The sequence below is a fragment of the Parasteatoda tepidariorum genome, chromosome 4 (assembly GCF_982258835.1).
Source record: "Parasteatoda tepidariorum strain Cologne lab strain chromosome 4, Ptep-v5.0, whole genome shotgun sequence".
NCBI lineage: Eukaryota > Metazoa > Arthropoda > Arachnida > Araneae > Theridiidae > Parasteatoda > Parasteatoda tepidariorum.
Genome location: NC_141758.1, coordinates 31499078 through 31571166, shown reverse-complemented (window position 1 = coordinate 31571166; position 72089 = coordinate 31499078). Strand labels below are relative to the sequence as shown.

Below are 72089 nucleotides of genomic sequence, written 5' to 3'. Positions count from 1 at the left end.
GAACTTTTTAAGAAAAAGATTAAATTCATAATTATTTTTTTCTGTTTTTAAAAATAATATTTATTGTAACAACTAAGTATTTATTTTTTATTAACCTGAAAATATTAATTTCTTTCAGTTTCTGCAGTAGTAACATTCTAAGAATTTTTATTATTTTATGCTTTATAGAATTTTTATTAATTACTTTCGACTGAAGTTTTCCTGTCAAGCTTATAGTCAATATTACAATATTTTTTCGGTTAATTTTTTTTGGCAAATTTAAATTTTTTTTTTTTGTTGGAATGTAACAACTTTCACCCCCTCAATTCTTTTTCTCGTAGTCTTAAATATCATACTTTTCAACATAATTTTTCTTTCTTAAAAATCAAGAGAATGATTTTTTTTCCTTTAAAAAAATAAGAAGAGGTTTTTTAGCCAAATTAATTCAAGATTTATTTCTTCAGCACAAAAAAAGGTTTTTTAACTTCAATTTTTTTTGTCTCGCATTGTTAAAAGTCATATTTTTGAATATAAAAATATCAAGAGTTTTTTTTTATGCCTTTGTCTAATAGCAAATATATAAAAAGTGATTTATACACAAAATTCAAGATTTTTTTTACCCCAAAAATACAATTTCTAGACTTTTTTTCTCGTAATATAATAAGTGCTATATATTTTTCATTGTAAGAAATCAAGAAGGAATTTTTTTTATCTTGATTTAAATCGGGTAATTATGCTATTTCACCTAATAAAAAAATTTCAATATTTTGGCTAAAAACCACTTTCTATTTTTTTCCACAACTCAAAAAAATAAATAAATAAGTAAATTCTTTTGAATTTTTTTCTAATAAATTCTATTTTCCTACAAAAAATTTTCCTAAAAAACTGTGACAACGAGGTTTTTTTTTTATTCAGGTCTATTTCACTTGAAATCAGCCAATAAGACTGAGAAACTTAAATTTATCTAAGATGCGTACAGGAGATTATGATGGAATAAAAAAAATTAGCATTTGATATTGAGTTCGAGAATTATAAGCAGTTCTAACTAGGAAAAAATAGCATACGCATAAGCACGAAGCATACTATGGAGCATACATTTCGAATGCAACTAAAGAGTTAAAATTTGACATGCTGAAAGGTACATATTTGTTTATGAACAAAACTTCCACTTTTCACTTCTTTCAAAATTCCAATTTGTCCGTAAATTAGGGCAATTTTAAATGCTTTCTTGCGAATATTTTCTGTTTTTATTTTGCTTTACGTTACATTTTGCTTTGCTGCTCAAAATCTATAGCACTTAGAAATTTGAAATTACAAAGGTGTGTAGAAAAATGAACAAAATTTTCGATAAAATAATAATAAGAAGAAAACTGAAATTTAATTATTAGTTTGAAAATTATTATTTGTTACATTTGTAACAATGAAAAAAACGGTAATAATTATGCAGCAACCAAATTAGAACGTGACATGCTGATAAGGCCATTTTAAAATTATAAAACTTAACGAGAGTTTTTTTTTTAAAATTTATATTTCTTCAAAATTAATTTAAAGTGGGTTTTTTGCAATTTTTTTTCTCTAAATAATAAATATTCATCCATTTCTGCAGAAAAGTTTATCCCGCTCGAGATTTACATCTTATAAGCTCGCGCTTGACTCGATGTCGAAAGAAACAAAAATAAATTAATTAATAAATAAAAAGTAAGAGAAAGATTAGTTGTTGCCATTCATGTCGAAATTTTTGAAAATTTAAGACTGACTTTTTAAAAATATAGAGACCGTTTCCAATGCTGTCATATGATATAACGGTTGTCGTAACTTATTGTTAATAAGCAAAATTACCTCTCTTTTCAACTTCTTGCACATTCTGTATTCCTAAGCTTAAACTAAAATTATAATAATTACTTATTTTATAAACAAAATTATCTTTTTTATTGACTTTTAAGAAGATAAAGGGGAAAGAACGGTTAGTGTCCATAAAAGCTGATTTTTAGAAAAAAAAAAAAAACTCATGCCCAAGAACCGTTTTTTCACAACACTACTCATCTTCACTGCGTAATAACTCTCGGGGGAACCAGTTCAGTTTGCTATATTTTTGAATTGCTTAAACTTGGTAATCCTCAAAACGCATAGATGACAATCAATTCGTAATTCAGGAAAAAAATTGACACAAACCATTTTTCCCCATTGATCTTCAAAGGTGAATGAGAAGCGAGCAGAGGATGAAACCTTCAAGCTTCTTAAAAAAATACTATTTGCTAGTCTGTTAATTCATAATAAATTTTTCTAAATAAAGGGTATTTGGTGCTCTTATAAGTTTATTTCATTCTATTTTTAAGCTCCCACAATATTGAAACAAATTCAAATGTTGGCAAGGAAAATGACAAATTAGCATCACGAAACGAAGTGAGTAAAATGTTTTTCATGACCTTGTCTTTTGTGGTTGTTTGCATCTATATACTGCATGTGTGCAGCACAAAATAAGTAATTCAGTATTTAAATAAATATTAAAAAAATAATTAGTTTGTAATTCTAAGTATAAAAGAGACTTTTCATGATTAAATGGCATCACCCCAACTGAGGTAGAAATAGTTGATCGCGCCGAAAAAGAAACAACACTCTTTTTTTTATTATTATTATTGCTACAAATCACACACTTGGCGTGTTGCCAGGTGCAGAATGAAAAGCGAAGACGAGGAGGGGGGAGAGGAAGAAACAGGGAGGGTGGGTCGCGGAAAAGAAGCTTTCTATGTTTCTCTTTGAAGTGGCCGACACACGGCACGCAAGCTGCAAACAGATGAGGCCGCCAGTAACACAGAAAATCTTTTTCAGCGAGTTTCAGTTCAGGGGCACGATATTTGGCACTTTATCTCCATTTAATGTAATTTCCTTTCTGCCTTTTTTTTATTTTTTATCCAGCATAGCTTGAAATGGATTTTATGGAAAAAACATTTAAGGGTGTGAAATCTGAGTCCATAATATTTTAATCTCGCCGGTGGTAGAGCACGAATTTTGGATGAATTACTTTTGATTTTAATTGATGATGTCCCTTATAATGGTATAAATCAATTTGATAGTCGTAACAAATTTATTATTTTAAAGCTAGTTTATTTTAACTCTTTAATTTTTCTGAAATAGTGTTCTCTAATTCAGCTACTTAACGATGGAGGTTCAATTTTTCTTGATAATTTAGAGAGTTCGACGTAAAACTTTTTTCTCACATTGATATTCCAACAATCCTATAATATATTTATATTCCTCTCAATTGTTTTTCACAATTTTAAATACAAAAATAATTAATTTGGAGCATTATTTATTCATTTATTTTTTATCTATATAGACTTAAGCAAACACAATTATAATTGATAAATTTTTTTGAAATAACGAGTAACCCTTTAAAAAATTGTTAACCTTGTAAAAAAAATTTCAACGTTTAATTAAATGAAAAATTAAATGACAAAAACTATTCTCCGTCAATATTTTTGTTTAATTTGATTTTTTTTCCCTTCTAAAACATGAAAAAAGGCTTCTTTTTTATTAATTTATTGTATTTGATGGGAAGTAGGCATTCTATAGAATGTTGACGTTTCATACCTTGGCGGTAACATATGTATCAATATGAGAGACGTTTTGCCGTTGGAATGGTACATAGTGCTAAAAAAACTGGAAAACATAGTGTCATACATAGTGGAAAACACAGTATCATAAATAGTGGAAAACATAGTGTCATACATAGTGGAAAATATAGTGTCATACATAGTGGAAAACATAGTGTCATACATACTGGAAAACATGGTGTCTGACATTTGCGAGATGAGCCCTTGACCTTAAAAAACCTCGGAACCTCGAAATTACAAGCCGTTAGTGATAGGCAGAAAAAGAACAACGGAAGAAAAATCTCAGAAAAAAAAGCGCAATAAAAGCATTAGTAATATGAATATATGAATTTGATATGAATATGACTCATATGAATTTAGCATCTGATTCATTTCGGGCAGTTGAGCCAAAATTTAGTGTAAATAAGTATTTAATCGAATGGAAACAGATATTCTTAAGACAATTATTATTAATTCAGCCTTGATTTACCAAATTATTAAAAAATTATCAAAAAAATTTGCGATTTTTTTTTCTCGCCGTTATTAAATAATATCTATTTTACTCTTTGACAATTATCTTTTTTTTAATATTCAATATTATTTTCATAAAATTTTTAATTAGGCACTTACATCACATTATAAAATTTTAAATAAAGTTAAACCTTCAATACTTTGTTTTATAACTAGTTGAAAATGTTAATGGAGTAATAAAAATGTGTGTATATATATATATATATATATCGAGATAGAATGCTAAGAATGAGGAAAGAAATTGAGGAATCATAAAATCATGTCCTCGAACGTAATATCAACAACTAAATAGCTACTTAGGAAATGTTCAACTTCAAGTAATCGTGTGTTGTGTCATAACCTCTAATAATAACCTCGTTCATTACCTCGGTCCACATGTATGAACCTTCGCTTTTTAATTTCTGAAAACACGCTATGAGAAAATTTATTCACTGAAACATTAGTGTACGTTTAAGTTTCCTTTTTGATTCCAATAGATGCAAAACATGTATTTTATTTGTGTAGAATTCCACTTGAACAGTTGTGATTTTTGAAAAATGGCGCTAAATCTACGTAACGTAAGTAAGAGTAACGAGAGGTAAGTTATTCTAAATATTATATAACTTAGTTATTCAGAAAATATCATTTTCTTCTTCTGACTTAATAGTTTTGTAACCTATATGAATCTTTTAAATTTATATTTATTTAATATTTAAAAGTAATACAGTCAAGAACATGCACGTTCACGTGTGCATAACTTGGTACGTAGAGCGAAAATTATGACAGCGTAATAGTCGAGTGAAATCACATAGTATTAATTCTTATGTGTATTTTAATTGCATAAGAAATTTAATTAATTAATTGCTTTATATTAAGCTACATGTTAAAAACTTTAACTTTTTGTGTTTTTTTTTTCTCCATAATATTAAAATTTTACTGTAAGTGTTAAATATTTTTTTATAATTATTTTATAATAATATTTATAAAATAATTTTAATATTTCTATATTCTAATTTTCTAATATTTATTTTATAATAAATGTTAGATTTCTTTTATAATAATTTATTTTGCATGGTTTGCATAATTAAAATAGTTTCAAAACTAAAACTTAATGCAGCATTGAACTGTTCTTAAATACAACTTCATAGTTTTTAATTTTTTTTCTTTCTAAATAATTATTAAATCTATTCATCGCTGTATTTAAATGGATCTTAATATAACAATATACATGTTTGTTTCTACTTTAGGTGCAATTTAACATTTAAAATATTCATATTCTTTTACTTAGTTAGGACCCGAGTTCCACTACCTGAAATTATCAGCCCCCTAGCAGTTTATTACATATTTTGGTTATCTTATTATGACTAGGACGCCCGGTGGCTGAGCGGTAGCGCTTCGCGCTGTCGTGCCACAGGTCCTTGGTTCGATCCTTGGGCCGGGCAAGGCCGACTCAGCCTTTCATCCCTTCAGTGGGTCGATAAAATGAGTACCAAGCATGCTTGGGAACTAACACTGGGGGTTCCGCGTTCGGCTGACCACCTGACCGGAACATATGCTCCTGCACCCCAGAGCCCAAGGTCAAGAAAACTGAGATGGGCACAGTCGGCCTTGGCCCTCTTAATGGGCTGTCGCGCCACTGAGTTAGTTAGAGTTTAGTTATTATGACTAGGATTAACTTGAAGTTGATGGAAAGGACTTTTTCCGATTTCTTGCTATTTAATAAAACGATCAGGACTGAAAATAAAGTTCTAAAATTGTTCTAAGTTCAAATAGTTACACTTATTTTAAAGGGATAAAGTAATAGTATATAAGTAATAGTATACAAATAATGCTTTTTCAACAAGTTATTTTTTAAAAATTGCAACAAATTTAAATACTTCAATATTATTGTCAATATTTTCAAATTATCAAAAGATTATGACCCTGAGAGATTATTGTTAATTAAGTTAATTGATAAATTATTTATAATAATATTATTACATGTTATAAAATTGCATAAAAATATATGAAGTATAAAAGTTCATTCAACTTCAAATTAAACTTCGTAGACTAATTAATTTTTTAAAAATAAAATTGTTTTAAATACGCTCGAATAATTATTAAATAACATTAAATTCGGGTTCAACGACCCGAATGAAATCGGATATTAAATTCAAATAATAGTTAATGAGGTGCTTTTTTCCTGTACTCTTTTTTCTGGTGCTTTTTCGTGCTTCTCAGAGAATACACCTTCCGTACTAGATAAGTAATTAAGTGAATTTAGAGCGTCTTAACTAAAAATTTTGTCCTACAAAACGATCCTTAATTCATAAAATAACACGGATATATTTTTTCTCGTCACTGTGTCATCCTTTCTACCTTTCTGAACTCTGAAAACGTTAAATTATGCAGTAAAATATAAAAATTTTTTTAAAATATATGCAGTAACACTATATAGCTGGTCTTAGAATGCAACCATTTTTTTGTTTTATTTTATTTATTCATTCATTGTTTTGATTTTGCAATTGTTTATTTAACTTATTTCCCTTTTTGTCTTTGCTTTCAGCAATTTAGAAACCATGCCTTAAAAAACTGATAAAAAAAAAGTTGATGTTGTTGAGTAATTTGTTTCAGTAACAAGTATAATCCTTATTGTTCCACTTGTTTTTAGTTGATGGCGTTGGATGCGGTATACTCAAGAGGAGGCAGCTGATAAAAAAAATGAAGCGGAACAAAAAAGTTGTTGCAATATATAACTTTTTCCTCCTCAAAAAGTCGTTATCCTTTGTTTTGGATCACGGGGAGGAAGACATAAAGCTCTGGAGTGAAAACAGACAGGTGCTGTTTTCAACATCAACAAAAATAAACAGAAAAACAGTAGTGAAATCCAATGAAGCAAAGTGAACTACGTATCTGTAACAAGGTGGCCAAATATAGTTTGTTCCGAAGAAATTGGAGAAGTTGACTTCGAAGTTATTGTAATGTCCGGAAAGTCCAAGCCAATTTGGAAGGCATGCTTAAATATTCGTATACAGTTACTAAATTGTGGTCGTTAAAACTAAATTAGTGTTACCTTGCGATTCCTTGAGTTCTGGTTCTGCAGGAAGGATCCGAACGAAACTTCGGATATATGCTGTTTAAATCATGGGATCGAGGTTTACCTTTTAAAAAAAATTAGTTTGAAATTATACCAATAGATGGCGTTGCGCAACTAAAACCATATGCAAATAATTAATATCATCCAGCATTTGACCGCCAGTGTATGCACACAGGACAAGCTGATTGTAAATAAAAAGAAATACTGTGTTATTCTTTAAATTTTTGAGCTATTTATCTTTTTTTACGTTGCAGTAGCGCCACCTGATGGCAAAATTTTAAACGATTTGTTTAGACTGAAACCTCCGTTCTCTGGCCCAAGTAACAAATATTTGAAATTTTTTTTTCTTTCTTTTTCTTGGTTCCGTTTAATCGAACCGAATATACGAGCTTGGTTAATTACCGTTAGTTAACCTTTAACCACCTAGTGCCATTCTGTTCAACAACCTTTCTTCATCTTGAAGTCAACTTGGAATTCTGCCCATACAGAAAATCCCTAATGTTTTCACAAAAATTCATTAATGCGAAATTTTATTTTAATCAAAGATTTGAAGGTTTTTTTTAAAAATTTTATTCCTATTATTAAACTTTTCCGACGCAATGTGCCGTGTCTGGAAGCACTCATTCCAAATATATTACAATCCACTAGAAACATACAACTTTTTGCTTTTTACTGTACACTTTTTTTTTCACTCTTGGATTTTTTTCTTTTTTAGCAAGCATCAGTTCTTATCTACAACTTAGAGTTCGAGTATATCTGTTTTAGTAAATATGTTCGATGTATGGCAGCAGTTGCTAATGAGCTGTGCTGTTGGAATAAAAAGTTTCGATCGAAATTTCTTGTGTTTTGGTGTTGTGATAGTTAAGAAAATATTTCAATGACTGGGACAATTAGAAATATGAGGGCACAGGGTTCTGTGAATATGGTGAATGTGGGTAACACATCCCAACTGAGTTCTCACAATATACGCAGAATTACGAAGGATAAAAGATGCATAAGTTTTTAAAGATTCTTCTGAATATTTCTGTACGTTTTGTAGTTGCTATGCATAGCTTTAATTCGTCTAACTCGATTAGACATTTATAATTTTTGTCGTTTAGAATATGTACCTTTTTCATTTACTTACATTCTGTTCTGATGCATTCAGACCTGTGCCCATTTCACCCATTTTCACCAATAAGTGAAAAATCGAATAGAAATTGTTGTCTACTTAACACTTTTATGTAGGAGAAAATGCAGAAAATATCAATGAATTTTAAAGCTTTAGTTTTATTACCTTTACATTATAATGACGTTCCATTAATAAATATCTTTCTAAGCAATCAATATTTTTTAAAATTATAAATATTAAAGAGGGCGCCACAAAGCGTTAAAACATGCTTTCTACCTTCTTTTCTTTCGCATCTAATTTTCGTTACGTTATTCTATGTAACAAAAACAACTTTAACACATCCTTTCTATTTATTTGTTTTAAACTCTCGATTGCTAAAATGTTCCATATTGGCCATCTTTTCTATACGCAATCAAATCAGAGAAATAAAGAAGAGTAAGAGGGGAAAAAAGAAGATTATGACAGTCAACGTTTGTTTAATGACTGGCGGTGCCTTGCTAAAACGATTTCAGGTGCACAGCTATTTAATGAATGAATTACCAAAGAGCGCGAGTCAGAAATTTTACGCTACAGTGCGTTTTTGGCGGCAGCTTAAAAGAGTAGGCGATAACAATTTTTTTTTTAACCCTTTGCGTCATAAGCGGTTCTGTATGACTATCAACATCTTTATTTGACTTCCATTTACTTGTTCGCAATGCAAAAAAAAAAAATATATATATATATATATTATCGAATTTTATCACAGCTTGAAATATTTTCTGAATTTATTTATAATTTAAATATTATAAAATATAACTCATTATGGGTCAGTTCCTAAGTAGGTGAATTATTAGAGGAAATAATTGGAGAATACCAATTTTGTTTTTCTTTCAAAGTTATTGTTCGGGCCCAATATGAATTTCTTGAGCCGCGATGGCTCAGGGGATAGAGCTTTCGCCTGCCAATGAGGTGAACCTCGTTCGAATCCCCAGCGATGGCCTGTCGAAACGAATCCACATCCGGCTTGTACTGACCACAGTGTTGACGTGTAATATATAATCAGTGGTAGACGGATCCTGGGTAAGAGTCCCCTTGCCGTCAGGCTAACCGTGGGAGGTTCTCGTGGTCTTTCTTTCCATGTAACGCAAATGCGGGTTAGTTCCATCTAAAAGTCCTCCACGAAGGCAAATTTCTCCCAATACTTAATCCAGGAGTTCCCTTGTCTTTTGGATTGGGTTCAAAATTGCAAGGTTACGGTGATGAACATTAGCAGTCGTAAACCCAAAAAATTGGGTCGGCTGTTCAACGACGGTTATGAAATGAAATAAAATATGAATTCCTGAAATTGGCCTCCTAACCAAAGGTGAGTTCATTTTGAATTCCCTGAAGGGGAGATTGGTTTGAAAAAGGAGAAAGCAGAAACTTTACTTACGTAGACAAGAGAGGCATTGTTTTCTATGTATATTTTTGTGCTGAATCGAGCGACTTTAAAATCAAGTCGAAGGAACTAGTTATGAGAGACTGAACTGTAAAAAATCACGATTTCCTTTATTGTATCTATTTTTAAGCCTGAAATATTGATCTAGATAAGCGTGATGTTATTTAACATGCTCTTTATAACGCTTTATCGAATGAGACCAAAAAAATGTATAGGGCTAATAGTTCAATAGTTAGTAAATTTTAATGCAATTAAGTGCAGTTTTGTTCTTATACGCTTCTGAGATTGTTACTTCGACAAGCGAAACATTAGATTGTATTCATTTTTTGTACGCAAAATTGAATGAAACCAAAAAATCTTGTCGATAGGAGTTATATAGGTTATATAGGTTTATATATAAGAGTTATATAGGTTTCAGGTACAAAAAGTACAATTTTTGTAATCTTATGCCTACTTTTGAGCCTGAAATTGCCATCTGGATCAAGATCAGCGGTTCAAAATTGCGGAGCCGAAGGTTGCGGGTTCGAATCCCGCTCAGGGCATAGATGTTTCTTTCTCTCTCTGTGTTCTATGTCCTTTCTTCTGTGTGATTGTGTGAACGTGAAATGCCTTATAAACTGGTTTATGGTTGTGTGACGTGGGCGACGCTGCTCCACCGCCATGGCTTGGCCATAGGTGCTCACTGGGTAACGATAAAAGAGTAGCAGTTCTGGCATTTCTGAGGCTAATGGGAAATAGACCCAAGTGCCCGAAATTAACCAAAGAATTTTTTTTTTAAAAGAGAGCTGTTATAAATTGTGAGAAAGTATATCAGAAAGAAAAAAAATTGTTATTCCTGAATTTGGCTAATTTATTTTGGAATTTTAAACTTCGATTAGAAATGCTGATGCAATAATTAGTAAATGCATATCGTTTAGCAATTTGTTCAATGTTATTGAGAAAAAATATATATTTAAAACTTCCTATTTCAATTTCATTGCAATTTTATATAAATAATTTCATAAAAGTAACCTTCATATTAAATAAATAATGAATTACTGGTTGGAGACAAACCTATTACAAATTTCAAAAAATCTTCACTGATTAAAAAAAATTCTGATTTAGACAAATGATAATTGTTTCCTTTGTATTTCTTAACTATAAATTCAATAAAATCAAAAGTAAGTCGATGGAACTAATAGTTTCGAAGTAACAAGGTTTTTTTTGCGTGAAAAAGCGTAAATACAAGATTATATAGTAATAGCTCCTAACAAGGGACATCCTTCGGAACGGACACTTCGTCCCTTAAATAAAGTTGTCTCTTATTCAGAGAGTACATAATCTTAAAAAAGCAATATTCGTAATTGCAAATTTAGATTCACAGGTTTCATTCAATTTTTTTAAAGCAGTCTGCTACACACTACGTACTGATTTTTATCACCACAAATAGACATATAAGTAATGTTATGTTTTTTTTTTTGCAAATTTGTCGAACTAATTATTTGGTGCTTTCGAATTGTAGCCTCTGTCTCTGGTTACAAGTCAAAAGTTATTAAAATTCTCGCATAAACATTGAAAAGATGCCCATTAATAATAATTTTAATCCATATTATAAATTTGTTTCCTAAGAGGACGCTATATCATGGGAGGAACTTTTCATCGCCGATTATCTTTGACCTCCATAAATAATATATATATTAGCAAAAGTGAGTTCAGACAAACTTAGAGTAAGCCATGAAGAAATATTGAACACAAATTTCCAAGCTATCATAATGAAAATAAAATATGAAAAGATAACTTAGAATAACTACAATTGGGAAGTTGTTTTCCTAGAACTTATTTGCATTTTAATATTTTTTTTCCAGCAATTAAGACTTCCTGGCTTACTCTAGGTTTGCCTAAACTCACTTTTTCTATACTTTAAATTTTAAATTAGTTATGAAGGTAAAATAGAATTTGGAATGAAAAGTTTCTCTCATGGTATGGGAGAAACTTCTCTTCTCTTCTCTTAAGTAAATATTCACGAAAAGCGTTCTGTATTAAAAAATTAATGATACAGAAAAAGGGCATTTAAATTTTAAAGGTAATTTTTGTCTTCAGAATTATAGTGACTCAAAAATTAAATTTAAACGAAAATCATATATTATTCTTTATAAAATATTTTTTTCTATGAGCTGCACAATCAGTCTTCCCGATGAGCAGACCTAGTGCGTTCTCCAGAAGTGGCGTCCACTCTTTCAGGAGCACCACAATGGGTGAGATACCGTTGGCCATGTTAATTTGGACGTCTAGTTTTTGCCACCCTAGATGGCAGCACCGAGACTCTATTTGGATGCTATAAAATATTAATCAGTTAAAAATTTTAATTTAATAATAAAAAATAAATGATATTAATAGCTTAAAACATAGCAAAAATATAATAACTGTTTAACAGTTCAAATGTTCGCTTGCGGGAAAGTTTTAGAAATCTATCTGATAGCTTCTATAACTACTTTAAAGTTTGATAGATTTATAAGAAAATAAAACTCAATGTAATTCAGTTTATTTATTTAAATGTAGAAGTGAAAAATCTCAAACGGATTGACTGTGTAGAAAGAGATTTTGCCAACCTGAGAAGGAATAAATTGGAAGACCATGACCAACAAAAGAGCGGTCTGGAAAAAATTTCATGGGAAGGGTAGGACTCGAGCTCGGCTGTCTTGCCATTAAAAAAGAAGAAGAGTAAGTGATAAATGCCATAAATATTTGTTATAGATAAAAAACACGATTTAGTATTTAATTTTGCGTCCTTAACACTTTAAAGGGATGCCCGTTCGAGATGGAATTCTCGCCACGCGTTTAAATTTATTTGCTGTATATCATAAGATATTAATGATATTAAATAATTCTGATGAGTTCGAATTGAAAATTTGTTTTCGTTATTTACAGAAGTTTTGGTGAAAAAGGCGACGTGGTTGGTAGATTTAGAAAGAATCTCGCTTTCTTGGCAGTCCCGATTTGGGCCTCTTTTTATTTGTTTATCACTTCTTCTTTTTGTTGCAAGTCGTGCACCATTATTCGCTAGTGTTAGCATATTGTTCGATCAGCGAGATTAAGTTCATTTTACAAATTATCATTTAAGTTTAAATTTCGAAATTGTTCTATTGGTGGTTGGACAAAGTAAGAAGTGTTTTATAACATTCGCTTTTCAAATTATTATTCCTACGTCTTCAAATGACAGGTCTTCAGATGACGATTCTTAGAACGATTCTTTTTTTTAAACACAACTAATAAATCAGGTAACAAGTATACAAGAAATACTACTCCAGAGAGTCTCAAAACACAATGTTCCAAACCAAACCAAAATAAACCAAATGGTTTCAAAATATATCGGAGACAGTAAACCAGATGTATAGGCAGTGAAAAGCTTACAGTGCACCCTAGTGTAGAAAAACGCCATCCATAAGAAAAAGGATATATTGAATGCATCACGCATCATAGTACGAAATTTATATTAAGTATTTACTGCCTTAATGGGGAAAATCATTAATTTTATACTGAAGGAAGGTGACTTTGCTCCTTTATGACCTTTATTATACGATTACTACGATTAAAATTATTAATACGATTTTAATATTTTGAAAGAAAAAGCTGTAGATAGCAAGAATATCAAATCAGAATCTCCTTTGAAATAGATGTTCTATTTGTAATCCGTTTTGGAGCTATAATATTTTTAATGTCCATGCATTTCAAATTTCGAATACTCAATATAGAAAATCTTGTAAGAATTTCATATTAAATATTGTAAGAAGACTTCGTTCACGGTGGTAATCTAAACGCGGCCTTTTTTTCGAACCTTTCTTTCGATTGCTAGAAAAATATTAACGACATATAATGTAGAAAAAACAACGACCTTTTGTATTTTTTTAATATCCCAAAAGTTGTGCAAGATAATGTCTGATTTATTGATTATTTTATTACTTGTCCTCTGATGCTGTCTAATATTAGGTGCTACTTGGGTATGTTTGGTTCTCATTGGTTTTCTTATCTTCCAGTTAGGGCAAAAAAAATCAAGGTGACTTTATTTTGTTGGCACACACTGTATAACAATTATTCAATTTGATTTTCCTCTTACTTGTTACCTCTTGTTTCTTTGCTATTATTATTATAATAATAATAATAGCAAAGAAACAATAAAGGGTTCTAATATTTCATTAGTGGATCTAGCAAATCAATATTTGGTCGGAAAAAAAAATATGCTGGAAAAATATTTTATTTGTGTGTATAATTTCGTGACGTAAAATCACGTGCGTTATAATATTGATTAGCATATCTTAAATTGACTCCATGAAGTAAGCATTTTAGTGAATAAAATTACAGTTAAGTAAATTTACGATGCTACGCTAATTCAATCAAATATTTAAGTTCTGATTTTAAATTTAGTTAAAATTATTAAATTAGAGAGTCAAGTTTTCAAAATGGATCATGTATCAAGCGGATCATTGAGCACAAATAAAGCATTATTAAAATACTTCATTATCATTCATTTAATTTCCTTTTATATCCAGCGTTGAAAAGTTGAACCAGTATTATCATGCATTTTATTTTTATATTTTATATCCGTTGTTGGACCAGCCGACCCAATTTCGGGTTAACGACTATTAATTTTCAATTAGGTAGCCTTGTAATTTTGAACCAATCCAGAAGACAAGGAAACTCCCGAATCAGTACGCCCAGAGGTATTAATTTATTATGGGAACATGGAGGACTTTGCGACTCGACAGATTTATCGTGAACCAGTCCCCATTTACTACACGAGGAGTCCATGGCCGGCCTGGGATCGAACTCACGAATTCTTGGACATGCGCCCAGCGCCTTACCAACCAGGCTAACCTGGCTTGTATTATCATGCATTGGAGGAACCTGCTAATGCATAATTTAATTTGTTTTGCAATCTATATTGGATTTTCGATAACTACTCAGAGAGTTTCTAAAATGCGACTTGCTTTATTTTTGCTAAAAATCATATTATGATTTTAATCATAGCTTTTTATAAGCATCTATTTTTAATTACTAAATATTATTTGCTCAATGTTGATGAATTAATGTTTTTTATGCACATATTTATTAAAATAGTAGTAGCAGTAATTTATTTACGCCACACTAGAGCTGCGTAATGGATTATTGTTGATGATCTGCGAAACATCCCTGAGGATAATTCGAAGACACGCCATCACATTTTTGATTCTCAGTAGAGAGGATGGTTCCCCTGCTTTCATAAATTCCTACGACTTGCACGCGAAATCGAGCACTTTAAGGGTAGAGTAGTTTAAAGAGGACGGATACCGTATATCCTCGTTCCCTTCGCAGGCTGATCAAAGTTGTCACCCCCCGCTCACTGATAGCTGCAGTGATGCTTGACTTCAGTTCAGGGCCCGATTAACCTCTGAAAATAGGGGAAGCATAATAGGATTTTGGGGCCCCCCTAACTTGAGCAAAAGAAACTTTTGATATTTTTCGCCCATAAACAATACATTTTAAAGAGGGAAGAACCATGTGAAAACTATTAGAACCTTAGAAAGGAATACAGAGATCCTATGCAATCATGTTGGACCCTTCTTTACGTGCTTTATAAAGCACGTAAAGAAGGGTCCAACATGTATAGTAGCCAACTATATATCGTAACAAAAACATGAGGGAGTAGCTAGCACATATGTTGACAAAATTTAAAATATTTCACTAAATTAAATTATAAAATTACTTGTTGTTATACGAAAGGTTCTTTGCAAGATGAGTCTCTTTTTTTATGCCAATTTTTTTACTAGCGGCAAAACAACACAAAGCATCCCATTTATTAAGCATCCCATTTTTTTTCTTTTCGAGAGTTTTTGTTGGAGTCATTTTTTTTCTTCTTATTTCTTTTATTATTAATATTTTTTTGGCTACAAAAAATAAGAAATTGGGCCCTTAATTTCAGTCATTTGGGGGCCCCCCTAGAATTTAAAAGGGGAAGCACTTGCTTCCTGTGCCTTTTCGGTAATCAGGCCCTGCTTCAGTTATCTACAGGGAACCGTGTTTTACAGATCAGTTAACTTCGGGGCATATATTTATTAAATAAACTATTCGATGTTAAGTTAATTTTTTTGAATAGGAATGTTAAATATGCTTTTCCTTACAATTCCTAAGCATCCCGTAAATAAAAAAGAACATAGCTTTTTGATTCCTTCAGACTTCATAGTGCGTTTTAACATTGAATTGATTGAAAAATCATTGAATTGATTTATTTTTCAGATGGCGCTAGAGTATTCGATTCTTCCAATCACAAAAGAATGCAGCGGGAATAACACTTACAATATATGTTTAGAAGAAAGTTGGGATAAAGCGCAAAAAACTTTCCATACATATCTCGGTGGGACAAAAAAAGCGGGAAAAGCAACCATGATATGGGGTTTCAGTTTTGCAACCAGACATTTGCAACTTCTATTTAGGAAATAATATCTATATATAGGATTTAAAAAATATTGTTGATTTTAATGATGGATGATGAAGCAAATGATTTAGATGGTCTGTTTGAAGAGTATGAAAATGGAAATGAAGAAAATGAGGATAACAATAATGGTGTTACTAATCAATCTAAACCAACAGAAAATGCTGAAAAAGTTGCTGCTCCTAGACGGGCAGTTAAAAACCCAAGATTGAAATTCAATGCAGATAGGTAATTTTCAGTTTTTCTTATTGTAACTGATTGTTCTATATGAACATTTATGTGGTGATTCCTGATAGCTATTTGGAACTTTTTCATTGTAGACTTTATTTTTTAGGCTTTGTGGTGAAAGAGGTATACCAGTTGTCGTGAAACATTTTGAAGGTGTAAAGTTTAAAGGTAAAGGACACGAGGTAAGAATCCTTTTAGGATAATGATATGTTTTGTTATTATACATTTGTTTCATCTCTGCTGCATTTTAAGAATTATAGTAATATCACTGGAGTTAAATATTTTGCCTAAAAAGTTCAAATTATCCTCTGCTTACTTAATTTTTTTGTGTGTATTATATAGATATATTTTATCATATTAAACAATTTTTAGTTTGTTAAAGATCATTCAATCAATAAGAAAACATTGCACGAAATTGATGTTATTTTATTAAATAAGACATGTTTTGATGTTTGTGTACATCAGAGGTTGCCAAACTTTTTTGATCATCGACCCCTACATAATTTTTCGAAATCTCCATCGACCCCGATAAAAGTAATTTTCTGTTAATTAAAATAAAACTCTATTAGATACTGTGTTTATACATTTATTTTATGATTTTGAACATTTATTGAAGTAATAGTACATAGTGTAACAATAGTTTTATGAAAAATATATTAATGTTGAAATATAAATACCTTAATATTTATGAAATATTAAGTAATTATAAGTAAGTAGAAATAGTAAGTAAAGTATCTACGGATTTATTGCTTCTTAATCAATGACATGGGTGTGCCTGGTGTTTTTTTTCTGCAAGGTTCGTTATATTGTTTTTAAAATTGGTCAATTTTAATCTTAAATCCCCTCGAAACTCCACATTTAATTTATTTCTGTTCTTAGTTAAGATTGAATTTACGTGACTGAAACCGGATTCAACCATATAGGAACTTGGAAATGCTATCATAAATGGCTGAGCTATTTCGTAAAGTCTTACATATTTTTGCATTATATTTATATTTGTCCAAAATTTGCTTATTGTTAAATTTTTAAAAAGCGTCTTTGCTTCAAATCCCCATAATAATTCAGCAAGCTCATCTTGCAGGTTGATGTTCACATTTTCAAATTGAGCAGAAAATGGCACAATAATCCAATCAGGGATGTCAAATGTTTTCCAAATCAACAAAACGCAGTTTAAAATCGTCGCTCAATTTTTGAAGATTACCTGTATATATTTCCAAGTCTTCTATTATTTCTAATTGTCACATATCTGAAAAATACTGATAATCCTTCGACCAATCGACCCTTCCGGTTCGGATCGACCCCCTGGCTCAGATCGACCCCCGCTTATGTTAAATAGACCCCTGGGGGTCTATATAGACCACTTTGGCGACCTCTGGTGTACATTAAAGACCTATTATCAGGAGAAATCTATTTTCTGGACTAGTTGATGTCCCAACCAACGGTTCAGGATATTAGACTTTCTATTGTTGTATATGGATAATATATAATTGTATATCAAAAATTATTGAAATGAAGTCTATACATCCATTAAAAATGAATTCGTGTCCTTAACACAGAGTTTTATGGAATTAGATTCATAATTATGATTCCTGATTCACATTATTGTTTACATCATTTACATAGTTAATTTTAATGTTTCATATTTCAATAATATAAATTGCCTCACAAATTATTAATATCTATAATTTATTTAAATTTTTAAGGTATCGTGTTACAATTTACATTAAGTTAATTGGTTTTAAACTTAGTGCTAATTTATCGTAAGATCTCAGAGGCTTACCTTTTTGGGAACCCACTAAATGTTACAAATATTTTTTTATTTTGTATTTTTCTTTACAATTTGTTTATTATAAGTTAACAAAAATCAAAATGAATATATATCATAATTTGCTTCAATATAAATAATTTAAGAACATTTTCTAAATAAACAACAAGTAAATTTGTTTTAAAGTTACAAAAAAAAAGTTTAAAGTTACTCCTGAATTTAGCTAGATTTTACTAGTAAAAAATTACACTTTTTCAGTTGACCTAGTATCAATACTGGAGGCTTTTGTTTAACATTTTTTAAATATATTAAAATATATGAATCCAAAACAAGAGTTTATTAATTGATTATTTTTTCATGAATCTAAATTAGTATTATTTTTTTCATAAATGTAAATAATTGTGTATTATTTAACTATTGTAACTAAATTTTTTTTTCTAAGGTTGAAGATTTAAATAAACTTCTATCCACTTTGGAACATTGGTGTCACCGTTTGTATCCTAGTATGAAGTTTGACGATTGTCTTCGACAAATCGAGAAACTGGGGAAAAAAAGACCGGTTCAGGTATTTAGTTTTATCCTTTGCTTCAATTTTGTTTTTTATTATAAACTAAACATTTGTAGTTAAAGCAACTGACTCTGATTATATTAGTTATTGTGATGCATCATTTGCAACTTCTTAGCGTGAAACAGCTGGGCGTTGATTACAGCAAATTATTATAATTTAATTGATTACAGACAAGAGTTGGGCAAAAATGTAATTGATTACATTAATCAACTATGTACTTGTAATCAGGGTTACAACATTCAAAATTTTAATTACAACTGTAACCTTGATTACATGTAAACATAACTATTAAATTGGAAAAATAGCTAAATACTTAAGAGAATTTTCAATGTAGATTTTAGACAAAATTTAGTTGATAAGTTTAAGAGAGAAAAAAAAAGAGGTTTAGAAATATAGTATTATTCATTTAGAAGCAGATATTTTTTTTTTCATAGTTTATTCTAATAATGTTAAACTTTTTTTGTTTAACTTAGAATTATTTGTTTAAGCTTTAATTAAAGATGTTAATTGTTTTCTTTTAAGACATGCCTAAGGAAGATAAGATTCGACATGCCTATACTCAATGACGACTTTGTTCATGAGGAACCTGAAGAAAATGAAGTTGAAGTACCACCTCAAGATGCATTTGATAGACTTATTAATGAAATTCAGGGCAGTTCAGATGCTCAACTTGCTTCAACTCCCTTGCCAGTAAAAGCAGCTGCACCAGAACATAGACTAGGATCTTTTGGCTCTGTGAGTTTTCTGTCTCAGTTTTTCATCCTTATCAATAATGAAATTTAATTGTAATATCCTTTTGTAGAGCTGCTGATTTTAAGGCACATCAAACAGTTATTTTAATTCTGCAGCTTTGTTTTTATTTCAGACGTTAGCCATGACCATAACACGAACACTCTCTTCATAGTATTTTTATTTTGAATCTATCGACACTACTATAAGAATATGTAATAAATTTTCTTGCGGTAGTGCTAAGAAAAAAGTGCGTTATTTCCTTGCTCTATTTTCACACCTTCTGTTTTAGATATTTCAAATTTAAGTAATAACAGAGCAGAATTGCTCAGTTTATTAATGTTAAGAAATCACTATAAAGATTTTATAGCTCTATCTCCTCTAAGCAATTTTTCAGTATACTAATGTATTTATATTTTTTCCCTGGTTTAATTTAGAATTTTCCTAGTTTTTTGTGTCGGAAAATTGAAAAGTTTCTTAAACAACCTCATTTTTTTACTTATTATGTTCTTGAGAATTTAAAAAATATATATTAAGTAGAAATGTTACAGTTAATGGTCTAAACCAGGGGTTTCGAACTCACATGAGGCAGGGAGTCACAATTAATAATACCAGCCAAATGGTGGGCGGTAACTTTATCAAAATTTTATATAGGAGTCTTTTATGTTTGAAGGAACATTAAATAATACTGTCAGATTTTTATCAAGTTGTACAAAACAAAAGTATTGAATTGCAAATTAAAATAAGATGTAGATTTTTATAAATATTTTATTGCATATTAAAAAATTCTGGCCACAAAATTTTCAAATGTAAATAATTTCATCCAAAACGAATGATTTTAAAAAGTATAAGTTGGTAACCTGTGGTTTAAACAGTTTTTACAGGGATGTGATTGACAAAAACACAAAAAAGAGGAAGTTTATAACTGTAGCATTAAATGTGCAAAAGAAAAAATTATATGAATTCAATAGCCAATCTGATAATGATTACATTATTATCTATTCAAATAAATATAAATAAATGGTAATTATGTTCTTAAATAAAATCTTGATTAAAATAATTTTTTTTAAATAATTTAGATAACTTTGAGTAATTATGCATAAGCACGATTTTATGTATCACATCATTTTAAAAAACATTTCTTTAATGGTCAAAGGACCTTTATGGACTTTCTCATCCAGTTCTTTATTTTTTCGATGGTCTTTTAATAACATGACTGATCAGTAGACTGCGTTTTGCAGACTTTTGATCATCAGTGTTGATAGGACAAGAAAGTTCATTTCTCACACAATTTTTAGAGGCCTTAGATTAAGAATCGCGATGTTGGATTTCAAAATCGCGTGAATAAGAATCGCGATGCTTGATTTTAAAATCGCGTGAAAAAGAATCGCGATGCCGGATTTTAAAATCGAGTGAATAAGGCGATATCGGATTTCAGAATCGCGATGTTGGATTTTAAGATTGCGTGAATAAGAATCGTGATGTTGGATTTTAAAATAGGGTGAATAAGAATCGCGATGTTGGATTTTAAGAGTGAGTGAATAAGAATCGTGATGTTCGATTTTAAAATAGGGTGAATAAGAATCGCGATGTTGGATTTTAAAATCGCTTGAATAAGAATCGCGATGTTGGATTTTAAAATCGCGTGAATAAGAACCACAATGTCTGATTTCAAAATCGGGTGAATAAGAATAGCGATGTTCAATTTTAAAATAGCATGAATAAGAATCACGATATTGAATTTTAAAATCACGTGAATAAGAATCACGATATTGGATTTTAAAAGCACGAAAATACAAATCACGGTATTGAATTTTTAAATCGCGTAAATAAGAATTACGATGCATAATTTTTAGAGTCCGTGAATACTTATCGCAACGAGTAATGTTTAAACCGCGTATAAATACGAAAATCGATGTTTGATATTACAACCGCGTGATAATGAATCTCAATATTGAAATTTAAAAATATATATGAATACGAATCGCGACATTGCACTTTAAACTAGCGGGAATATGAATCGCGATATTGGGTTTTAAAAACGTTTAAATACAAATTGCGATATTGGGTTTTAAAAACGCTTAAATACAAATCGCGATATTTGATTTTTAAATTGCGTGAATGGGAATTGCGAGTAATGATTTTTAAATCGTGTAAAAACGAATCTCAACAAGTAACTTTTAAATCAGTTAAATACGAAAATCGATGATTTACATAAAAATCGTCTAAATAAGAATCGCAATTTTAGCAGATTCTGGCCCAGTTCCTAATATTTAAAATTCTGTAAATCTGCCAATCAAAAGAAATCAAATATCAGCGTCCGAAACGAAACTGCTTAGGACTTTTTCTACCCATTCTACCGAAATTCTACCCATTTTCTTCTGAAGATCATTTTCTCAGGAGGCTACTGCAGGGGGGAGTTCGTCGCAAATCCGCGTTCGTTCGACTCCCCAAAAGTTTTTGGAACATGGTCGGAAATTTTGAAAAGTCTTTCATCCCTGAAAAGATAAGAGAGTAATGGAGTAGGAGACGGCATTGTTTTACCAAGGTCAACCACTTTTACCCCAGCCAGCAGATTGACATGCGAAGAAAGGTTTATTGGGGGCTTCAATACTTTCGCTCCGCGGAAGAAAAAATTTTTCAACAGAATATCATTTACTGCATAAAAATTTTTTCCGCGCGGAAATTTATGAAAAAAGAGCGGAAGATATGGAAAAATCTGAAAAAAGCGGAAATCAGCGGAAGAATCACATCCCTGTTTTTAACAGTATAACAAACATTTTTTACTGTCCACTTACTTTATGTTACATTTGTGTAATATCTCAATCTTAAAAGATTATTTCGAATGCAGCCCTAATATTTGTAAATGTGTTATACTATTTTACAAACTTATATATACCTTTACTGTAAAATAGTTTATTTTATTTTTATTTTAGACTCTAACTGAAGAACAAAGAAAAAGAATGGAGTATAATAAAATGCTAGCTACTGAACGACGTAAAGCAAAGTTTTTAGCGATGCAATCTTCTACAGTTCCCCGCAATGAAACCGAGGATTTGTTTGCAGTGGAATCAACATCTGCTATTCATAGTTCTTCAACTGATAAAATAGCAAATTCCATGTTTGATGATATTTTTACTGAGAGTAGGTCACTCTTATCCACCAAGTCTGATAAATTGCATTCAGCTTCAAATGACTCCTCGGAGGAATTAGAGTTGGACGACTTGGTTGATTTGGTAAATGATGATGAACCTTCTGCGATTCGAAATGAGGATAACAGTCTTAATACTTTCCCAAAAATGAATAAACAAGGTAAGGTAAAAAAGAAATTTATCATTCTTAGTGATGAAAGTGATGGTGACGAAATTGATAAAAATTACACTGAAGTTGTTGACTTGGAAGACAAAGTTGAAAAAAGTTCTATTCCAAATAAAAAAATTGAAGTTATAAATTTAGAAAGTAAAAGTAACACTGAGCCCATTATAGTGGTGAATTTGGATCCAGAAACATCACTCAATGTTAGTAATCCTGCTCAGAAGGTAACGGAAGTCATAAATTTAGAAAGTCACAACACTGAGTCAATGACAGTGGTGAATTTGGATCCAGAAACATCTGTAAATGTTAGTAATCCCTTGCACGTGATTAATTTAGAGAGTGAAGAGGTTGATCTAACCAATAAAAAAACCGTAGATGATACAAATTCAGAAATGGATCTTGCAAGCACACCAACAATTTCTTCTACAGGTGTAAATGAAGAAAATTTTAATTTGTTGTCTCCTGAAAAAGATAAAATATCAGACTCTTTTAATGCGCAAGAAATTGTTCAAGATAATGTGGAGTCTATGGAAATAGACTGATTGCTTAAGATTGTGCCTTTATTTTTAATTATAACATTAACATTTATTTCATGAATAGTGATATTTTGTTCTCTTTTTTATTTTGTTAATGTTATGTGAAAGGCAATTTTCCTCTCATGAAATATTGCAAAATAATAATTTCTTATGGGCAGAAGAAAGTTAAAGTAGATGTTTAATTATTTTATTTTCATGGTAAATAGTGGGATTTAAAAATTTATGTGATGTTTTCATCTAACTGTGATGTAAGTCTAAATGTTTTCTTTGAATAGATATTAAATAAGTTTTGAAAAATAATAACCTGTTTTGGTTCTGAATGTAAAATTCTATTTAAAATGAGAGTCATGTCTTGCTATTCATGTATCAAAATTTATATTTTGTCACTATGCTATTGTGCCTTGAATTATATAAGTGTAACTGCGATTCTAGCAGACTGGAAAGTATTAGTCCTTTGAACCCAGGACTCCAAATTTCTAGGTCCTTTTTTGCTTAAAATGGGTCACAATTTACATAAAAATTTAATTAGCAAATTGATTTATAAACAATGTGGCTATATATATTATACTATATATATTGTATAATTATTATTGTACATATATTATACACACTATATATTTAAATTTTATTAATGGGGATAATATTAAATACTGATGAACAGTTAAGGCAACTCTATTGTCATTTCACTAAAAAACATATGTAACATGTATATAAAACATATAAACATGTATATATATAAATTTAAACAATATGAACCTACATGGTTGAAAAGGTCAATTATTTCCAATTTGGATGTGATAAATTTACCCTTTTTCAATGGGTACAAAACTTTTAAAATTAGTTTGTTAAACCAAAGATTACTCTATAAGCTGTTACATTAAAAATATATTATATAATGTCATATATACACTCATAAAATTTAAGAAAAATATTTTTCTATTCAGGAATTTGTCAAACTTAAGAGTGTGTATCATTTAAAATAGTTCTATTCTAGTTATTTTTTTGTCTACCTAAAAAGTTTGAAGTGTTATAGTCAATATTTTGACATCTTTACTTTAAAGGGTTCGTAAATTGTAATTATCTAATCTAACTAAATGAAATGATAATAGCATTCATGCAGTGATTGTTACTATCTATAGATTGTTAGTGTATCCATAAAAACAAGAGCAACTGGAATTTTTATTCATTGCGCAGCTGATGAATATTTTATGAAAATTATAAATCTTTTGATATTGTGTTTAATTTTTTCTGTAGATTTTGTAGGATATATTTTATTTACTGTATATAGTAATAAAAATTGAAGTTTCTATATTTTTGTATCATGAAATAGTAAATATACATTTAACACCCCCCACACACTTTTCTGAGGAAATAAGTTACTGTATGCATAAGAGATGAGTTCAGACTCTCGTTTGGAGTTCCGAAGAAAAAAAAATTTGTTCAAAATATATTTATTGAAGCATTTAATTTATGTTATTTTGTATTGTTATGGTTCAAATACCATATCAATAAAACCAACACTATTATTTTGAGGTAAAATATCAACTTTATTATTTTATTGTCAGGAAACAAAGACAAGGAACAGAAGACAATTAAGTATATATAGTCTATATCTATAACTTATGAAATATAACTATAACTTATGAAACAAATGAAAAACAACTTTTGATATCTGGTTATATGCATAGTAAAACACATTACTTAAAGTATATATATATCAATGAGTTACAGCAGTTCCACAAGTTAACTGTTGTACAAGTTATGAAACAGTTTTTCATAATTTGTACAACAGTTAAATATGGATGATATGATAGAGTTCAGAAGAATAACTATGCATTATTTTTTTTCTTAACATTTAATGAGATTAAATACAATAACAATATTTTTTGTTTTATTTTTTAGCGAATTATTCTTATAACAATCAAATCACTCTAAAGAATTTTAAATTAAGCAGTTCTAATTATTTAATGCATAGTTATCTATTTATATTCCATAAATCATAAGTATAATAAAATAATATGTGCACACATGTAATATTAATGACAATACCAGGTTTAAACTGAACCTTTTAATGAGTAACTAAAGAATCTGTTTTAAATATATACTAAGAACTTGCAGATAAATAATAACAATTTGGTTTACAAATAATATCGATAGAAGAGCTATCTTTGTACTGGGATGCATAAAGAGATAAGTGACAAATATAAATGTTTCAATGTTATAAAAATTTTTTTTTTTTATAATAAAATTAAAGCTGGTGTATAAACTAGTCAGGCCGGTATTATATAACAGTCGCATCTTGATTTAACATAATACCCATTTGTATTGAATATTACAATTTATTAAAAGCAAAAACTTCAATTTAACAAAAAATAAACCCCAATTATTTCAATAATCATTTTTTGTTGTTTTATTTGTGTCAGAATTTCATGATTTAACAATTTAACATATTAGATGAAAAAAACCCAATTTAAGAAATAATAATTCCCAAATAACATTCAAAATTTTTATTTCATATTTGGGTCAGAAAAGGCTTTACAAATACCATAGTATCAGGGCTGCTATGAGAGACTAAAAAAGCAAAAAGTGTTGATTAATAAAATTTTATTAAAAGAGATTAAAATGAAACAACTTTTTCTTGTCTATTTTTATACAGTTTGCTATGGATATGAATGATTCGAAATGTAAGTCACAGTGGTAGTTATGAGTGAATAATTAAAAAGACAATAAATAAACAAAAATGAATCTCACATTTTTAATTGCCTTTGACATCCCTGTAGTTTATATTTTTCTGAGAATAGAAAGGCTTTTTTTGTAACCAGTCCTTTTTGTTTTGGGGTTTTAGGAAACAGGAAATGGTTAAAATCAGAACACACTTAAATCACTGTATTTTTAATTGTTGAATAAAAAGTGTACATTTGGCTATTTTTGTGTAGCTGTTTGTTCCGTTAGGTAAAAGGAGAAATATTTTATTTTCAACACTAATATTGCAAATAATCCCCACCTTAAGAAATAATATTTTTGGAATATTTTTAACTTTTCATTCAAAGTATTTTATTTAGGCAAAAAAAATTGCCTTTAGTGCATCTTATTAACCATATTATGAGTGATATGCAACTAAAAATACAATTTAAGTGTTCCAAGATAGATTTTGAGAAAAGTAAAAAAAGAAAAAGTGACAGCTATTTTCTTTCACACTCCTGCCATCAACAAAAATATAGAAGTTAAAAAAACTGATACAAATAATATTTTTAAAAATTTGTTTTCTCTCAATACAGTCAAACCCCGCTATAGTGAACCTTCAAGGGACCGAAATTTCGGTTCACTATAACCGGGAGTTCACTATATCCGTTACGCAGGCAATTTCACTAATGGTTCCCAAACTCCTCCCTTTTATTACATTATATTCAAATAAATGACTGAAAAATATTATTTAGTAGCAAAAATTGTGTTATTTTTCATCACTCTTCGTCTTGCGTACAAATAAAAATTAGTAATCTTTAATTGATGTTTAATCCTCAACATCAGATATGGAAACATTTCCTGACTCTCAGAAAATTTTTCTGAATTTCTGTTATTCCGCTTTTTAAACCTGTCTAACATGCTATTCGAGCACATAAAAGTAGTTTCCATAGATGGTTTTAAAAATCGGTATGCATTTATTTTAAAGTAGAAATTTCAAAATTATTACAAAGAAAATGGGGGGAAATCAGTCGAAGACAGAAAAAAGTTCATTATATCCAACTTCCTCACTTTTTTGGTTCACTATATCCACTAAAAATAAAATTATACGTGTATAGCAAGGCACGGGACTGAGCATTTCGTTCACTATATCCGGGAGTTCACTATAAACCGTGTTCACTATAGCGGGGTTTGACTGCACATAGTTGATCATACAAAAATGGTAAATATTTACATTTTTTGCCACTTTCATTGATTTTTTCTATTGCACTGCAGAATAACCGTTCTCCAAGTGAATTGAGCAATGTTTTTGATATAAGTTTATTTATGAATGCTTTATTGCATAATGATGCTTTAATGTATCTTTTCTACTAAATAATTTTTGACAAATATCACAAGCAAATTGTTTTTTATCACCATGTACCCTTAAATGCCTGAAAAAGTTCCTCCTATCTTTACTTATGTAAGAACATGTATGACAGGAAAAGTGCTGCTGGTCTTCAGATTGAAATCTTCGCCAGGAATCTATAAAATTAAATAAAATTTTTAAAAATTAAATGCATAATTTTTGCAGTTAAAAAATTTATATTATTTTGATGAAATATAATAAGAGCATTTTAGGATGAAATTTAATGTTTAATTTTATCACAATGTCTATGATTAAAACCAGGTGATTTTAACAAAAATCAGTGAATAAAAACATAATCAAGAAAACAAAATAAAATGAAGGAAAAAAAATAGATCTTGTATTTTTAAATTAAAGTAGAGTGCAATTTTATTTTCATAAAAAATAATTGTTTTGTCCAATTAATTCGGTCAATCAATCACTACAAGTTTTCTTGCCAGCTTCTCCAAACATTTTTTTCCTATTAAAATCAACCTCTTTCTTCAGCAGGAATGGCAAGTTTCTTCTTCTACCGTGGAAAAAATCACCCCGAAAGAAAATGGTTTGAGGCTTTTAAGTGAAAAGAAATATCAATTATTAAAACATTTTATAATTGCAATCTAGTTTAAATCATAATATTAATTTCCAAGCTGTTGTGTAACATTTTTAAATAAGTCAAAACTAAAAATTAATCATTAGGAAAAAAATAAAACAGTGAATAGATTTCCTAGAAATTTAAAAATAACTCTAGTTTTCCAATATTTTACATAAATGATCATAGTAAAACTTAACTTTATAGGTATAAAATGATAAAACATATTTAAATTTTAAGAATTATACTAAAGACATACTAAACTATTAACGACGAATCACATGTGGAATACAAAATTACAAATAGCATATACTCATTTTTATAATAAAATATTGTTAAATATTAATACCCAATCGAACCTTTAACCCCTTCACAATAATGAGCACATACTCTTGATTCTTCCTTCATTGCTTACGGTATCATATATGATACAAGCTTTTCAGACAGTAGTGGCTCAAAATCGCATGGACGTGATCTCAGTATGTTTCTCTCATATTATATCTTTTATATGTATACATATGCTCAGAGTTAATGTTGTTTAGTATGTAAGTGAGAGCGTATGAACTCGGAGAATCACTTATTTCTCCTTCCAAGGCCCCTGAAGGGGTTAAATAACATATTTAGATTTTAAAATTACATATGAAACTAAAATAAATAATGCGAAAACAGTATTTTTTTAAAAAGAGTAGAAAAGAAAATTTAACTTTCTGGTACTACGTTAAATTTAAACTGTACTTATAATACTATTTACTATAGTTAATTTTATAGGTCATTTTTGGTTTCTTCAAGTATTCTGGAAGAAATAGGTTTCTTCCAGACAAAATACCAACCCTGATCTTCCGGATCTCTGAATGGGTCGAATTTTTTTGTTTCTTGGTCTCTCTCTAGATTAGAAACAAAGACTCTCTTCTCTCGTTAGTTCAACCCATCTTAAACGAGGGTTGGAAGAGAAGGGAATTAATATTCCCAGCAATATTTACTTTTAAAATATGCATTAGGTCAGTGTTTCTCAGCTTGATTTACTCAAAGGACTGGTAAAATATTCCAGAGTTTCATCACAGATCAGTAAGATTAGTATTTTGGACTATTGGCCTAACTTTTACATTTACAAAATTATGACATTTAAAAATTTTTTGGGGACTTAACCTATTTAAATAAAGTTTATATTTATTCGAATGCAAATATTAATCTGAGGAATGGTTCACAGACTGGCTATTGTGAAACATTGATCTAGATTACATATTATATATATTTTTTTAATAAGTTTTGTAGATGCAAAAACTTTTCTCAATTATGCCAGAAGGCAAAAAGAATTTCTGCCTTTGTAACTAAAAAAAATGAGATTGTTAAAAGATTGAAATGTTCTAACTACAATATAAAATAAATGCTTACTAGTAAAAGAGTATAAAATTGTTACAACAGTTTATTAATATATCTGAAACAAAATGTTTTCAGCTACATGCTTAACGATGATTCACAAACATAAAGTAGACTGTATACAATATTTAAAAACAAGCAATTAATATCAAATTTATTATTTAATATTGTTAAGTAAATATCAAATTAACCATTAAGTAATTTTTGATGTAAGTTTTTTTTTTCTTCCAAAAAATACATAATGCAAACATTTTCATAATAAATCAAACGAATTGCTCAGTACAATTAAATTGAAGAAAGGGTTTAATGGTACAAGATACAAAAAAGGCAGCCAAACATAAAGTTTTATAAGCTCAAAAGGTAAAGTATGTGTTACAAATTTACCTTCATAAAATTTATGAAATGGTATACAGCAAAATAGGTAAATTTAAAAATGATAAACAATTTCAAATATGAATACAGGGCAGGGGTATACAGCACTATTTTTGATATATTTTGGAGCACATAAATTTGGTTTTTGAGACTGATTGAAGCAAATATTGTTCATTGGAGTAGCAAAGTACTTGCAAAATTACCTTTTCCAGCATATACATTTAGCTTTCCTATTTTTTTTAACAGAGCTTCTTTGAAAAAAATGCATTGCTAAATAAAAAAGTTATTATTAAATAATAATTATCTAAATATACTATTGTTTAAATGGTTTCTTGCAAAAATAAAATTTAAAAAAGGCTTAGCTCATACTTAGATAATTATGCAAATTAAATAATAAAAGAAATATGCCAATAACATTTGGAAAAAAATAATAAAATTCCTACACAAGTCAAAACAACTATCATCAATAATATATAACATTATCAATGTATGTTTCATTCGTTATGGGAGTGTCCCCTGGATACCCTTTAATTTGAATTATGTGCCCCCAACATATTAAAAAACAAACAAAAATATCGAGCTAATTTTATCTTAATTACATGTCGTTTACCAATACTTTCTTTTTCTGTATCTTTATTAGTTTTTTGATTATTTTTGTAACTTATCAAATTTTGTCATTTTCATTACAATGTTATTACACAACACAAATTTCAATTTTGAGTCATCACTTCTTCACATGCTTGATTAATGGCAATTCCATCATAAAGCCATGGCATTTGATTATCCTTCCTTTAAAAGCAATTTTTTTACTTTTTGGGACATTTCCTCAAAATTCATAAGAATTTTGATATTTTTCATACTTGTTTGACATGATTAAGACATCTGTTAATTCATTCGAAAATCAATTTTTTATGTGCTAGAATTCACATTAATTTAATGTTGTTTTCAGACTTTTTTCACACCACTAAAATTTTTTTCCATCTAATTTCTATATTTCAAATATGTTGTCATACAGACACCTATTTCAAAATTTAGGTATACTTTTTGACACTCTTATTTTTCAAGATTCAAACATAAATCCAAGTCATTTATTGAATGTTTTTTGGACACTTTTGTATGTTTTTTCCAATTTAAAACATTTTAAATCTAATATTATTACGTCAAATGAATTTCCTGTTTTAGTAGTGTCCTTGATGATGCACAATTTTAGTAAAAGGTAAACAAAGATTGCAAAATTAGTACAACATGTAAACAAATAGATGGGCTAAGTTTATTCCCTCAACTAATCTTAGTTTCTTACTTTATCACAGTTTGCAGAAAGTGGACGTTTCTCTGTTTTTAGTTAGTTATGTTTTTCTTCTGGTAGAGCTAAGTATATTTTACTAAGTGCAGTTATGTCTTTGTTTTAGAGTTTTTAATTTTTCATACACTTATTTTTTTCTAAATTAGTTTTACAGCCTTTCTGTGAGTTGGTGGTTTAAGACTTGATACAATGAGGAGCAGCAGAAAAATTTACTAATTTTATTACCTAATGTTATTAGATAAACATGCTAATTAACATTAAGAAAACAAAAATTGCTTACAATTTTGGAGCAAGCAAAAAAAAAAAAAAAAAAACTTTTATGCACACAAATTGATCCTAAGTTGCATTTTTTGCTCAAGATAATTATTAGAATTTTAGAGCATCTTGGTGCTGTTTTGGAAAAATTGGACAATTTACACAGCTATTCCAACCATACAAATAGTGCTTAGAAAACAGTAGTGCATCGAAAATAAAAATATAAAGATAAGTTTCATTCAATAAATCCCACAAACAAAAACAGGACAGCCAAAAACGGTGAAACGATAGCTGTTGAAACTTGACAAATGACTAAAATGTGAAAAATAATAAGTACAATTTTAGTACTGCTCAGGGGAAGAAGTCATCCCAACAACAAATGAGGATGCATATATACCTTTCCTAGATGAATGAGTTTGGCACCTGCTCTATATAAGCAAAATGCAGGCCTAGGCTTTAATACAAAGACATGTAGGTAAGGTAAAAAGATATATTATAAGCTTGAAAGTTTTATTCAAAAACTGAGAAAAGAAAAGATAACAGAAATAATTCGCTGGGCTGATGAGTGACTTACAGATAAGAGATTTCTGATTAGTGATCTGCATATTAAGGCACAGGAAAAAGATCACAACCTTTAAATGAAATGTCAGAAAATCTATAAAATGAAAAAAAAAAAAAAAAAACAGTGCAGTTACATTACTATATGCAATTAACTGATAAATAAAGTACAGAACCCGTTATCCGGAAATCAGAAAACCTAAAAACCGGAACGAAATTTGATAAATTTTCCTGCCATTTTTTTAAAAAATGTTTTTTTTTCCTCATAAGATTTTAGGATTTTTCTTTCTTTTTTGAAAGATGTTTACCTTACCACCATCATTTTGGAAATAATCATTAGTGTATTCCTTCATCGCTTTTTCCTTCTTTTTAAGATTATTTCCAAAAAAAAAAATTTTTTTTTTGTGGGTTTAACAATAAAAAAAACGGCTTTTTGTAGCGATTCAGAAAACCGGAAAACTCAGTTATGCGGAATAGTGATGGTCCCGATTGTTCCGGATAATCGGTTCCCTAGTGTATATATGAAACTTTGAAGTAAATGTTTACCTGCACCTCAGATTACTATTTCAGTACATGGAATTTGGGGTTCTAAAATTGTGGAGCAAATCCACACTTTTTAGTACATTTTAATACCTACTACGTTATATAAAAACAATTAAATGAAAAAGGAAAGAAAAGATGTTATTTTTAACTACAATAAAACAAGCATTAGTTGAGTAATACCCCAAAATTTTCATTTTCGCCCATTATATTAGGATAAAAAAACTATGTTTCTCACTGTTGACTCTAGTTTGTACAATCTAATTAGTAATAGCAATGGTCAATAAAGTAACCTGTAATTTCCATTTAGTCAGTTTTAGTTATCACTCTTGACAAAGCTGTCTTTGGTGACTAGTTGCAATTTCTGAAATTAAATTCTCTAAATTTGTAACATTTACTTTTATTTGTGCAGAATCCCATTTTGAAACTTAACAAGCTGCAAAACATAGGTGTCACGTCAATTTTTCGAGTTTACAATGTTAATTTTTCCAAATATGATTTCTACAATTTTTGTAGGCATCTTACTAAGTGTCTTTCACAATGATCTTTGCGTCCAAAACTTTTCTGACAATTATTACAAACATATGGCTTTTCCTTTGTATGCACAAGCATATGTCTATTCATTTTGTATTTGTCATGATTTGTAAAACGGCACAAAGAACAGTAATACAGCTTCATTTCTTCAGAGTATTTTGGCAGCCAATCTACAAGAAAGATCAAAACCATTACACAATTAATTATAATGAAACACTATTAATAAAAGTTATAATTTTTTTTGAAAAAAATAAAGTAAAAATATAGAATGAAATTTTTATAATAAATATTATTCAGAAATAATTCAGGATCAATATTTAAGGTATCATAGTTTTAAAACAAAAACTTTAGTACTGACTACACATCTGAGAGTATTTACAAGCTAAAACTTGAATCAAATTATTACATTAAATATAAAATTACAATTCACATTAATTTCCAACTTAAAACTTGTCATGTTTCTAGAAACTACAAGAGTAAATTATACTTATTTTTAAAGATCACCCATTTATTAGCGTACGGCGGACAGTTTAGCAAAATATAGGAAAGAGTTACAAACTGGGGGAACTAATGCTCTATCTTTTTAATCGTGATAATTAACCAATAACCAACAGGCAATAAGAATTTCAAAAAAGAAATTTAAAAATATTAATTATCAAATATAAAAACTAATGAAATTTATATTAAAGGCTTAGACGACTCTAAGACATCAAAAAAATATTTATATATATTTTTTTTTAACTTAAAAAATGTCTTTATAATTATTGATAATATACCCAAAGGTTTATGAGCAGCAGAAATATCTAAATACTCAAAATTTTGAATTTTCACTCATCATAGTCAGGGTTGCCACTCAAATCTGGAAAAAAAATTCCCTGTGTTTTCCCTGTACATATTATACACAATTATATTATGAGGAAAAACACAATTACTGTACTCTTGTGTGAGCTATATTGAGCTAACTATATTTATTAGTTTGAATTGCAGGAAAAACAGCTGAACATACTTAAATAATGCTGTAGTAAAAGAAATAGTTCAGTATAGCTGAAATATCATGGTTAAATATCATTCAGATTACGCTTTGAGTGGTCACCATTTTTTAAAAGACAAAAATAAGAAACAAAATTCCCTGTATTTTCCCAGTTTGTAAGGATAAAATCAAAATTCCCTGCATTTTCCCTGTTATTTTAGGTGATTTTCAAATTCCCTGTATTTTCCAGGTTCTCCCTGTGCAGTGGCAACCCTGATAGTTTACAGTCTGATCAGAGAAAATTAAAAAAAAAAAAATTATTAAATAAATATTATAACAATATTCAGTATTAACTTAGTATAAAATTCAAATATACTGAATTTGAATCTAATGTTTATTTTGAGGAGCCAAAATAAAAATTTTGCTATCAGAAACGAAAAAAAAAAAAAAAACTATTTACAGATATTTCAAAATAGTTTAATCTTAATGGAATTTTAAGGGGAAAAAAATCAAGACTATGACATCATTCAAGCATAAACTGCACACTTCTATCCTTACATTTATCAGGATACTTTTTACTTACTTATTATCTTGTGCAGAAACAAATACACCAAATAAGAAATTTTACATTTTTATGATCAATCTAATTTAATTGAGAAATTAAGGCTATATATAAAAGGAGCAAGTTAAAAATTATCAAAAAAGAACAAAAAACTTATTTAAATGTGAGCTTAATTGGATTAAAATTCATTAAGAAAAGGTTAATAGAAATACACATTTTTACAGATACATATAATAAAACAAGACTATATAAAGAGAAGGTCTTTAATCCAAGTGTTTAATAATATGTTAAAAGCTATTACATCTCATTTTCAAACTGATAACAGGCAAAAATTTTTTTAGCCATTTTATTCACTCAACAAAAAATTAAACAATACAGACTAAATAAAGATGAAAATTAAGTGCAATTAAAATAAAAAATTCAAAGCATAAGACAATTATATAAGAAATACTAAACAGAGAAACTCACAAATCAATCTAGGAACATTAAATTATTCACAATTAACAACATAACATCAATTCTACAAACATATATTAAACACTACAGAATGATGCTCAAAATAAAATACTTAATAAAAAAAAAAAAGGATATAGAAACCTCTTATTGTATTACTCTATCAAAAACAAACTATTGTTTCCCAAAAATGCAATATATTTTTTTATATTAATTATTAAAGAAAATGTTAATTAAGCTTTTCATTAGACAAATAATCCCAAAAAAACTGAATCAGAAAGATACTACTAAAATAAAAATTTCAGTCTCTTCAAAAACATACAAATCAGAAACAATAATCAACATGTTTCAAGCCCTGAAAAAAAATTCAAAAAAGAATTTCCTTTTTCTCTGTCTACTACTAAGTTTTTCTAGTTCTATTTCCCACTTTTGATTGGCAGCTTTACATTTCAAATCACTTTTAATTCTTCTCACTTATGTCTGGTAAGTCTTGAAAATAGGCACTTTTTTTTTTTTTTTTTGGTTGATTGAAACATGTTGACTGTTATTTCCGATTTCTATGTTTCCAAAGCGTATGAAGTTATTAATCAAGCAAGCATTTAATTATTGTAGATCCTGTATAAAAGTCACAATCAATAAATAAATAAATTAATTCTGAATAAATTATGCATAATTTACTTGTCTGTTATTGCAATTATTATGCTATAATGTCTTTTGTTGTATTTGTTTTTAGTTGCTAGTGATATATATTGCTGGGTTACTGTATTCCAGAAATAGTAAACATTTATTGGCACATCATGCACTTTTGCAGATGAATAATTACTCTAAAGAAGCAATTCACAGAGTTAAGTTTGTAGAGTTGATAGTTTGGGTTCTAATATTCTTTTTTTTCATCCTTGTAAATTCCAAAATATTACTTGAAAATAGCCTGAATATGGGTGAAAATAGTATACGACAATCAAGAGATGATTCCTTAACACTACACTTGTTGGCAACAACAGTCATGATAGGAACAAATTGGTTCGTTTAATTCTAAAATGAAGACAATTTTTTGGCTTCACAATATAGCAATGAACTAAAAATTAGTTTCAGCTTGGATTAGTTTTAGCTAAAACATTTTTACTTTATAAGATAAGAGAGCCTTTCAGTCTCTTTGAAAGCTCATTTCTGCAGACAGTACTTAAGTTAAAAACTAATTAATATGAATACAAAACACAAAAAGTACACAAGCCTGCGTTATATAACACTAAAATGTTGAAACACAACCGAACATTTGCTGCCGCAACATGAAGAAATATACCAAAGCCGATAATTTCTCGAAATTAAAATGGAATTCCTCATCAGTAAAACTGGTTTTACAAACACATCAGTATGACTTGAAATTGAAAGATAATTAAAATGAAGCAAAATTTGCAAATCTTTAAAAAATTACTAATTTTGCCAGTTTTAAAAAACAAAAATTTACTTTCAGAAATGCATAAACCTTTTTGGATAGAAAGCCAATATTATGTAGTAAATGTAAGCCAATATAAACATAACACTGCAATTAGAAAAATGTGGTAGATTCTATTTATATGGATGAGCTATAAATATATAATTATTTACTAGAATAAATAATTAATCATTATTATAAATAATTAATGTAAATAAATTAAAACAAATACACTTATTAAATTACAAAACAAGTTACGGTAAATTTGTAGACATGTGAATTACAGAATCTATTTGAAGATAAAAATAAATACTAAATTATGTGAGAACAGATTTAGTACATAATGTTGACTTAAATTCAGAACAACAAAACAATTGGTTTACATGTAATGCAATCCTTTTACAACATAATTAGATTGCCACATTACATAACCTGAAATTACAAACAATTTAAACTTACTCCAATCAAAATTAATTTTATCTTGATTTATTATTTAATCACGAAGCTGGCATACTTGCTCTCATACAAATAACAGGCCATCACCCAAATGCGGCAATTTATCTTTTGAGCAAAGGCTCTTTGTGCATGGCTTAATTCTGTAATGCATTGATAATGAAATTTTATATTATCTATTCAAGTGAATAACTTTTGAAAAATATCACACACACATTTTTTTATTGCACTATGCAATGACATCTATTGAGGTTTTAGTTTATCAAATATGCAGCATTTGGGCTCAAACCATTAACATGATGACATCGTCCTAACTTTTCATGATCTTTTAATTTATCATTTCTACTGAATGTCTTTTGACAAATTGAACAAACAAATGGATTATTTTCGCTATGCTTTGACATATAATGAGATGTTAGTTTATCCCTTCTACTGAATGTTTTTTGACAAACATCACAGACAAATGGCTTTTCCCCAGTGTGCTTAAGCAAGTGCCTCATGAAAGTGCTTTTATACTGACTGACATATGGACACATAAGACAGGCAAAGGGCTGCTTGTCCTTAAGAGGCAATCTAAGTGACAAACCTGTAAAATCAAAACCAGATTTTAATTGCATTGAAATAATAGTATTTGATGCTTTTTTTAGAAACAATTTAAAAAAATAATAATATCAAAATTATTTAAGATAACAGAGCATTGCGTAAAACCCTATATTCTAAATCAGAGTGGTTCTCTATTCAAATAATTGATCTAAAAATAAATGAAGCAAACAAATTTACTTGGAAAAAAGGAAGCTTTATTATTTTAGTTTGCAAAGAATACAATTAAAATGAAAAAGTCCTATTTTTACAGAAAACAATAAAGAAACTCAATAAGCAATTTAGAGATATATTATTCATAATTGATAACAAAACACCTATACCTGAAACATATATTAAACAATATGTTGCTCGAAATAAAATAATAAAAAAATTACACAGGAGCACTAATCATATTACTCTTGCAAACATAACAAACTATTATTTTCCGAGAAAACAATAACTTTTTCATAAAATGTGATTAAGATAATTTTAAATAAACAATTCTTTATTTTAGTTCTTGGATAAAAAAGTTACCTTTAATAAAGAAATAAACTTTTTCAAAAAATAAATATATTTGTTATTGTAGGACATACCTGTTATTATATTTGTTATTTTTTAATACCTGGTTGTATTGTTTTTAGTTGCTAATGTAATACAAAGTGGGTTACATCATTCTATAAATCTCAAACTTTGTTTGGAACATGATTAGGAACTTTTACAGATAATAGTCCTAAGAATGAAGAAGTTTAAGGAAGGGAAAAAAGCATAAACATTTCTTAACAATAAATTTTCACTGTTGTACAGCAGTAAAAAGTAAAGCAAGAGACAGAAATATTGAATTAAGTTTCATAAATTTACAATGCTAGTTTAGTAATAATTTCTTGATATATTTCAATTTTACATGTAATTATGAACTAAAAACTAGGAGCAAATTTACTAAGTATAAAGTCTCAATTAAGTAGCAATGTTTGATGCTTTGGCATAAATAATTTTCTTTCAATGAAAGTAGAGCAGGGCGCGTAGCCAGATTTTTCTACACAATATAAGCAACTTTGAAGCACTCCAAAATATTTTTAATCACTTTCCAAGAAAAAAAAATCATAATTAGGATCTGAGCATAAAAACTATTTTTTCTATCATTTAAAGTTTTTAATTTATAAACATAAAAAAAAACATGCAACAAATTTTCAAAAACTTTAATCATTATAAAATAACTTGTTTCTGATAAATATTGCAGAGAAAATGGGCCTTTATTTTCCGAAATAAAAAAAATTAAGTAGTTTTAAGGAACGTGGGAGCCCTGCTATCATAAAGACTTTGAGATGAGTGAGCCATTCATCTACTTTGAAAGCTTACTTCATCGGACAGAATGCAACTTACATAACATAAAAAGTACAGACGTCTGCATCACATAACACTAATAAGATGATAAATTGTTGCTAATTAACACAAATATACTACACCTGCTTCCAATTAAGATGAAGAAATACAATAAAAGTTCATGGTTAGTTGAAATTAAATTCTTCATCAGCAAAAATGATTTTATTAACATATAACGTTTAAGGACAGATAACAAAATTCACACCAATAATCACAAAAATTTTTACCAATTTTGTCTGTTAAAAAAAATTGTAAAGTTTATTAGAATAAACACCAAATTATGCTAGTACAGATTCAGAAAATAATTCTCAACTTTTGGTAATACACACACAAAAAAAAGTGATTATGAAGAATTGGTTTACTTAGAAAACATACTTTTTCTGCACTTTTATTTCTTAATTTCATATAATTAGATTTCAGCATTATATTACCTCAAGTAACAAACAATTTAAACAGATATTAAACAAAATTAATTGAACACATTTTAAAGTTAATTCTTACTCTGTTAGGATTCTAATTTTTTTTCGTACTTCAACATAAAGCTGGAAGTTCTAGGTTCGAACAACTCATGGGACATCCCAAAAAGTCTGAATGATTTTTTAAACTTATCTTTTCTGCAAAAGCCTTTTTTGACATAACGAACAAATAAAATGGCTTCGTCCTGAAATGCACTTCCATATGAGATTTTAATTCATCACATACATATTGTTTAGTTTCACTATATATTGACACATATTAAAATTTTAGTTTATTGAAGCAGACATTTTTTGGCTCAAACCATTAACAGGACATCGTCCAAAATCTACATGATCTTTCAATTTATCTTTTCTGCTGAAAGCTTTTTGACAAAATGAACAAACAAATGGCTTAATTCCACAATGCATTGACATATAATGGCATTTTAGTTTATCATTTCTACTGAATGTCTTTTGACAAACATCACACACATATTGTTTAATTTCACTATGCATTGACATATAATGTGATTTTAGTTTATCATCTCTACTGAATGTTTTTTGACAAACATCACAGACAAATGGCTTTTCTCCCGTGTGCTTACGCAAGTGCCTGACAAACTTGCTTTTACACTGACTCACATGTGGACACATAAGACAGGCAAAGGACTGCTTGGCTTTGAAATGCGATCCAAATGACAAATCTGCAAAATTAAAAACTGTTTTTAATTTTTATGAAAATGCATTGATATTTTTTATATACAATTTTTTTTTTAATACAGTTGATCTATGTAACATAATTCTCCATATATTGCATAAATTTTACAATTTTTTCTGTTAATAATTAATTTAGCACAAATTTTGAGTTTTAAAGTAATTGCGTTTAAAAATTATTTAAAGAGCTATTGATTGCTATGTTTAATTTACATGTGAAATAATCAAATAACACAAAATTCTACATAATGCAAAGCATCATATTTTAAGCATTGCATTATTAAGATATACTATTGTTTGGTCAATTTTGGATAATTCGTGACATTTTTCCTCCTGAACATTTTTTTAAGTATTTAAAAGTGATTTCAAAATGTTATCAAAATTTATATTTAAGAAATATGACAAGACTTCAAGGTATGAAGAAATTTCCAATTTTTAAAACCAAATTAAACTACCCACATAAAATTATTATTGATAATGCTTACTAATTTTAAATACATATATTCAGTTTATAAGAAAGAGAGATAAAAGTATTCTCGATTACATACAATTAAAGCAAATATGCATTCTAAGTTTTATATGTAGTATATGAATGTGCTTACTAATTAGATTGCATTGAATAATTTACAACTGAATAAAACATAATAAAATTAACAATCATGTTTCTTTTCTCTATGAAATTAAGTGGTAATGCTATTGATGAGAATAAATAAGCTACATTTTTTTGAAGTTTCATTTTTAAACAAAAATAAGTTAAGATAACATCTTTTAAGGGTTTCAATTATACATGTTTCAAAGACTACTGTTTTTGAAAAAAAAATGCATTTAATCAATATTAATTAATCTGAAATACATAAAATTAATTACTTTTAAAAAAACATTTAAAAGCAAAAAAGACAATTTCAATTATTTTGTAACACATTCAATTAAGCACACAAAAATAAATACAGAATATTTATATGCTATATTTATGTTGTTGCATTAATAAGGTATATAAAAATTTCTCTCAGCAGTAAAACTTATCATACTTTATTTTTAAGGTTTTGAACACAATTTAAACATTGCTGAATTTTTTTGTAAAAAAGTTTTAGAAGAATATAACTTCCTAAGTTTCAGGCAAGCTAAGCAATCTTTAAAATGCTCAATAAAATAAAATGCGATGCAAAAATAAGTAAATATTATAAGCATGTAAACAGTGTACACAAGTAAATATATGTTTTCAAAATAAACTTTATTTTTATTAAACATTAACTACATTGTATAGTTAATATTAGGTAAATATTGTTTTTTTTCTTCTTTATATCAAGCATGATAAGTTTTAAATTACGGAAAGAAAAAAAAAGATTGAAATTTAAAAGTAAATCTAAAAAAAAAAAAAAAAAAAAAAAAAAATATTTGTAAATTATGAATTAAAACTAAGACAAATTTGTTATGCTAGAAACAATAATTAATGAAATTTTATAAACTTAATTTATTTATACAGTATAATCTAAAATATTTCCAAACAACACTTTAAAACTTATAAAAAGAAGGAAAGCTTAATATAGAATACAAAATAACATAGCAATATACTATTCCAAAGATATAATTTGTCTAACCTTACTTATATACCTACATAAATTTGGCCATTTTAAAAAGAGTGATAAAAAAATAAGAGTGATACTAAATAAAGCATAAATAATAAATTACATTAATATTGAAAATATAATAATAAAAGAAATTATAACAATAAAAGATAAACAAAAGAGTTTGCCACTAACTTTTTAATTTTTACTGTAACATATTTTTTAAAAAAAATATTGTATTATTGCACAATGAGGAAAATACATTTAAACATAGTAATATTTGATAAATTAGAGTACATAACCATATATTTTAAAAAATTGATTCAACCTCAATACAAAATCAGGTTGTCATAAAATAAAAAAGCAAAATAACAATTAGAAAAATTAATATATTTTTAAATAAAACTTTAATACGCTAAAATTAAAGGTTATAAATGTATTCTGGGAGATGACTTACTTCCAACAAACATTAACATAAACTTAATTTCAAAACATCATTAATGCACTACAACACCACTTAATGCAACTGTTGTGCAATTTTAATATACATGAGTAGTAAAATCATTGTAATTTACAATTCTACTACTCAGTTTTGAATTACAAAATGCTATTTGAAAATAAAATACAGCATTCAATAAATTAAAAAAAGTACAATTATGAGTATTTAACAAATATTAGGGCAATTGGTAAAAAATTATAAAATTTATAATAAAAATAACGTTTCTTGTAAAAGTTTTGAATCTGATTTATTAAATTATGTTTCATGACCTAGTTCATAATATGAATATCAAAAGCTTTACATTTCGAATCTAAAGCCTGCTATCTATTAAATGAGAAAAAAAGATTAAAAAATGTAAACATTTTACTCCAGAAACCTTTTGAACATACTTTTAATCCAGACAAATCATCTAATATTATTTTATACCAAAGGACTCTACAGTTTGCTTGTTATGCAGCATTTACTGTTTTGTTTGTTTCTTTTTGTAATAAATTTTCATAAACTTTAAGTACAATAGTTAACTCCTTGATATGGCACACGCGTAAGTCATTGTAGATTATAAATTAAACAAAGTAGAAATTATACAATTTGAAAGAGGTATTTTTACATTATTCACATTATTTTTATACTAATCAAAATAAAGACGACGTTATTAAATGAGACTGCAAAATTATTAAAAACTTAACACCCCATGTTTCATAAGAAATAAGATTGTTGGAGTTACGATTTGTAACACAAAATTAATACTAATACGATCAATTTTCAACAAGAATTGTGCATATTTTTTTAGCAACATATGCTAGGTATTTATTATAAATTATTTTTGAAAATGCCAGTATACAAGAAGATGCATGCAATAAGGATACTTATATTCCCTTTAAATGTTATTTTGCTATAGGTACTTACATATTTTTAACATGCATTTAAGACTTTAATAGTATTGCCACATGAGTAACTCACATAGCTTTTAAAAGTATTTTACAAATTCAATGAAATTTGAGTGCATAACATAATATAATAATTTTTTATTAAAAGTTTTCATTTTTTTATGGTCAACTTATGAATTGTTTAGAATAAAATTCAATAACAATCCTAAAGAAATTAAGTGGTCAATATAGGCAGGTGGTAAAACAAAAGATTAATTATCGTTAACCATAAACAACAATCCTGTGGGTAGAAGCATATCACATAAAAATAAGTTATGACATCCAAGTTATGGGGGGGGGAGACAGAATTAATGTTAATAATAATAGCACTAGTGTTAATCTTGGCCATTGTAGGCTTCAATAAACCTAATTTAAAAAAAACTTTTAGAAACTTTAAAAACGAAAAGGACAAACTTAGACACCTTTTAGTGCATGTGGTTGATCAATTGGAATTAAAAGCTTTGATTCCTCAAAATAAGACTACATTCTTGTTTTATATTGACAATTCAAACGTTATAAATAAACATATTAATGGTTGAAGTGATTTTTTCTTTTTCATCTTGAAGGAAAAAAAGTTTATTTATTGTTTTTAGAAATACAGTAATAAAATGTAATTATTACAAGTTTTCAGCATGAGTTAAATGATACAACAGTAAAAAATGATCAACATTTTTTGGAATAACTGAAGATTAAAATTTATAAAGTACTAGTTTAAATATGAAAGACCTAAGAGGCAAAATTAAACATAAGAAACTCATTTTGATTGGCAAAGTTTTTAACATAACAGAAATGAATCTGAGAATGTTTTTCTTAGAAACTGGAGAACTATAATCAGACTTTATATTTTAACAATTGTTAGCCAATTTACCTAATTATTACAGATTTAAGAGAGGCAATATAAAAAAGTATTAGTCGTGCAGCTATTTTTTAATTGAATGGATTGACACAATTTTAGTGATTTGCCACAATTCTTTTTCCTAAGAGAACATTTTTGCATCAAACTGCTTGTTAGTACTATTTCCAGGTAGATTTAAAAATATTGTCACATATATCTAAATTTAGTTTATTTTGAAAGTCAAATAATATTTCACATACATCTTCTCATTACTCTGAATAAAATTTTCAATGTAAATTAAATCATACTTTTTCTTTGTTGACCGAAATTGGTTTTTTAAAGAAATCAAGTCATAAATCACGCCAACTCTGACATGATCTGTCACAATATTAGAGATACAAACTTCTGGTTATGCCCATAACTTTCAGTGTCATTACTAGATCAATTGCAGAAAGAAATTGTATATTAATTAACTATATTTAACTAATAAGCAGGTATAAAGGCCACTTGTTGACTTTTAAAGGATCAAACATGAGAATTTTTGTATAAAAAGCCCGGTGTGTTTCTCATAAAAGCAGTCTTCCATAAACTAAATAGTAAAGATATCATCTCTAGGATCTCTTATTTTTTTTAAAGATTCGTGCATTAGGAAACCAGAAAATAATGTTGTTACTGTTTATATTGAAATCTGATTGTCACTCGCTTTAGAGTCGCACACATTTAAGGCTTAAATGATTTGCTTACTTGTAAATAATAATTTTTTTTTGTCAATTCATGGAAAATGGCCAATAAAATATACATTTAGTACAGTAGGGAACCGATTATCCGGAACGATCGGGACCATCGCTATTCCGGATAACTGATTTTTCCGGTTTTTTGAATCGCTACAAAAGCCGTTTTTTTTTTATTGTTAAACACAACTAAAGAAAAAAATATTTGGAAATAATCTTAAAAAGAAGAAAAAACGATGAAATAATACACTAATGATTATTTCCAAAATGATGGTAAGGTAAACACCTTTCAAAAAACAAAGATGCCTTATCTGAAATCTTATGAGGAAAAAAAAAAATTTTAAAAAAATGGCGGGAAAGTTTATCGAGTTTCTGATTTCCGGATAACGGGTTCTGTACTGTATTTTAAATTTTTGAGATTCATAAGAGTATGAATTAGCAGTTTAATAAAATATTTGCTACATTTGATAAATTCAAATCTGGCTATTAATATCTTCCCGACCTCGATATATCAGGAAAACTAAATTATGGAAAAAATCAATGAATTAAGACTGGGTGGTACAGCCCCATCAGCCATACTTGCTTGATATTACAACGTCTGCTTTCCGTTTATTTCGATCACCACAATATTTTCTGAGTGGAATAAAGTTAAACATTTAGATTGAGTTCAAAACGTCATCACATTTTGCTAAAAATGATTTTATCTACTTTGCACTGAACAATTGCTCACAAGATAGTAAAACACTATTGATTAAGAAGATTTGATTACACCAATGATTAAAATTAAAAATTTGTTAAAAATTTACATGCTTAACTTTATGTGTAAAAAATGTATTAAGGATGCTTAAAAAGGTATTCTATATGTAATCATAAAATCAATTAAATTTACAAAGTCAGTTTTGATACATAAGAGGTAAATAAACACATTGAAACATTAAATCAAATTGGAAAAGCACACAAGTCAGCTAAAACCAAATTTGTTTTATATAATAGAAATAAGACATATATAAAATCTTTACAATTAAAATAAAAATATAAATGTGCGTTTGCAAAACAGTACTTCATCAGAGGACACACTGCCTGCAAACACACAGGAGCCTTTCTGTTGTTAGTGAATTTAACCAAAACTAACAGTGCCCCCGAGGCCCCATAATGAAAAGACAAAAATAGATAACCTTTACCAAAATTGATTCCTTTCAAATTTTATAGTGCTTTTCAATTGTGGTAAAGGTTATCTATTTTTCATTATGGGGCCTCGGGGCACTGTTAGTTTAGGTTAAATCCACTAACAACAGAAAGGCTCCTGATGTAGTACTGTTTTGCAAACACACATTTATATTTCAATTGTAAAGATTTTATATATGTCTTATTTCTACTATATAGGTATTCTATACTCAGACTAAATTTATTAAGTAAAGTATTGCACAGGGTCATTAATTTGAACTACATTTTTAGTCACCTATATGAATGAATCAAATATATCATAGTCTGATATATCACTATATCATTGTTTCAAAGTACTACTCTGACATAAATCAATATTGCCAGTTTTACATTTTGATAGATAGAATTCCACCAACTAATAAAAATGCTTTATTTATTACTTCAAGATTTCATAAAAATCAAACATCTCAATAGATCACTGTAGTAACAGTTTCAAAAGTAACTAAAAATTTATAAAACATATATAAGTTCATTATGTCTATATTATAACTCTCATTTATTGCATAATAATTTTTATACTTATTACCAATATAAATATAGATCAAATTAATATAGATAATCTTCAATGAGTAAGGAAGTATAAAATATTAAAACAAGTGCTAAATAAAAAGATATACTAAGAGTTCATCATAGACAACAGACAAGATAAGTTATTTGACTTCCTTAATCCTTAAGAGGATTACTTCATTATAAATTTAGTTGAACATAAAATTTTTTTAAGCAACAAATCATTGGTTGAAAACTTATTTATTAAATTCTAAGCACAGAGATACTAAACAGTTTTCAAATTGGTCACAGAAGAATTAATTTTTATACTTTCCCAAAAAATATTTTCTTATGCAACTTAAAAAATTTTTTTACACATCAGAAATTTTTTACACATCAGAAGTTAACAAATTTTGCAAATCAATGAAAATTTAAGCTTATTCATTTAAAGACTTTACAACTCATACTTGTGCACAATCTTAGCCAAACTTTTATGGAAACAGAATATCATGCAATTTAAGTATCAATAACAATTATTTAAATTATTAAAACTTTGCAGTGAAATAATTAAATTACTGAATCAAAAAAGGTATAAAATAAACAAAAATTACATAATAAATACTAATTAATCAACTAAAAAAATCCCACATGAAACAAAGTTAAAAAGTTTACTAAATAATTCTATTACTTGATAATAAACACAAACATTATTACTAAACAATAAATGCACTTAATTTACTATTTCTTAAAATAAATATACATATATACAGAAAAATTTAACAATGGTATTAAAATGTAGAGTAATAACTAAAAAATTTCTTTTAGTAAAATGAAAATCATACTACAGCTAATATTTAAACGTGGTGAAAGTTAGCGGTGTAGATAATAAATGTAAGTAGTTTACAACATACAAAACAATTTCGTTCTAATAGAATTTTAAACTGAATAAAATTTAAAATCAAACTATTTAAATATTTGGAATACTTTTGTAAACTCAGCATCATCACTGGTAGATGGGGGACAACTGATCAATTTTATTTAATGTACATTTACGCTTTAAATTGATCTAAAAAATGAATAAATAAGTATTAATATTTCAAAAATCAAATCTGTACAAAACCAGTGGCAGAATCGCAGCGATATTGTTGCAGAAGGTTTCAGCTTTCCTGCAGAAAGATTTTTCTTTTAAAAAGCAAAAATTTTTCTTTTTCTCTTCAACAAAAATTTACATGTGAAATTTGAATCATGCATTTCGGTAATTACTTTTTAATAAGCTCAATTTAAGCCAATAGTATCGTAAATCCATGTAATGTTTTCCGGCAGTTATTGATATTCACATGGTTTTTAAATATCCTGATATATTTCAAACAATATGGAAAATTTGAATCACGCATTTGAGTTTTTACATTTTAACACAATAACTCTTGACTTTTTGGCAGTGGACGGTTCCTCAAGTAAAAAAATTCTTAAGATAAAAACTTTAAATTAAGAAAGATTTGATAAAGATTTAAGATTAATTCTTTATCAAATGAATAAAAGGGACATGGAAATTTTGAGGAGATGAAGCTTTTGATTCTCTATTGCTTTGGGGAACTATATGAATATGTGTAATTAATGAGTGATCCCTAAGTCAAGTTTAAAGATTATGGTCCTGATTTGTAAACATAAGAGTGCGAGAAGGCCATTGGCTTGCCAGTGACAAAAATGACGGAGGTTCACCAAGGTCGAAATTGAGACAAAATTTTTCTTGCTATTAAGTTAAAAAAACAATAAATTTTGTTTTCCATGATCAGCCAAATTTCGAGAGATTTTTAGATTCAATTTCAGAGGGCAGAAAATAAAGCCTGCAATTGATAATCTTTTACAAAATGCAGCAGAGTTGCATGTGAGAGTGCAAGAATCTTACTCATTGAATTAATATAAGTTTATGGCCCCGCAAGTATTTAATCAAACATGTAAAACGGCTGGCACTTTCATTAGGTACAAAACGACAGTATGCTGAAATGGATTGTGTGAATAAATTGTGAAAACGTTGAATACAACGATGTGAAAACCAAGCTTTTTGCATAATAAATGGCTAAAATGAACATTGAAAAGAAAAAAATATCATCTTGGAAAAGGGAAAATTAAGTACTTTTTAAAAATACCCAATGAAAAAAGCACCTTTAAGGACCTATAAAACACAAAATTCAAAAATAAGCATCTTTAAGAACTTTTTAAAAACACTGCACACCCTGTAAATGGATTAACTTAAATGACTTTTTAACAAATCTGAGAAATTCAGTTCGAAAATGTGAACTGAAAACTACCTGAATTCAAGATATTTGAAAATAAATAAATTTGCTGATTTAGAATTAACAATGCCATCTTATACCCAGAAACTAAAATTTTTTTAAAAAGCCATTCAAAAAGTTAATACTGCAAAATTCTACATTTATATAAAAATATGACTTTAAATGAATATTTATGCAATGAATATAATTATAGCATGTATTTTTCAATACTGAATAGTTATTGAAATAAATTCAGAAATAGTAACCAATGAAGTGAACTTTGAACTTTTTAATGTAAACAATTGCTTGAAAGAAAGATTAAAACCTTAAAGAATTATAATATACAATCCATAATGACAGATGTTAAAATATTTATTAAAAGAATTTTGACAGGAAAACAAACTACAACAAGATAAATTAATACATTAGAAGAATAATACAATTTAAGATCTTTGAAAACTCAGGGAACAGTTTAACTAGATCTTATTTGACATTTCTGAATACATTACAAAATAAAATCTTTAGTAATTTCTCTAAAATAAAAACTGTTTCAACTTGTAAAATTCTTTCAGAACAACACAATTATAATCACTTAAATTATTTCTACCACTATAACTAGTTTTAAATTAGTGAACTTGCTTGTTAACACACGTAAAAAGGATAAATTATAAAACTGATTAGTGTTCATAGCATTCATTCAAAAATGAAGGGCATAGTACAATAATTCCAATTTGTAAACCCAAAATTACTTTCTTTTTCGTATATGCTGGTGTGACAACATGTGACATTTAAGACCATCTTTACGAGCATAAGCTTTGTTACAATGATGTTTCCCCACTATGCACAATCATATGCCTTGTGATTACGCATTTGCGTTTATTTTGATAAGGGCAGAATCGACATCGAAACATTTTGTTTTCACACAAAAACATAGTTTCCAAATCTAAAATAATAAAAATATATATACATAAATACATACATCTTAATAAATTACTTTCACTAGAAAATAAAAATTTTTCACAAGACAAAATATTAAAAAGACTAGCAGAATAAATAAGGAAAAAAAAATATGAAATTGCTTATGAAGTAGCGCGAATGATTGTCCAAGTCTAGTACAAATAAATTAGAATATTTTTAATGTAAATAATGATAAATTTGAATATTTTTAATGTAAACAATGATAAATAAGAATATTTTTAATGTAAACACTTACTTGAATGAAAGATAAAAATCTTAAAGAATTATAATATAAAGGCCTGTTTACACGGTCCAATTTCTTGAATCTGAGAAATTGGACAGATTTCTCTGTCCAAGAAATTGGTTGATTCGTCGACATTATCCAAGTTCTTGAATGTCACTGATTCATCAAAAGAAAAACTTGCGCATGTGCATTGTTCATATTCAGCATTATAAAATAATACTTACATAAGCTTAAAATTACTAAATAAATTCAAATAAAATCATAATAACACAAATAAACCACAAAAGATCAATTTATTTGGACTAAAATATATGAAAACCGACAACAAAATGACATAATTTGCTGCCTGCTTGCTGACGTCACAAAACCTAAGACGCTGATTGGTTAAGGGTGAAAAAACTTGGAAGGAAAGTAGAGCATGCTCTACTGTCGTCCAAGAAGTTGGACCAAGCTCTTGGATGATTGTTTACACGATCCAAGTGCAAAGCAAAACAAGTTTCCATCAATATCAATCTCTGTCCAAGAAATTGGATCGTCTAAACAGGCTTTACAATCCATAATGTCAGATGTTAAAATATTTATTAGAAGAATTTTGACCGGAAAACAAACCTCAAAAAGATATATTAATACATTAAAAGAATAGAACAATTCAAGATTTTTGAAAACTCAGGGAACAGTCTAACTAGATCTGATTTGACCTTTCTCAATATATTACAATTAAAAAATAAAATCTCTAGTAATTTCTCTAAAATAAAAAATGTTTCAACTTGTAAAATTCTTTAAGAACAACACAATTATAATTACTTTAATTATTTCTAGCGCTTTAACTAGATCTATATAAGTGAACTTGCCTGTTAACACACGTAAAAAGGATAAATTTATAAAACTGATTAGAGTTGATAGCATTCATTCAAAAATAACAAAGTATAGGGTATAGTGCAATAAATCCAATTTGTAAACCAAAAATTACTTACCTTTTTGTGTATGCTGGTGCGACAACATGTGACATTTAAGAGTATCTTTACGAGAATAAGCTTTGTTACAATGATGACAGAGATAGGGCTTTTCTCCACTATGCACAGACATATGCCTTATCATTATGCATTTCTTTTTATTTTGATAAGGGCAGAATCGACATCGAAAAATTTTGTTTTTACACAAAAACGTAGTTTCCAAATCTAAAATAATATATACATATATAAATACATAATAATTATTTTCACTAGAAAATAAATTTTTATATTTTCTGATAAAATGTTTTTCATTAGACAAAACATTAAAAAGACTAGCAGAATAAATGAGGAAAAAAAAGCAGAAAAAGAACATAGGAAATTGTTTACGAAATAACACGAGTCATTGTTCAAGCCTCAAGAAAAAAAAATTTAAACATTTCAGACATTAAAAAAATTAACCAACATTTATTTTAAATAACAGTGGAAACTTTAATTAATAACTAATGACTTAAAGTTTCTTTGATTTTTCTTCCCCATTTGAAATTGATAAGCATATCATGATTATTATATTTTTTAATTCATGGTTAAGAATAAAAGATATTTCATTCATTTTAGATTATTGCAATTTTATTCTTAAATGCAGAGGAAAAATTATCATGGCAATAAATAAATAGTAATTGAAAAAAAAAGAAAATAAAAGAAAGAAGTTTTTTGTAGAAATTAATAATTTTGAATTAAAATAAGTGTTTCAAAATGATTACTATAAATGTAATACAATTAGCTTAAATGTAACTACACAGCATTTGAGACACATTTTGTTAGTTTGTAAATACTAAATCGTAAATACTAAAATTCTCAATTAAGTAATAATCTGAGTAACAAAAATATCTTAAGAGAATTTTTAAAAATTTCAGGAAATTTTGGAAATCATACTTTAAAAAAAATTACAAAATCCATTGAATTTGTCATTAATTATTTACAATAGAAAAGGAGAGATAAGCGAGAACAGTAAAAATTCAAATTACCACATTTTTCAAAGTACTGATCAACACAGTCCAAAAAAGGTTTCTTAAGTAAGTTATGGGGACACAGCCTGCAGTTTGGGTCATAATGCACCAATTGTAAAATATAGTTTAAATAAAAATTTGATATGTTTAAATAATATTTAATTATTTTAAAGTCTTATAAAATTGCCTTAAAACAACATACAAGTTATGCTGTATTAAGTCAATTAATTATAAGTAAGAGGAGGAACAAAGCAATATGTTAATTTCAAAACTTATAAAATAGAGTATTTTTAAATTAAAGTAATTAAGAAAATTAAACTCAATACTTCAGAAAAGCATTATATTATATGAAAATAAAATCCATTTAAATTACAAAAAATATGTCTTATAAATGATCTAAAATTTATATAACATCATGTGGTGGATTATGTAATGTTTTTTCAAAATTCCTTGTAATGTATTTTCAAAAAGCTATCTTCGTTCATGTATTAATAATTTAAATTTAAGTTCTCAAAAACTTAAATTATTTAGACAGAAAAATATAACATTTGTCATCTTGCTAAAATTTTGACGAATTTTATTTTTTCAACTTTAAATAACTTTAGTACAAATAATTACAATAATAAATGTTAGAATTTAATCACAGGTTAACTGGAAATTTTCAGATATATTAAGTGTATATGGAACTTGCTTAACTTGATGCAGCTATATACCATAGTTTCTTGTTACATTTAAAAGTACTTCCACATTTTGATGTTACAGTTTCATCAATATATAACATGACACTCTGGAGTATGGAATACAGGTCATTTTAAGGATTTTAACAAATACAACAAAAATAAATAGAAAAAAAAAATATTAAAAAGCATTCATAAATAACACATCATTCCAGTGCACTGGAAAAAGTTATTTTTACAATACAGTAAAAATAACAAGGGGAAAACTAAGAAGTATTGATTATGAATATGTATTAAATTTTAAAAATGGAAGCAACTTCTTGAAAAAGGTATATGAAGGGCAAAATTTCATTGAATAATCAACTAAAGTCAACAATCTATTGAAGAACAAGAATGGGTAAAAAAAAAAGTTACAAGAAATAGCATGCAAAATATAAACAACAGCAACAAACAAAACTTTTATGTCAGTTGACCAAATTTCATTGAAGTCCAGTTTAATGAATTATGAAATTAGCTAGGGAATTGATGTAAAACATTAATTGTCTAGCATAAAATATGGAGACAAGCTGGTTACCCGTACAAGAAAAAAACCTATTTATGTATGTCAAACTGTGTTTTTGACAGTTATAAGCAGGACATTATTTTATTCTTCAAAGTATGCTAGTACTAAAAAATACGACTAGCAAAATCAAGTACCATACAAAATTTTTTAAAGTAGTAATAAAAATACATAAAGCAGTAATATGTTTTGTGATGCAAAAAAGTTAACATTACACAATGGAATGATCCCTGAACGGTAAATATAAAATATTTATACTCGTCTGAAAGTTCAAATACTCAAATGTGCCGTAGAAATACTGTACTTGAAGTATCGAGATTTAAAAAACACGTGGAAATTTCTAGGCTGGAAGTTTTGACACCTAACCAACTATAATAACTGCTGAGAAAACAATCAGAACATTCTGATTGTGACAGCATTGTCGCAAATAATTGAGCGAATATTCAAATCTGAAATATAAGTGTCTTAATAATATATTTGAGAATGTCAAATTATCTCTTAAAGGTGAAATTAACATGTTGTAATAATATAGTTAAAATACCAGAATTGAATGATTCAATAAAAATAAAAAATAATTAAGATAACCGCCGAAAACCACGGAATAGCAGTGATTCATGCACATAAAAAAGTGTTAACTAAAATTTGAACTTTTTTGTGTCACAATATTGTGGTATTACAAATAATGAAGTTTCAAAATTCATGTGGAGATCACCAAAAAGACGATAAAAACCTATTTAAAAAAAAAAAAAGACCAGAAAATGAACGATAATTAATGATAGAATCCTAAATAGAAATTCGCATGTTGTAATGATAGAGTTTTAAATATATTGGTAATTGCGCGATAAAAAAAACTATAAAACGATAAAAAATTACTAAAAATTTTTGCTAATGTGTTTTTCTGTAACTAGCATTTTTTTTCTTCTTTAAACAAGCAATTTGCTACTTGAAGAAATCTTGCCTTGGTTGTAGGATTAAATAAGGATTTTATAAAAAGAATTGAAAAATTTTATGGTACTAGGGCAAAAATCAGTTACTCTGTGCCACAACTAACAAATATAAAAAATTTAAGGTAATAAGACTACAGTATTATAAACTAAACTTAATATTAAGAAAAAAAGAGAGAGAGAGAGTGAGAGCAATTGTTAGGAATAAGTATCTTAATTTAATAGGATCAAAAAACTGAACAAGGCAAAACCTTGAATGAAAACAAAGAGGTAAGTAGGGTTTTATCACATAAATGAGGCATATAAAACATGTTAACAAAAGAGTTTTTGCATTCCTTATCTCTAAATATAAAGCAAGCCCTAATTTAATAAAATCTAGAGTATGTTGGTTTAATGGTTAAAAAACCCTGCATAAAATTATTTCATTACAAACACAATTCGGAATTAACGAAAAGTTTTTTTTTACTTTCCGAAAATTTTAGTAACCAGAAAAAAATATCTATAGAAAAGTTTAATTTTTTTTTCTTCAAAAAGGACTCTAATAATCTCTTTAGTTCACAACTGTAGATAAATAATAAATGAAGAATAAAAATATGAGATCTTATATCAGATAAATAATAAATTCAGAGTAGTCATAACAATATCCAATAGAAGATGGAAATTTCCAGGTCAGAAGTTTGACATCTGTTGATAAGTAAATCATAAAGATTCAACCTTACACTGCTTAAACGCATGTTACTGATAGTGAATTTTGAGTAACTGGGGTTACATGTCAAATAAATTAGCTAAATTGCGCACAAAGTTATATTACAATCAGTCCAAATGATTTCAGTAAGAGTTAAGCCATTTCTAACTATATTTTAGTTCGTTGTGTATCCCGCAATTTCCATAGGCAACGCAGATGAGAAAATTTGAAAAACTGGCAATTTCTGTGGGAATGCGTTTTCCTGTCCATTTAACTGTACAACTCACTCTTTTCCCATTTACGGTATCATTTAGGTTTTTCTGCAATGCTTGTTTATACAAATCTGGGATAACAGTTGGCATTAGCTGTTCATATTTCTGCAAATATTCAAGCATGTCTTGCAGTATTTTGAATGGTCTTTTCAAAGCTCAGACATGCCTGGCAATAAGCGTTTTGCGAGAGATACAACAGACATTCCTGACACAGATAGCAGTTCCAATTTAAAGTATATTGAAGACAGTTATAGCAATCTGATGAGAATTTTATGGATTTCTTTGTGCACTTTCTAACAACCTTTATAATTCTGTATTGAAAAGAAACTCTTTAACAAAAACCTTTTGTATACTTTAATTCTAAAATATATATCAATTTGAAATATGTAATAAAAAATAGGCAATTTCTTATTGCATTTTAAGAAAAAAATTATGCAATAAGAGGATTAATCATGAAAATATTTATAAAACTATCAACACAGATAAAAAAATTTTAACACCGAGATATACAGTTTAAAAAATACCAAATACAACTGAATAGAATTCAGTTTTAACATGCACTAACACAAATGGGTAAGCACATGTGCTTCTAAAATATCCTCTCTTTTAAAACCACGATTACACAAATTACAAACATAAGGTCTCTCTGCAGAATGCGTAGGCAAATGTCGAATCATCTTACTTTTATGCCTATTTTTATAAGGACAATATAAACAGTATAGTACATCGTTAATAAGCTGGCATCCATTCAGCTCTTTTTTTAATGCACTATTTTTAGTATGTACAAGGAAATGTCGGAGTAACTGGCTTTTGTGTTTATTTTTATAAGAGCAAGATGAACAGTATAACATATTGCCAATCCGTCTACATCCTGCCAGAATGCCTGTGGGGAAAAATAGCATTAATATCTTTTATGTACACAGCTATTTGAGACATTGAAAAGATCAGGGAATTATTTAAAACTTTTGAAGAGAAAGCTTATTATATAGGATATTGTAACAGATAAAAATTTTATAGGCATACTTTGTAAGGCCAATTAAAGACTTTTCAGAATTGAAGTTATATGAATTATCTTGAAATGGTATTTTGATTATGAAATACAAAAAGAAAAATTAAACAGTAAGACAATAAAACAGTAAATTCTAAAAAAAAAAGACCAGCGATTAAAAGATAATGTCGAAGAATTCAACATATTTTTTTAAAAAAATTATAAAAAGGACTGCAATAAAACATTTGAAACTAAATATCATGTTTAAAATTAAGGCACCATTAAATGTGCAATCAAACTGTAATGTCTGCAATAAATAAAATTATTAAGTTTTTAAATTCTATTTATGAAAAACATTTTTGTTTGAAATATGGAATTACTGAATATATTTACTGTAAAACAAACACAAGATCACTATTTAGATATCGATTTATTAGACACATGTATTTTCAAATGATCCTTGTATTCAAAGATTTTTAGACATATATCACACACTGGTTTTTCCCCATTATGTGTTTGGCATGTCTAGAGATTTTATATTTTTCCAAATGAGTATATGGGCACCATGAACAGCGACGTAGCTTGTCATCACACTTAAGAAACTAAACAACCAAACTGTTAAAAAGAAACTATTAATATTTTATAGTAAAAAAAAAAAAGGCCATAAGTAAATAAAATTTTCATTTGGTGGATGAAACTTTCATCAAAAACTTAAGTTCAGAAAATAAAAAATGTCTTTATAAGCATTATCCAGCCCTAAGAAACAAGCATTCAATAACAAATGCAGAACAGACATAAATTGCAACTCTTTTCTCGAGTTTTATAAAACGAGATAAAATACTTGTTAAATGTTTTATTCAAAAATAAATTTTAAACAATTTTGTGTCACACTCTTGTTTAATTCTAACATTAATTGTTCAAAATATATTTAGATTAATTAAAAATTCTGTAACTAAAAACAGCACAAATTTGTGCTAGCAGCACAATGCTAGTGTGAGCTAGATATTGGACAAAAAAGTCAAAATACATTACTAGTGGAAAAACAGCAAGAGAATCAAGATGCCGTGGTCCTGTATCAATAAAAAATTAGATTTTTTTTAATTTTATATATTTCAAACCCCTTTCTCCCAAGGAGGTTCTTAGGAGGAGTCAGTGTGACTCTAAGGCTAAAAATTTAAGAAACCCTTGCCCTAAAATAATTTACCCTTATTTGAAGTCAATAAATGACCTTCTATCTCTATTTATACCTCGATATTCCACCTTTTCTATATTAAAATTAAAGAAATTTTAACGTCAATACTAGCTAGAGTCACGACAGATTTTAAGTAGATACAACAGGTAACAATATCAAAAGTTAAAACATTCACATTAAATACTAACATACACTTCAGAACAAAATAAGTTACTATAAAAACTTTAGTTCTCATTTAAAATTACTAAGGATGGAAGGGTCAAGGAGTATATGACAAACAACACAATTGTACAGCTAAAACAAAGGTTGAAAGATACATATATAATTATGATACATATTATAAAAACAATATATTTTTGGATGGTTGATATATTGTTTGCACAATAAATAACGTAATTGAAATAAACGTAAAATTTTTGTATTAGCTTATTGTTTTCAGTGGCAATTTAAAGCCAGAAGGGTTTAAATTTAAAATCATTATTTAGACCTATCATAATTAGGCATGTGTCAACTTTTGGCTTTTCAACGATATATACAGTGGTGGCCAAAAGTGTGGACATTTTTTGAAAGTTTCATGTTTTACAACTTTGTGTGCTTGTAAAATATATTAATTTTCACTTAAATACAAACGTTTATATATCAAATTGAAGGTAATTTAATGTAGAATTTAATAATAAATACAGAATTAAAATATCTGCATTACAAAAAAAGTTATGCTCATTTTAATAGAACAAACACAAATCGTTTTGAATAAGGACGTGTTTTGTAATAAAAGCGTACTAGCCAATCACAAACACCGTTCCTAGGACCAATCAAATGTCCGTAACTATAGTCTATGTTATTTGGATGGTAAAAGAGTTATTGTTGAGTAAATATTTTGCGGAATGATGCATACTAGTACAATTAAATAGAGTATTGCTATTTTTGAATATTTAAAGTCCCCTTTTTTTAATTTAACTAATTTTAAACAATGTCATCAACAAGAATCAATTGGAGAACTACAAAAAGAAGCCAAATTGTCATATTGAGAGAAAATGGCCTCCTTTATGCTGAAATTGCAAGACAAGTTGGTGGTTCCGTGACTTGTACGAAAGTTCTGTTTACCTTATGAAAAAACGAAATCAGTGGAAAATAAAGCCAAATCAGGTCCAAAAAATACACAAGTGCTACTGCCGATAAAAAAATTAAACGGCTATGCCTTTAAGATAGAAAAATTTCATCAGATGCCATTAGATGTGAAATGTGATTGCATTGATTAGATGTGATTGCATTGAAGCAACTACAAGAAACCCAACAAATGTCATGATTTGGGCATGTATGTCTGCAGATGGTGTGGGCCGAATTCAAGTGATTGTGGCATCCCGAATGCCAAAAAATACATCAAAACTGTCCTGAAACCAAAATTGATACCTTCCATCAAGGATCTCTTCCCCAACAACGCACCATTTATTTTTCAGCAGGATTCAGCTCCATGCCACACAGCAAAAGTATGCAAAGCATGGTTTCAAAATAAAGGCATAGATATATTACCATGGCCAGGAAATGTCCTTCCAATAAAAGACAACTTATTGAAGCTATAATTGATTCTTGGCACCATGTGATTACGAAATGTGAACTCCAAACACTAGTACACTCAATGAAAAGACGCTGTGAAGCTGTCTTAAAAAATAAAGGTTATCCTACTAAGTATTGATTGTGTAAGTATCACGTTAAAAAAATGCAAATCTAAGATAGATCTTATTATTAGTTGCATAACTTTTCTTGTAATACAGATATTGTAATAATGTATTTATTATTAAATTCTACATTAAATTACCTTCAATTTGATAGATAAACGTTTGTATTTAAGTGAAAATTAATATATTCTACAAGCACACAAAGTAGAAAAACATGAAACTTTACAAAAAAATGTCCACACTTTTGGTACAGTCACTCTGGCAAATCGTACACAAGAATGGTTTTTCCCCTCCGTGTACGGACATGATTTTGCATTTTTCCAAATACAGTCAAACCCCGCTATAGTGAACACAGTTTATAGTGAACTCCCGGATATAATGAATGAAATGCTTGGTCCCGTGCCTTGCTATACACGGATAATGTTATTTTTTGTGGATATAGTGAACATAAAAGTGAGGAAGTTGGATATTGTTTGCAGGATTTTTTTTTAACTGAACTGAGAGCAAAATGGAGTTGAAATGAGGGCCTTATCAACACATATTAGTGTCCATCCCTTTGACCAGTAATGAATAGTTACTCATTCCCTCTGACAGAAAATGCATATTGATACCACTGATATAATGAATGAAATGCTCGGTCCCGTGCCTTGCTATACACGGATAATGTTATTTTTTGTGGATATAGTGAACATAAAAGTGAGGAAGTTGGATATAATGAACTTTTTTCTGTCTTCGACTGATTTTTAAAAAAATTTTTTTTTTAAAAATAATTTTTAAATTTCTACTTCAAAATGAATACATATACCGATTTTCAAAACCATCTATAGAGGGGAATGTAGTGATAAGAATTTTTTTCTTGTTTACTTCTTTTATCTAACTTTCCCATCCCTAAATAAACCAAACAGATGTTTCCACCCCAGGCAGACAATGCACCTGTAAGGTGTCAGTGGTATCAATATGCATTTTCTGTCAGAGGGAATGAGTAATTATTAATTACTGGTCAAAGGGATGGGCACTAATATGTGTTGATAAGGCCCTCATTTCAACTCCTCTTTGCTCTCAGTTCAGTTAAAAAAAATCCTGCAAACAAGTGTCTCAAATTTAAGTGTGGCGAACTGTAAACGTAAAACGTTCTAGATTGATGATAAAATGGGCACAATCAGAAAAATTGAAAATGGATGCAATCAAGCTGATATTTGCAGTGAATATAAATTATTCAAATCTGCAGTTTGTAACATATGGAAAAATAGGCAATTATTAATTTCTGCACATGAAAAAAATTAAATGGCAGAAAAAAATTGAGAAAAGCAGATCACAAGGATGTTGAAGAAGCATTACTGAAGTGGTTCACCTATCGAAGAAGCCGCAATCTTCCAGTATCTGGACAAATGTTGATGAATTTGCTAAGCGATTTTATGAGACTACTTTTTACTCGAATTGCAGGTTAGACTGGTTTAAAAAGCTGAAAAAACAGAAATTCAGGAAAAATTATCTGAGAGTCAGGAAGTGTTTCCATATCTGGTGTTGAGGATTGCTCATCAGCTAAAGATTACTAATTTTTTTTTGTACGCAAGACGAAGATTAATGAAAAATAACACATTTTTGGCTACTGCATAATATTTTACAGTCATTTATTTGAATAATGTGTAATAAAAGGGAGGGGTTTGGGAACCAATAGTTAAATTGCCTGCGTAACGGATATAGTGTACTCCCGGTTATAGTGAACCGAAATTTCGGTCCCTTGAAGGTTCACTATAGCAGGGTTTGACTGTATATATAAGGTCACCATAAGCAGCAAAATCCTTTTTTACTTGCACTTTTATAACTGACTTACCAACCTGTAAAAAAAAATATATAATCATTAATATTTTACATTTCATAAAGAAATAACCATAAGGATATTTTATAACATTTGGTGAATAAGACCTTTATTAACACCTAATTTAGTTCAAAAAATAAAATTTAACAAGTATTATACACATTTCCTAAGGTCAAAGCAACATGTTCTTGGTATAACAAACAGAAGGAATACAAATCGTTGAAAATATTTGAAAGTTTCATTGAACAAAAACAAAATATGTACCAGTTATTTATATATATCAGAATATTTTAAACAGTTTTCTGTTACACTTTTATAAAACTCTACAATAGTTCAATTTAAGCAAAGTTGAATACCTATATTTAACTCTGTGCCAAAGATTGCAAAGCAAAAGCAGTAATTCCTTCAAAAAATTCAGCGGTTCTTCGCTTATGGTAATAAAAGAAAAATTATTTATATACAGCAATTTGCTATACGAGTATTTTGCTCAACCCCAGTATTTTTAGCAAAAAAATTTTTTTTCTTCTCATAGCTTATTTCTTGTATAGCTGATGCAAAATCATATGAGTTTTTAAATGGTCCTTCCTGCTATAAAATTTTTGACAAAATTTGCATAAGAAGTTTTCTTCAAGTTTGTGGTTCTGTAAATGCCTGATTAATCTATTTCTATGAGGATGTTTATAGGAACAGTAAGTACAGCAGAACAAATCCATGCAATTCCAAGCAAGAACAGTTCCAAGCCATTGAAATCCAGCTGAAATTTCTGCGAGGAAAAAAAAAAAAAGCATTATTATATTTTAAGATATTAAAACAATTATTACAATATGAAGTAATCCATTAAAAATAGCATTAAGTAACAATAAAATCACATTAAGTAATATAATATTAAGGTTTAGCAAAGAGATTTTGACCAGCAGAGAAACTCTATTGACAATAAAGATCTACAATGATGTAGAATATCAGAGAGTTTCAGTTCAGAATTCAATCTGCAATCTGTTATGATGGAAGATAATTTCATCAAAACTGAAATAAAGGCCAGATTTAGTGCAAGGAGCCAATGCTTTATTATACCATGTAAAGTAGTGTTCCCCAACCTTTTTATCACCGCGGACCTGTCAACGTTTGATAATTTTACTGCTGCCGCTGGGAGGGGGGGGGGTTGATTGTTCATATTTTAGATTATTTTGATTGATTTATTTTATTTTAATTGTATTCAAGCATGTCTTTAAAATAAAATACAGTTTCATAAAAAATAAATATAAAGTGATTTAACATTTTAACTTACGAGAACGTTAAAATTATGAGAACCCTGAGCTTGTTTTTTGCAATGAGACGGTTCCATTTGGGGGTAATCGGAGACAATGACACCCGAAGTGTGTTGCTTTTGTCCAGTTTAATCCGTTGCTTTGTTTTGGTTGCTGTTACTGTTCTTCACTAGTTCCCATGTAAATTTCGCGCCTCGCTTTCGTTTTTTATTTATGATATTTACAGTTATTAGGATAGATTTTTTTTTTTTATTAAAACTAATTGAAAGGATTCGGTGTTTTTCTTTTTACTTTTTAAAACACTAAAAATTTTATGTCACTACCTTCGGGGCCCCTTTTTTTTAAATAAGTAAAATTTTAATGGAACACATATATTTTTAATTTGGGGTATAAGCCTAGGAATTTATATTTAGTTTCAATGAAATGTGCGGCCCGGTACCGTTTGATCCACGGACCGGTACCGGTCCGTGGACCGGGGATTGGGGAACACTGATGTAAAGCATTGGGATCATCTTCAATATAGTTTACATTACAACTGAAAATCTGGACTACAGCACAATATGGAGAAAAATTAATTAGTATTATTGGTGATATGAACAAATCTAGAAATTGAACAGTTAAAGATATTTTAAATATTATAAATGGCACAGTAGTAGGGCCACTTAGAATGGATCAGAACAAAGGTACAAAAAAGCTCTTTTTTTGGAGAAAATAGCAAGGAAAAGTGCTGGAAGATAGAAGAAATCATGGCTAGATGAAGTTGAAGGATAGGATCGGATTCATGAAAAGGATAAGAATGTTTGGAGATGTATTAGTAGGGAGGCCAAGATCCTTCATGGGTTGTTGTGCAAAAGAGTAAGAAAACTTTAATAAAAATTAATAACTATTTAAAAAAAAAAAAAAAACTTAGTATAAGAATAGTAGTAGTGTATAATAATATATATATAAGTCTACCAATAATAAAAACAAAATTAAAATACAGTTTAAATAATTTGCATGGAATAGTTCATAATCATTGGAGAGAATATAATAGTCAAATCAACACCTTTTAGACAGAAATTTTTTTCTTTAAATGTTAAGTGCCAGCAAAATAGAAATTGTTGAATTCTTTTAAAATTACCTACCACTTAAAAACACAGTAACACAGTTAGTACAGTAAGGATAGCTCAAAAATAGTCACAACCTAGACATAAAACGTTCTACACCTAGACATAAAACGGTATCAAACTCAAAAGCTAACTTGGGCCAAATAAACAATGTTTAACTTTAAGTGGGGTACACAAAAAAAATCAATGTTTATAGAAACATATATTTTAATTTTGAATAGTACATTGTAATAACAGGACATTTTGTGAAACATTCTTTCAACCAGAGTACGCGTTTATGAATTTGTGCAAATAGGGTCCGGTTATTGCAAAAAACTTTTTCAATAAGTTTTTAAACTGTAAATAGATACAAGATTATGCTCGGCACTTTAAAATTATAATTCAAAAAATTAAATTTTAAAAAATAAACAGCAATTGCTGCGACTGAATTAGAGATGCAACATACAAATATTTGGCATTTAGCCTATACTGCTGAACGCAGAATATTAATTTAGAACGAATAATGGAAAAATCGCCTGCCGAAGACAAATTTTAATTCGTTTACGTCCATCTTTCTTGTTTTCTGCCCTGGGAAGGGTTTATTCGATTAAAAAACAATAATGAGGATAAACAATTTTGTGAAGGGACCGATAAAAAGAAAAATCATTTTCTGAAGGATCCGTTTTTAAGTTAAAATATTTTGTGAAGGGTCCGTTTTTAGGAAAAGATATTTTGTGAAGGGTCAGTTAACGGACCCAAATTTCTTCTAAACAGAATAAACATATATAAAGTTAAATTATTGTTTGATACTTGACATCTCTTCTCTGCTACTATCTTTCCTATTTCAGGAGAAATTTTATTGGCCGAGACTACTTTCAAAATTGACCCAACGTAGTAAGCGTTATTAATACGGTTTTGGACAGGAGATTTATTTCCATTCATAACAGAAAATAATTGCTCGCACTGATAAGTACTTCCAAACATGGAATTTTTGAGTATTTTCAAACCTTGCCGGTAAATATTTGTTAAGTTCAGGCACACCCACTTCAATGAATTTTGCCTTCAAATTATGAGTTGCACTGAATCTCAATCACTTCCATTTGCATATTACTGGGTACTGAGTCTATATTTATTGAGAAAATCAAAGAAAACAAGCAAAACTTGCTTTCCAAAGAATTAAAATTTTTAAACCTTGTTTCAAATTTTGTTCTAAGATTTGAAAATTTTTTGTGTGCATATTTTCGATACGATGCAATATCCCTGGATTGGCAGGTGCCGCAAGCCAATTAGAATTTTAAATTTTCGCGCGCACAATTTAAAATGATCCGTATAGTTTATAAACAAAGTATACTATAATTTCATATGCTAGTTTCCTCTCTAATTCACAATTCTATTTTATTTTTGACCTTGCATCGGATATATTGACTGGGCCGCAAAAATTTTCATCTCGGGCCGCATGCGGCCCGCGAGTTTGACATCCCTGTTCTACACAGTAACAAACATGTAAGCACTTACCTCTTAGTAGTAACAAGCTAAGATGATAGGAACTTAGATTGCTATAGATATACGAATGAGAATTTAATTCCAAGACATTTTAAGCTGAATTGAAAGAGATCAAATTTGAGATGATAGGACTAATAGTTTAAAAGTTATAATGGTTTTTATGTATATAAAAAGTAAAATTTTTTACATGTACCTATTTACGGATCTGTAAATGAAGCATTTTGTTCCATGCATCTTTTTTATGCTGGATTGAATTAGTCCTAAATGGAGTCAATATCACTAACAGTTGAGAAGATACAATGAATTTTAAGCATAAAAGTACTATTTTTGACTAGTATTCACAATATCAGAATGCATGGAGTGAATCTGCAGCATTATCTTCCCAATTCGAAATTTGTCTCCAACTTCAATGCAGTCAGACATTATGATTGTAAAACTTCTGCTTAATCATACATGTAGCAAAATTTACATATATAAGGTTCTTAAACATTATACATAAAAACTTGCTTAAATTTAAGTAGAATATTATACAATGATACAAAATCAAATAGAATAAATCTATATACAGTTAAGTTTAGTAATCAAGTCAAAAATCTTAACTTTTCCTTTGCGGTGTTCTCTCATTTCCTAATTTTTATTCGAATCAAGTTTAATTAAAGTATTATTTAATTTAGTTAGATTTCTTAAAAAGGAATTTTAGCCCATTTGCTTTTTAAAAGTAAAACGAAAAATTTGATGAAAAATTATCTGCAGAGGCAATATTAATCTGCAGTGCAAAAGAGCTCTGACTCTACTTGATTTAATTGTTTCTCAAGTAGAAATTTCTTTATATGGAACCAAATAAAACCAAACCTGAGACTGTGGGTGCACAACATGCGGCCTGCCGACTGTTGATGTGCAACCTGCGGGAGCTTCTGAACGCAATGAAAAAAATTTTTTTTGAAAACAAAAATTACTAATATTTTGAATGGAGCACTTTCATTATCACTTAAAGACCGTTTAAACAGACTCTATTGTAAATCTATGTTGTTTCTCAATAGCTTTGTCATAGGTTATTGCTTTTGTAAACACGTTTCCTACGGTTAGATGGGAGAAAGTGGGTACATGGGGTTAAGTAAAAAACACTTATTCTTTTCTTTTTAAATTTTTTTTTTTATTCCTTTATAGAAACTTATATTGAGACTATAGTAAATGCCTTTATTTTATTTTTAATATCTGGCTGCAAGTTTATTATTTGCAAACTATATTTATTCTCATGTCATATGTTATGATAGTTTAGATCCTTAAATGAGAGACATTAAGAAAAGTAATGGTACAGATAATATGAAAGTAGAATTAAGAGAAAATAAAACAAGGATCATGGGTAGAAGTTCAGTACCAAACAAGAAGTGGTCAAGTAATAGATATTAGTGAATTACATACAGTGTTTGAATAACTTCCCATTGGGAGATTATTATACTTTCCCTGCCATTAATTAAGATTATGTAGAGTAAAGCAATATAAGTTGTATATCGAATGAATCCAATTTTAATAGCCATGGACATTATTTCTTTAATTAAATATGTAAAAATTTTTTTGTGTGTGCATTTGTACCTTAAATATAACAGAAATACATTTATTTCAGTACGTTTTTATTTCCTAAAAAATATTTACATATTTTTCTTTAAATATTAAATAATTTTAGAACTAGACCTACTTTCTTTTACCATGGGGTCAAGTGGGTACGCTAAAACATGTTCTTTTGACGGCATTATTGTAAGAAAACAATCAAACAAAATAAAAAATAATGCTTCATATTTAATCTATATGAATCTTATGTAACTAAAATGCATCGAAATTTTCAGTAAAATAAATTTAATGGTTTGGTTTCCCACTTTCTTCCACCTGATTCTTATAGTTTAAATTCATTACACCAGGGATTTAACTATGCAAATCCACTAAATTACAAAAATGTTGATTTTTGTGATTTACTTGCTGTTCAAACACGGTGTTCAAATCAGGGGATTTTATAAGCCAAACACAATTTAATAAAAAATGTAAGTGTTCATAAAAGACACATTTTACCTTGATTGCTCACCTCCATCTAAAATAGAATTAATTATTTAAAGAAGGATTTCACAAATCATTTAATAGAATTATTCTCTAAAAGAATTCTTTTGTCAAGAAAATGTGCAAGGAAAAAAAAATACAATCCTTGAATTGAATTTAAAAGTATTGTTATTTCTGGCTTTTATGAGAATTTCCATGAGCACCCCTAACTAAATCTTTGAAATATATATTGCATTTTAAAATACATAAAACTATTTTGAATTAGTCATTTCTAGGGATAGATCTAAGAACACTATAATTTGCTTTCAAAGAATTTTCAAGCACATTTTAGGTAATTAGGAGTAGGTAACATTTATATAAAATAATTGGTGAGGAGTTAGTAACTTTTCTGAAGTTAATCAGAAAAGTTTCCAGTGCATGGGACGTGGACCCCCCTCACCATATGCACCAAACTTTTAAGAAGGTTATCTCTCATTGGCCAAAGTCATATTAATCTAACAAGAACGATGACTAACACAAAATTTTTTTCCATCCTACTAACTCCATTGAAAAAGAAAGAAAAAAAAAAAAGACTTGATTTTATAATCAAGAAATAAAAGTTAAGAGTCTAAAGTACTTTTAATGTATAGGAGAACATAAAAGAAAATTATTTAAAAAATACATGTAGGGTGACCTGGGGTAATTCCTGATCAAAAAATGCAAACATCTATTTTGTGAATAAACTTTCAAGATGGAATTTTAATATTTACTGGAAGTTTGAGGCTATATGAGATGAGTCCTATGCTACCTTCATTTGTATGAAAATCTAATTAGAACTTAAAATATTTTAAATTTTTAGTGATCAGGAATTACCCATGATTTTGATCATTTCTGGGATAATTCCTGATCACTTCTGGGATAATTCCTGATCACTTCTGGGATAATTACTGATCATCAGTTTTTATAGTAAAGGGGCTGTTTAAAAATAATTACACGATGGTAGTTAACAAATAAGACATTAAGATCAAACAAATAAACCAAAAAGATAAGTTTAAGCAGATGTTAAAACTTTTTATTTAAAATCAAGAATAAAGACTTCAGCTCTCACACTGAAATTTTCATTTTTAAACATTAAAAGAAATTCACTATTTTTGCTTTCTAGAAGCTTAGTATCCTTTATAAGCTTATAATTTCTCACCATATTTATATTAGGTTAATTTATCAACTTAAAATTATTCTAACAATGTACACACATAAAATTAAGATCGAAGCAAGGTAAGACAGGCTAGAAATGGTCATATCAGAACATATTTGTCTTGTATACAAAATAAAAATTGTGATTACAGTTAAAATATATTTCATAGTTGTCCCACTTAATAAATATGAACTGTTATTTAAGTAAAAACAATTAGTTATTTTTAATACTATTTATAAGAAGAAATCACAATGATCAGGAATTACCCCAGTGGTCAATAATTATCCCATCTGTAGGGGGCAACATTTGATACAGTTTCCTATAATCAATTATAATGTGTACAGTAGATGTGAAACAATTAAAGAAAAGCTTACTCTATTTTTATATCAAAGAAAAAGAAAGTAACTCAAAATATTCATTATTAAGAGAAGGAGGGGGATCTTTGAGGAAATGTGCACATTTTATAACCCATCTCTAAAATTGAAAATACAGGAAGCAGTTTAAAAGATACTTATCTTGTTAGATTAAACAAAAAACTATTATTAAGTCAATGTAGTTATACTTTAGTAAAGTGCACAAACATTCTTGTCCATGTCTCAAATTTAAAGAAACTTTTTTTTAAAAAAAAATAAAACTTTACCCCAGAAACATTACCCCGGGTCAACCTACTCTTTTTTTTAACCAATTTTATTTCCTAAATTATTATTTATTTCTTATGATTTTATACTACTTTACAGGGATGTGATTGACAAAAACACAAAAAAGAGGAAGTTTATAACTGAAGCATTAAACGTGCAAAAGAAAAAATGATTTGAATTCAATAGCCAATCAGATGATGATTACATTATTATCTATTCAAATAAATATAAATAAATGGTAATTATGTTCTTAAATAAAATCTTGATTAAAAAAATTCTTTTTTTAATAATTTAGATAACTTTGAGTAATTATGCATAAGCATGATTTTATGTATCACATCATTTCAAAAAACATTTCTTTAATGGTCAAAGGATCTTTAATGGACTTTCTCATCAGTTCTTTGTTTTTTCGATTGTCTTTTATTAACATGACTGATCTGTAGACTGCGTTTTGCAGACTTTTGATCATCAGTGTTGATAGGACAAGAGAGTTCATTTCTCGAACAAATTTTTGGAGGCCTTAGATTAAGAATCGCGATGTTGGATTTCAAAATCGCGTGAATAAGAATCGCGATGCTTGATTTTAAAATCGCGTGAAAAAGAATCGCGATGCCGGATTTTAAAATCGCGTGAATAAGGCGATATCAGATTTTAAAATCACGATGTTAGATTTTAAGATTGCGTGAATAAGAATCGCGATGTTCGATTTTAAAATAGGGTGAATAAGAATCGCGATGTTGGATTTTAAGAGTGCGTGAATAAGAATCGCGATATTCGATTTTAAAATAGGGTTAATAAGAATCGTGATGTTGGATTTTAAGAGTGCGTGAATAAGAATCGCAATGTTCAATTTTAAAATAGCGTGAATAAGAATCACGATATCGAATTTTAAAATCACGTGAATAAGAATCACGATATTGGATTTTAAAAGCACGAAAATACAAATCGCGGCATTGAATTTTTAAATCGCGTAAATAAGAATCACGATGCATAATTTTTAGTCCGTGAATACTTATCGCAACGAGTAATGTTGAAACCGCGTATAAATACGAAAATCGATGTTTGATATTACAACCGCGTGATAACGAATTGCAATATTGAAATTTAAAAATATATATGAATACGAATCACGACATTGGATTTTAAACTAGCGGGAATATGAATCGCGATATTGGGTTTTAAAAACGTTTAAATACAAATCGCGATATTAGGTTTTAAAAACGCTTAAATACAAATCGCGATATTGAATTTTTAAATTGCGTGAATGGGAATTGCGAGTAATGATTTTTAAATCGTGTAAAAACGAAACTCAACAAGTAACTTTTAAATCAGTTAAATACGTTGTTGTTGTTACTTTACGTCGCACTAGACCTGCACAATGGGCTTTTGGCGACGGTCTGGGAAACATCCCGGAGATTGATCCGAAGACATGCCATCACAATTTTGATCCTCTGCGGAAGGGATGGCACCCCCGCTTCGGTAGCCCGACGACCTGCGCGCGAAGTCGAGCACTTTACGGTAGCACAGTTTAACGAGGATCAATACCGCACACCCTCGGTCCCTACGCAGACTGATCCAAGTGGTCACCCACCCGCACACTGACCGTAGCCAGTGATGCTTGACTTCGGTGATCTGCTGGGAACCGTGTCTTAACGATCAGACCACTGCGGGACCAGTTAAATACGAAAATCGATGATTTACATTCTTATTTAGATGATTTTTATGTAAATCAGTTAAATACGAAAATCGATGATTTACATAAAAATCATTTAAATAAAAATCGCAATTTTAGCAGATTCTGGCCCAGTTCCTAATATTTAAAATTCTGTAAATCAGCCAATCAAAAGGAATCAAATATCAGCGGCCGAAACGAAACTGCTTACGACTTTTTTTCTTTTTTCCAATCTATAGCGGAAGTCGCGGTTGTCAAGGCAACGGCGTACATGCCGAAATTCTACCCATTTTCTTCTGAAGATCATTTTCTCAAGAGGCTACTGCAGGGGGGGGGGGAGTTCGTCGCAAGTCCGACTCCCCAAAAGTTTTTGGAACATGGTCGGAAATTTTAAAGTCTTTCATCCCTGAAAAGATGAGAGTAGTGGAGTAGGAGACTGCATTGTTTTACCAAGGTCAACCACTTTTACCCCAGCCAGCATATTGACATGTGAAGAAAGGTTTATTGGGGGCTTCAATACTTTCGCTCCGCGGGAGAAAAAATTTTTGAACAAAATATCATTTACTGAATAAAAATTTTTTCCGCGCCGAAATTTATGAAAAAAGAGCGGAAGATATGGAAAAATCTGAAAAAAGCGGAAATCCGCGGATCCGCGGAAGAATCACATCCCTGTACTTTAGCAACAATCAAAAGACATATAAATTCACTAATTTACAAATACTTTAAATATGAACATTAAAAATAGTAAATATTTAAAAAAATATGTGTATACTGACCGTTCTTTCAGATATTAGTATGCGTTACCCGAGGATTAAAGAGGAATCTCAGAGGATTACAATCAAATATACCACAATAAAATTATTCAGAAAATGTTCATCAGAAAAACATTAAAAAATCAGTAATACAGAATTAATTTAGATATAAATTTTAACATATAAGTATCAATGTGAGTTCCACTGTATTAAGAAAGAAGGACATGATTTCTTCGCCTTGCCTTGTACACATCTCATCTTGTTTCTCTAAAATGCTCTACTCTTGATGTCTGGTCTCATTCTAGGTGATAAAAATAGCAAATTTTTGTTTTTAATATTTTTGTGAGACTGAAAAATTGTTCCAATTAATTTGATTGTCAAAATTAAGGACTTTTAAAAACCTTGTACAAAAATTACGTACATTTAAGGGCCCTTATTATCAAAAATAAAAACTAAACAGTTTTTAAGGACTAGAATGGGAACTCTGTTCTAGAAGTGTATGTATGTAAAAGTCAATTACCCCCCTTGATTGAAAAAAATCCTTATGTACTGGAAAACAAAAAAATCTTCTAAGTTTAAATTAGCATTTTTTTCTTCATTATTTTACAATCACTAAGTACAATCCTCCTTTTAAGGGGGGATATTATCGTAACTACCACTATAAATATTAAATACCAATTCACTAGTACATAAGACATGTTAACTTGAATCCATTTTGAGGTACCTTTTGATAGATGAAAGTTGACATAGCCTATTAATAAATCCCGACAGACCTTGACGTTGAATAATTACTGGATTCTAACAACAAAAATTAGATTCATTAAACTCTAATGATTAAACAGAATTTTTACTTACATGCCTTTTTTTTTTAGGGCTTTGACTTTAATTTTTTAGTAAAAGATATTAGAAACTACTTGAAAGAAATAAGGGATTGGTTTACCATCCAGAAAGTGTAAAAATAACCCATTAGGAGTAACTTTTTCCATTTTATGGCGGCAAATTTTATCATTCAGCGGAATGAAAAACAATAACTTTAAAATACCTGTGTCCGCATGCTCAGTTTTAAATTTCATTTAATTTAAAGTATGAATTACATGTATCGTCTTGACAGTGAATTAAAGGATTATAATTTATAGAATATAGCTCAGTCCACAATTGGTGATTAATAGGTTTCATAGTTGACACCAGTTTTATTTGCATAACTTAAAAAAAAAACTTAATTCAACAGAAAGGGAAGTTGGAAAGATTTATGAAGAATAACATTTATGCGGTTACAGTTAGAAAAGGTTTGCGTTTGGATTTGGTATAAATTGATTAGAAAAATGCCTAAGTTCTCCGATTGAACAAAAACAGGTAGCAGGAAACGGTTTGCCACAAATTAAATTCACCCCTTCTTTCAGAATATTCTCAGGCGATTTATAGTTAGAAAATCTCTCTTTTAAGTCATTTTCTGCTAAAAATTTCCAAAATTAATTTGGCACCTAATTATAAATTTACCAAAATCACTGTGAAATAAATTTATTAACTAAAAAATAAAGGTGAAATATGAAATTTGCTACCACTTAAAAC

General features: G+C 28.5%; 1 protein-coding gene and 2 long non-coding RNA genes across 4 annotated transcripts; 1 reads left to right on the top strand and 2 right to left on the bottom strand.

Moving 5' to 3' along the window:
• The first annotated feature begins 16050 nt into the window (after window positions 1-16050).
• Window positions 16051-24583, top strand: LOC107453314 (uncharacterized). Its single transcript, XM_016070092.4, has 5 exons — window positions 16051-16359; window positions 16466-16541; window positions 18567-18689; window positions 19215-19427; window positions 22358-24583. Exons 1-5 carry the CDS (start codon window positions 16178-16180, stop codon window positions 23276-23278), a joined length of 1515 nt encoding a protein of 504 aa, XP_015925578.3. The 5' UTR covers window positions 16051-16177; the 3' UTR covers window positions 23279-24583.
• Window positions 24584-37514: 12931 nt separating this feature from the next.
• LOC139425885 (uncharacterized) lies at window positions 37515-39910 on the bottom strand. Its single transcript, XR_011636962.2, has 2 exons — window positions 39203-39910; window positions 37515-38937 (listed from the first exon to the last, which is right to left on the bottom strand). It is a non-coding gene; the product is annotated as an uncharacterized LOC139425885 (long non-coding RNA).
• A 12221-nt stretch (window positions 39911-52131) lies between these two features.
• LOC122269553 (uncharacterized) lies at window positions 52132-71780 on the bottom strand. Of its 2 annotated transcripts, none has more exons than XR_015432996.1 (3): window positions 71461-71780; window positions 60739-61145; window positions 52132-55590 (listed from the first exon to the last, which is right to left on the bottom strand). It is a non-coding gene; the product is annotated as an uncharacterized LOC122269553 (long non-coding RNA). The 2 variants fall into 2 exon arrangements; XR_011636963.2 differs by lacking the exon at window positions 71461-71780 and adding an exon at window positions 56089-56310 and having other exon boundaries at window positions 60739-61461.
• Window positions 71781-72089: the final 309 nt, after the last annotated feature.

Excerpts from the sequence above, each read along its gene's own strand:
- LOC107453314 (XM_016070092.4), top strand. The coding sequence starts at position 16,178 with ATGATGGATGATGAAGCAAATGATTTAGATGGTCTGTTTGAAGAGTAT. Across the intron at positions 16,360-16,465 it reads TTGAAATTCAATGCAGATAG|GCTTTGTGGTGAAAGAGGTA; the intron begins GTAATTTTCAGT and ends TTTATTTTTTAG. Across the intron at positions 19,428-22,357 it reads GACTAGGATCTTTTGGCTCT|ACTCTAACTGAAGAACAAAG; the intron begins GTGAGTTTTCTG and ends TTTTTATTTTAG.